At 45.5% G+C, this 72089-nt stretch overlaps 4 protein-coding genes across 4 annotated transcripts; 3 read left to right on the top strand and 1 right to left on the bottom strand.

Moving 5' to 3' along the window:
- Positions 1-31547: 31547 nt before the first annotated feature.
- LOC142217102 (chemerin-like receptor 1) lies at positions 31548-35481 on the top strand. Its single transcript, XM_075285293.1, has 2 exons — positions 31548-31560; positions 34342-35481. Exon 2 carries the CDS (start codon positions 34351-34353, stop codon positions 35479-35481), a length of 1131 nt encoding a protein of 376 aa, XP_075141394.1. The 5' UTR covers positions 31548-31560; positions 34342-34350.
- A 4096-nt stretch (positions 35482-39577) lies between these two features.
- LOC142217101 (chemerin-like receptor 1) lies at positions 39578-40672 on the top strand. The gene has a single exon (XM_075285292.1). It carries the CDS (start codon positions 39578-39580, stop codon positions 40670-40672), a length of 1095 nt encoding a protein of 364 aa, XP_075141393.1.
- Positions 40673-58808: 18136 nt separating this feature from the next.
- Positions 58809-59969, top strand: LOC142217100 (chemerin-like receptor 1). Its single transcript, XM_075285291.1, has 2 exons — positions 58809-59466; positions 59500-59969. The coding sequence occupies exons 1-2, from the start codon at positions 58809-58811 to the stop codon at positions 59937-59939; spliced, it is 1098 nt and encodes a 365-aa protein (XP_075141392.1). The 3' UTR covers positions 59940-59969.
- A 9838-nt stretch (positions 59970-69807) lies between these two features.
- On the bottom strand, positions 69808-70917 carry LOC142217098 (C5a anaphylatoxin chemotactic receptor 1-like). Its single transcript, XM_075285290.1, has one exon. The coding sequence runs from the start codon at positions 70915-70917 to the stop codon at positions 69808-69810; it is 1110 nt and encodes a 369-aa protein (XP_075141391.1).
- Positions 70918-72089: the final 1172 nt, after the last annotated feature.

The raw sequence follows: 72089 nt of genomic DNA, 5'->3' as shown, positions 1-72089 counted from the left end.
ATGTTTTTGTTATTGTGTAGGGAGGTTTTGCTGAATATATTTGTAATACATTTTATTAACCAATTATAGTGTCTTTTACAAGGAAACAGGTTGTAAAGTTCTCAACACTCTACTAAGGTTTGTTAGGGTTCCTTCCCGTATTGACCCTGCACTGCCAGTATATAGAGATATAAGGGGGAGGGGTAAAGGGGTGCACTTTTTTTTTTTTATAGTGTACCTATCTGTTTCCTTTTTTTGCTGAATACATTTGTAATATATGTTATCATTGTATCAATCTAAGGCTCTAAAGTTAGCACTAGCAACACTCTATCTAAGCTTGCTAAGGAAATGTATCCCATATTCACCTTGTATTGCCAGTATATACAGATATATCAATTACTAACATCGAGGAGGGGTGAAGGGGTCACTTCAAACAACTGTACCCCTGGCTTTATATCATCTAGAAAGCTACTTCTGAGAGTCTCAGCTTTCACAGCAATATCACAGTTCTATCTATAACAGAAATCACTCAATATAAGGTTTTATATATTGTAGCATATATATTATGTTATAGAAATATACTGAGAGTCTCAGCTTGCACATGACACCAGAAGCAGTTTTCTAGGTGATACAAAACTTGAGATACTGTTGTTTGACATGACCCCCCTCCCGAACTTTAGCAATCGCTATATCTGTATATACGGCAATACAGGGAGAACAGAGGATGGATTGCCCGAGTAAAGCTTAGTTACAATGTTACTAGGGAGAACTTTAGAGCCTTTTCTTTTCTGCTACAAGGAAGTTGAATAGGTTGATACAATGATAAGTTAACGTATGTTACAAAAATATTCCGCAAAAAAAAAAAAAAAAAGACAGTTACACTTTATAACAAATGGGCACAGGGTAAAATCATAAAACTTTGTGTATTCATCTATATTGGCTGCAGTGTTAAAAAAAATCAATCAAACAATCAATCAAGAAATATATATTGATTAGGTAGACAGATAGATAGATAGATAGATAGATAGATAGATAGGAGATGATAGATAGATAGGAGATAGATAGATAGGAGATAGATAGGAGATGATAGATAGATAGATAGATAGATAGGAGATAGATAGATAGATAGATAGATAGATAGATAGATAGATAGATAGATAGGAGATAGATAGATAGATAGGAGATAGATAGGAGATAGATAGATAGGAGATAGATAGATAGATAGATAGATAGATAGATAGATATGGGATAGATAGATAGATAGATAGATAGATAGGAGATAGATAGATATGAGATAGATAGATGGATAGATAGGAGATAGATAGATAGATAGATAGATAGATAGAAGATAGATAGATAGAGAGAGAGATAGATAGATAGATAGATAGATAGATAGATGATAGATAGATAGATAGATAGATAGGAGATAGATAGATAGATAGATAGATAGATAGATAGATAGGAGATAGATACATAGATAGATAGGAGATAGATAGATAGATAGATAGATAGATAGATAGATAGGAGATAGATACATAGATAGATAGATAGATAGATAGATAGATAGATAGATAGATAGTCCTAGTCACTATATTCCCATTGCCTCTGCGGTAGAGATGAGCGAACACTAAAATGTTCGAGGTTCGAAATTCGATTCGAACAGCCGCTCAATGTTCGTGTGTTCGAACGGGTTTCGAACCCCATTATAGTCTATGGGGAACAGATACTCGTTAAGGGGGAAACCCAAATCCGTGTCTGGAGGGTCACCAAGTCCACTATGACACCCCAGGAAATGATGCCAACACCTCTGGAATGACACTGGGACAGCAGGGGAAGCATGTCTGGGGGCATCTAACACACCAAAGACCCTCTATTACCCCAACATCACAGCCTAACAACTACACACTTTACACACTCAATACCACCTCTCTGACAGTAGGAAAACACCTTGAAACATGTGTATTTGGCACTTGCAGTGAGGAGAGCTTGTCACCAGCAGTGAATTTGGCCCTTGTAGTAAGTTGAGGTTGGCACCAACATTTGTTTTGAAAATCAGGGTGGATTGAGCCTCTAACCAGCAGAGTTTGGGCAAATTCATGGTGGAGGGAGCCTCTAAACACCCCAGTTTGGGCAAATTCATGGTGGAGGGAGCCTCTAAAAACCCCAGTTTGGACCAATTCATGGTGGAGGGAGCCTCTAACCAGCCCAGTTTGGGCAAATTCATGGTGGAGGGAGCCTCTAAAAAACCCAGTTTGGACCAATTCATGGTGGAGGGAGCCTCTAACCAGCCCAGTTTGGGCAAATTCATGGTGGAGGGAGCCTCTAACCAGCCCAGTTTGGACCAATTAATGGTGGAGGGAGCCTCTAACCAGCCCAGTTTGGACCAATTAATGGTGGAGGGAGCCTCTAACCAGCCCAGTTTGAACCAATTCATGGTGGAGGGAGCCTCTAAACAGCCCAGTTTGGGCAAATTCATGGTGGAGGGAGCCTCTAAAAAACCCAGTTTGGACCAATTCATGGTGGAGGGAGCCTCTAACCAGCCCAGTTTGGACCAATTAATGGTGGAGGGAGCCTCTAACCAGCCCAGTTTGGACCAATTCATGGTGGAGGGAGCCTCTAAACAGCCAAGTTTTGGGAAATTCATGGTGGAGGGAGCCTCTAACCAGCCCAGTTTGGACCAATTCATGGTGGAGGGAGCCTCTAAACAGCCAAGTTTTGGGAAATTCATGGTGGAGGGAGCCTCTAACCAGCCCAGTTTGGACCAATTCATGGTGGAGGGAGCCTCTAAAAAACCCAGTTTGGACCAATTCATGGTGGAGGGAGCCTCTAAACAGCCCAGTTTGGGCAAATTCATGGTGGAGGGAGCCTCTAAACAGCCCAGTTTGGACCAATTAATGGTGGAGGGAGCCTCTAAACAGCCCAGTTTGGGCAAATTCATGGTGGAGGGAGCCTCTAACCAGCCCAGTTTGGACCAATTCATGGTGGAGGGAGCCTCTAACCAGCCCAGTTTGGGCAAATTCATGGTGGAGGGAGCCTCTAAAAAACCCAGTTTGGACCAATTCATGGTGGAGGGAGCCTCTAACCAGCCCAGTTTGGGCAAATTCATGGTGGAGGGAGCCTCTAACCAGCCCAGTTTGGACCAATTAATGGTGGAGGGAGCCTCTAACCAGCCCAGTTTGGACCAATTCATGGTGGAGGGAGCCTCTAACCAGCCCAGTTTGGACCAATTAATGGTGGAGGGAGCCTCTAAACAGCCAGGTTTTGGGAAATTCATGGTGGAGGGAGCCTCTAACCAGCCCAGTTTGGACCAATTCATGGTGGAGGGAGCCTCTAAACAGCCCAGTTTGGGCAAATTCATGGTGGAGGGAGCCTCTAAAAAACCCAGTTTGGACCAATTCATGGTGGAGGGAGCCTCTAATTAGCCCAGTTTGGACCAATTAATTGTGGAGGGAGCCTCTAACCAGCCCAGTTTGGACCAATTAATGGTGGAGGGAGCCTCTAAACAGCCCAGTTTGGGCAAATTCATGGTGGAGGGAGCCTCTAACCAGCCCAGTTTGGACCAATTAATGGTGGAGGGAGCCTCTAACCAGCCCAGTTTGGACCAATTAATGGTGGAGGGAGCCTCTAACCACCCCAGTTTGGACCAATTCATGGTGGAGGGAGCCTCTAACCAGCCCAGTTTGGACCAATTCATGGTGGAGGGAGCCTCTAAAAAACCCAGTTTGGACCAATTCATGGTGGAGGGAGCCTCTAAACAGCCCAGTTTGGGCAAATTCATGGTGGAGGGAGCCTCTAAAAAACCCAGTTTGGACCAATTCATGGTGGAGGGAGCCTCTAACCAGCCCAGTTTGGACCAATTAATGGTGGAGGGAGCCTCTAAACAGCCAAGTTTGGACCAATTCATGGTGGAGGGAGCCTCTAAAAACCCCAGTTTGGACCAATTCATGGTGGAGGGAGCCTCTAACCAGCCCAGTTTGGACCAATTAATGGTGGAGGGAGCCTCTAACCAGCCCAGTTTGGACCAATTAATGGTGGAGGGAGCCTCTAACCACCCCAGTTTGGACCAATTCATGGTGGAGGGAGCCTCTAAACAGCCAAGTTTGGACCAATTCATGGTGAAGGGAGCCTCTAAAAACCCGTTTGGACCAATTCATGGTGGAGGGAGCCTCTAACCAGCCCAGTTTGGGCAAATTCATGGTGGAGGGAGCCTCTAAACAGCCCAGTTTGGGCAAATTCATGGTGGAGGGAGCCTCTAACCAGCCCAGTTTGGACCAATTAATGGTGGAGGGAGCCTCTAACCAGCCCAGTTTGGACCAATTAATGGTGGAGGGAGCCTCTAACCACCCCAGTTTGGACCAATTCATGGTGGAGGGAGCCTCTAAACAGCCAAGTTTGGACCAATTCATGGTGAAGGGAGCCTCTAAAAACCCGTTTGGACCAATTCATGGTGGAGGGAGCCTCTAACCAGCCCAGTTTGGGCAAATTCATGGTGGAGGGAGCCTCTAAACAGCCCAGTTTGGGCAAATTCATGGTGGAGGGAGCCTCTAACCAGCCCAGTTTGGACCAATTAATGGTGGAGGGAGCCTCTAACCAGCCCAGTTTGGACCAATTAATGGTGGAGGGAGCCTCTAACCACCCCAGTTTGGACCAATTCATGGTGGAGGGAGCCTCTAAACAGCCAAGTTTGGACCAATTCATGGTGGAGGGAGCCTCTAACCAGCCCAGTTTGGACCAATTAATGGTGGAGGGAGCCTCTAACCAGCCCAGTTTGGACCAATTAATGGTGGAGGGAGCCTCTAACCACCCCAGTTTGGACCAATTCATGGTGGAGGGAGCCTCTAAACAACCAAGTTTGGACCAATTCATGGTGAAGGGAGCCTCTAAAAACCCGTTTGGACCAATTCATGGTGGAGGGAGCCTCTAACCAGCCCAGTTTGGGCAAATTCATGGTGGAGGGAGCCTCTAAACAGCCCAGTTTGGGCAAATTCATGGTGGAGGGAGCCTCTAACCAGCCCAGTTTGGACCAATTAATGGTGGAGGGAGCCTCTAACCAGCCCAGTTTGGACCAATTAATGGTGGAGGGAGCCTCTAACCACCCCAGTTTGGACCAATTCATGGTGGAGGGAGCCTCTAAACAGCCAAGTTTGGACCAATTCATGGTGGAGGGAGCCTCTAAAAACCCCAGTTTGGACCAATTCATGGTGGAGGGAGCCTCTAACCAGCCCAGTTTGGACCAATTAATGGTGGAGGGAGCCTCTAAACAGCCAAGTTTTGGGAAATTCATGGTGGAGGGAGCCTCTAACCAGCCCAGTTTGGACCAATTCATGGTGGAGGGAGCCTCTAAACAGCCCAGTTTGGGCAAATTCATGGTGGAGGGAGCCTCTAAAAAACCCAGTTTGGACCAATTCATGGTGGAGGGAGCCTCTAATTAGCCCAGTTTGGACCAATTAATTGTGGAGGGAGCCTCTAACCAGCCCAGTTTGGACCAATTAATGGTGGAGGGAGCCTCTAAACAGCCCAGTTTGGGCAAATTCATGGTGGAGGGAGCCTCTAACCAGCCCAGTTTGGACCAATTAATGGTGGAGGGAGCCTCTAACCAGCCCAGTTTGGACCAATTAATGGTGGAGGGAGCCTCTAACCACCCCAGTTTGGACCAATTCATGGTGGAGGGAGCCTCTAACCAGCCCAGTTTGGACCAATTCATGGTGGAGGGAGCCTCTAACCAGCCCAGTTTGGACCAATTAATGGTGGAGGGAGCCTCTAACCACCCCAGTTTGGACCAATTCATGGTGGAGGGAGCCTCTAAAAACCCCAGTTTGGACCAATTCATGGTGGAGGGAGCCTCTAACCAGCCCAGTTTGGACCAATTAATGGTGGAGGGAGCCTCTAACCAGCCCAGTTTGGACCAATTAATGGTGGAGGGAGCCTCTAACCACCCCAGTTTGGACCAATTCATGGTGGAGGGAGCCTCTAAACAGCCAAGTTTGGACCAATTCATGGTGAAGGGAGCCTCTAAAAACCCGTTTGGACCAATTCATGGTGGAGGGAGCCTCTAACCAGCCCAGTTTGGGCAAATTCATGGTGGAGGGAGCCTCTAAACAGCCCAGTTTGGGCAAATTCATGGTGGAGGGAGCCTCTAACCAGCCCAGTTTGGACCAATTAATGGTGGAGGGAGCCTCTAACCAGCCCAGTTTGGACCAATTAATGGTGGAGGGAGCCTCTAACCACCCCAGTTTGGACCAATTCATGGTGGAGGGAGCCTCTAAACAGCCAAGTTTGGACCAATTCATGGTGAAGGGAGCCTCTAAAAACCCGTTTGGACCAATTCATGGTGGAGGGAGCCTCTAACCAGCCCAGTTTGGGCAAATTCATGGTGGAGGGAGCCTCTAAACAGCCCAGTTTGGGCAAATTCATGGTGGAGGGAGCCTCTAACCAGCCCAGTTTGGACCAATTAATGGTGGAGGGAGCCTCTAACCAGCCCAGTTTGGACCAATTAATGGTGGAGGGAGCCTCTAACCACCCCAGTTTGGACCAATTCATGGTGGAGGGAGCCTCTAACCAGCCCAGTTTGGACCAATTAATGGTGGAGGGAGCCTCTAACCACCCCAGTTTGGACCAATTCATGGTGGAGGGAGCCTCTAAACAGCCAAGTTTGGACCAATTCATGGTGAAGGGAGCCTCTAAAAACCCGTTTGGACCAATTCATGGTGGAGGGAGCCTCTAACCAGCCCAGTTTGGGCAAATTCATGGTGGAGGGAGCCTCTAAACAGCCCAGTTTGGGCAAATTCATGGTGGAGGGAGCCTCTAACCAGCCCAGTTTGGACCAATTAATGGTGGAGGGAGCCTCTAACCAGCCCAGTTTGGACCAATTAATGGTGGAGGGAGCCTCTAACCACCCCAGTTTGGACCAATTCATGGTGGAGGGAGCCTCTAAACAGCCAAGTTTGGACCAATTCATGGTGAAGGGAGCCTCTAAAAACCCGTTTGGACCAATTCATGGTGGAGGGAGCCTCTAACCAGCCCAGTTTGGGCAAATTCATGGTGGAGGGAGCCTCTAAACAGCCCAGTTTGGGCAAATTCATGGTGGAGGGAGCCTCTAACCAGCCCAGTTTGGACCAATTAATGGTGGAGGGAGCCTCTAACCAGCCCAGTTTGGACCAATTAATGGTGGAGGGAGCCTCTAACCACCCCAGTTTGGACCAATTCATGGTGGAGGGAGCCTCTAAACAGCCAAGTTTGGACCAATTCATGGTGGAGGGAGCCTCTAAAAACCCCAGTTTGGACCAATTCATGGTGGAGGGAGCCTCTAACCAGCCCAGTTTGGACCAATTAATGGTGGAGGGAGCCTCTAAACAGCCAAGTTTTGGGAAATTCATGGTGGAGGGAGCCTCTAACCAGCCCAGTTTGGACCAATTCATGGTGGAGGGAGCCTCTAAACAGCCCAGTTTGGGCAAATTCATGGTGGAGGGAGCCTCTAAAAAACCCAGTTTGGACCAATTCATGGTGGAGGGAGCCTCTAATTAGCCCAGTTTGGACCAATTAATTGTGGAGGGAGCCTCTAACCAGCCCAGTTTGGACCAATTAATGGTGGAGGGAGCCTCTAAACAGCCCAGTTTGGGCAAATTCATGGTGGAGGGAGCCTCTAACCAGCCCAGTTTGGACCAATTAATGGTGGAGGGAGCCTCTAACCAGCCCAGTTTGGACCAATTAATGGTGGAGGGAGCCTCTAACCACCCCAGTTTGGACCAATTCATGGTGGAGGGAGCCTCTAACCAGCCCAGTTTGGACCAATTCATGGTGGAGGGAGCCTCTAACCAGCCCAGTTTGGACCAATTAATGGTGGAGGGAGCCTCTAACCACCCCAGTTTGGACCAATTCATGGTGGAGGGAGCCTCTAAAAAACCCAGTTTGGACCAATTCATGGTGGAGGGAGCCTCTAAACAGCCCAGTTTGGGCAAATTCATGGTGGAGGGAGCCTCTAAACAGCCCAGTTTGGGCAAATTCATGGTGGAGGGAGCCTCTAACCAGCCCAGTTTGGACCAATTAATGGTGGAGGGAGCCTCTAACCAGCCCAGTTTGGACCAATTCATGGTGGAGGGAGCCTCTAAACAGCCCAGTTTGGGCAAATTCATGGTGGAAGGAGCCTCTAACCAGCAGAGTTGTGGGAAAGCAGGGTGGAGGGAGCCTCTAACCAGCAGAGTTGGTGGAAATCAGGGTGGAGGGAGCCTCTAACCAGCAGAGTTGGGGGAAATCATGTTGGAGGGAGCCTAGTATTAGCAGAATTGTGCAACGCTTATGGTGGATGAGTATGAGGATGCGGAGGAATTGGAGAGGTTGAGTACAGACATGGAGTTTCATGTTGGGGTGCTTTACACAGGTGGGCACAAAAATGAAGGCTCTATCCAGTGGTGGTTCATTTTTATCAAAGTGAGCCGGTCGGCACTCTCAGCTGACAGATGGGTGCGCTTGTCAGTGATGATGCCACCAGCTGCACTGAACACCCTCTCAGATAGGACGCTGGCGGCAGGACAGGACAGCACCTCCAAGGCATATAGGGCAAGTTCAAGCCACAGGTCCAACTTCGACACCCAATACGTGTAGGGCGCAGAGGGGTCGGAGAGGACAGGGCTGTGGTCGGAAAGGTATTCCCGCAACATGCGCCTATACTTCTCACGCCTGGTGACACTAGGACCCTCCGTGGCGGCACTTTGGCGAGGGGGTGCCATCAAGGTGTCCCAGACCTTAGACAGTGTGCCCCTCGTTTGTGTGGACCGGTGAGAACTTGGTTGCCTACTGGAGGAACTGCCCTCCCTGCAGTATTCTGCACCATATTCTGCACCAATTGCCTGTGGCAAGCATTGATGCGATTGGCCCTCCCCTCTACCGGAATAAAAGACGAGATGTTGTTTTTATACCGGGGGTCAAGGATAGCAAAGATCCAGTACTGGTTGTCCTCCATGATTTTGACAATACGCTTGTCGGTTGTAAAGCACCCCAACATGAACTCAGCCATGTCTGCCACAGTGTTAGTTGGCATGACTCCTCTGGCCCCACCGGAAAGTTCAATCTCCATTTCCTCCTCATCCTCCATGTCTACCCATCCGCGCTGCAACAATGGGACGATTCGAAGTTGCCCGGAAGCCTCCTGTATCACCATCACATCATCGGACAACTCTTCTTCCTCCTCCTCCTCCTCCTCCTCCTCCATTAAACGCAGTGAAGTGGACAGATGTGTGGACCTACTCTCCAGCTGTGACGGATCGGATGCTATCCCTAACTCCTCTGTGTGATCTGAGTTATCCCTGATGTCAATCAGGGATTCTCTCAGAACACACAAGAGCGGGATTGTAAGGCTCACCATCGCATCCTCAGAGCTCACCCTCCTTGTGGACTCCTCAAAGACCCGTAGGATGTCACAAAGGTCTCTCATCCATGGCCACTCATGGATGTGAAACTGAGGCAGCTGACTTTGTGGCACCCTAGGGTTTTGTAGCTGGTATTCCATCAAAGGTCTCTGCTGCTCAACCACTCTATTCAACATCTGAAACGTTGAGTTCCAGCGTGTGGGGACGTCGCACAAAAGCCGGTGTTGTGGCACATGCAGGCGTTGCTGGAGAGATTTTAAGCTAGCAGCGGCTACTGTCGACTTGCGAAAGTGGGCGCACATGCGCCGCACTTTCACCAGTAGCTCTGGAACATTGGGGTAGCTCTTTAGGAAACGTTGCACCACTAGGTTGAAGACGTGGGCCAGGCATGGAACATGTTGGAGTCCGGCAAGCTCCAGAGCTGCTACCAGGTTCCGGCCGTTATCACAAACGACCATGCCTGGGCCCAGGTGCAGCGGCTCAAACCATATTGCCGTCTCATCGAGGAGGGCATCCCTCACCTCGGAGGCAGTGTGCTGTCTGTCCCCCAAGCTGATCAGCTTCAGCACAGCCTGCTGACGTCTACCAACGCCAGTGCTGCAACGTTTCCAACTCGTAGCTGGGGTCAATCTAACAGCGGAGGAGGAGGCGGTGGCGGAGGAGGAGGCGGTGGCGGAGGAGGAGGCGGTAGAGGAGGAGGAGGAGGGGGGTGTTCTTCTCGTGTCCCTGCCAGGAATGTTAGGCGGGGAGACGAGGTACACCGGGCCAGTTTGGGAAGCAGTCCCAGCCTCAACTACATTCACCCAGTGTGCCGTCAGTGAAATGTAGCGTCCCTGTCCGCATGCACTTGTCCACGCGTCGGTGGTCAAGTGGACCTTTGTGCAAAGCGCGGAACTAAGGGCCCTCCTGATGTTGAGTGACACGTGCTGGTGCAAGGCGGGGACGGCACACCGGGAGAAGTAGTGACGGCTAGGGACGGCATAGCGAGGTGCCGCAGTTGCCATCAGGTCCAGGAAGGCGGGAGTTTCAACAAGCCGGAACGCCAACATCTCCTGGGCCAGCAGTTTAGCGATGTTGGCGTTCAAGGCTTGCGCGTGTGGGTGGTTAGCAGTGTATTTCTGCCGCCGCTCCAATGTCTGAGAGATGGTGGGTTGTTGTAAAGAAACGCCTGATGGTGCCTTTGATGGTGCAGGAGAAGGAGATAAGACAGGACCAGGGGAGGATGAGGTAGAAGTCAACAAAGTGGCGGAGGCAGATGAAGTGGTGTCCTGGCTCGTCCTCTGGAGTGCATCGCCAGCACAGTCAGCAGTGGCAGTGGCAGAGGCAGAGGCAGAGGCAGTGGCAGTGGCGTGAACGGCAGGCGGCCTTTGTCCTGCCGTTGCTGCCTGCCACTGATTCCAGTGCTTGGATTCCAAATGACGGCGCATTGAAGTGGTGGACAGGTTGCTCTTCTCAGAGCCCCTAATCAATTTCGAGAGGCAAATTGTGCAGACAACACTATATCTGTCCTCGGCGCATTCCTTGAAAAAACTCCACACCTTCGAGAAACGTGCCCTCGAGGTGGGAGTTTTTCGGGGCTGGGTACGAACTGGAACATCTTGGGAGATTCCGGGTGTGGCCTGGCTTCGCCTAAGCTGCTGACCTCTGCCTCTGCCTCTAGCTACCCTTTTTGGTGCTGCACCTGCCTCAACATCCACACTACTTTCCCCGCTTGACATCCCCCCTGTCCAGGTCGGGTCAGTGTCCTCATCATCCACCACTTCCTCTTCCAACTCCTGTCTCATCTCCTCCTCCCGCACAATGCGCCAGTCAACTGGATGCCCTGACGGCAACTGCGTCACATCATCGTCGATGAGGGTGGGTTGCTGGTCATCCACCACCAAATCGAACGGAGATGGAGGAGACTCTAGTGTTTGAGCATCTGGACACAGATGCTCCTCTGTTAGGTTCGTGGAATCGTGACGTGGAGAGGCAGGTTGAGGGACAATGAAAGGAGCGGAGAACAGCTCTGGGGAGCAGGGACAGTTTGGGTTATTGTTCTGTAAAGCTTCGGAATTTTGGGAGGAAGGAAGACAAGACTGTTGGGTAATAGGAGGAGAGGAGGCAGAGTCTGACTGGCTGCTGGACAATGTGCTGTAAGCGTTCTCTGACAGCCATTGCAAGACCTGTTCCTGGTTCTCGGGCCTACTAAGGTTTGTACCCTGCAGTTTAGTTAATGTGGCAAGCAACCCTGGCACTGTGGAGTGGCGCAATGCTTGCTGCCCCACAGGAGTAGGCACGGGACGCCCTGTGGCTTCACTGCTACCTTGCTCCCCAGAACCATTCCCCCGACCTCGCCCACGGCCTCGTCCACGTCCCTTTCCGGGAGCCTTGCGCATTTTGAATTCCTAGTTAGAAATTGGCACTGTATACCAGTAGTAAAAATTGTGGGTGCACGTAACCCCAATATATTCTTTGAATTCCCAGTCAGACACTGGCACTATATGGCAGTAGCAAGAAATGAGGGTATTTGTATTCCCAATATACTCTTTGAATTCCCAGTCAGACAATGGCACTGTATACCAGTAGTAAAAATTGTGGGTGCACGTAACCCCAATATATTCTTTGAATTCCCAGTCAGACACTGGCACTATATGGCAGTAGCAAGAAATGAGGGTATTTGTATTCCCAATATACTCTTTGAATTCCCAGTCAGACAATGGCACTGTATACCAGTAGTAAAAATTGTGGGTGCACGTAACCCCAATATATTCTTTGAATTACCAGTCAGAAACTGGCACTATATGGCAGTAGCAAGAAATGAGGGTATTTGTATTCCCAATATACTCTTTGAATTCCCAGTCAGACAATGGCACTGTATACCAGTAGTAAAAATTGTGGGTGCACGTAACCCCAATATATTCTTTGAATTACCAGTCAGAAACTGGCACTATATGGCAGTAGCAAGAAATGAGGGTATTTATAACCCCAATATATTCTTTGAATTCCCAGTCAGACAATGGCACTGTATACCAGTAGTAAAAATTGTGGGTGCACGTAACCCCAATATATTCTTTGAATTACCAGTCAGAAACTGGCACTATATGGCAGTAGCAAGAAATGAGGGTATTTATAACCCCAATATATTCTTTGAATTCCCAGTCAGACAATGGCACTGTATACCAGTAGTAAAAATTGTGGGTGCACGTAACCCCAATATATTCTTTGAATTACCAGTCAGAAACTGGCACTATATGGCAGTAGCAAGAAATGAGGGTATTTGTATTCCCAATATACTCTTTGAATTCCCAGTCAGACAATGGCACTGTATACCAGTAGTAAAAATTGTGGGTGCACGTAACCCCAATATATTCTTTGAATTACCAGTCAGAAACTGGCACTATATGGCAGTAGCAAGAAATGAGGGTATTTATAACCCCAATATATTCTTTGAATTCCCAGTCAGACAATGGCACTGTATACCAGTAGTAAAAATTGTGGGTGCACGTAACCCCAATATATTCTTTGAATTCCCAGTCAGAAACTGGCACTATATGGCAGTAGCAAGAAATGAGGGTATTTGTATTCCCAATATACTCTTTGAATTCCCAGTCAGACAATGGCACTGTATACCAGTAGTAAAAATTGTGGGTGCACGTAACCCCAATATATTCTTTGAATTCCCAGTCAGACACTGGCACTATATGGCAGTAGCAAGAAATGAGGGTATTTGTATTCCCAATATATTCTTTGAATTCCCAGTCAGACAATGGCACTGTATACCAGTAGTAAAAATTGTGGGTGCACGTAACCCCAATATATTCTTTGAATTACCAGTCAGAAACTGGCACTATATGGCAGTAGCAAGAAATGAGGGTATTTGTATTCCCAATATACTCTTTGAATTCCCAGTCAGACAATGGCACTGTATACCAGTAGTAAAAATTGTGGGTGCACGTAACCCCAATATATTCTTTGAATTACCAGTCAGAAACTGGCACTATATGGCAGTAGCAAGAAATGAGGGTATTTATAACCCCAATATATTCTTTGAATTCCCAGTCAGACAATGGCACTGTATACCAGTAGTAAAAATTGTGGGTGCACGTAACCCCAATATATTCTTTGAATTCCCAGTCAGAAACTGGCACTATATGGCAGTAGCAAGAAATGAGGGTATTTGTATTCCCAATATACTCTTTGAATTCCCAGTCAGACAATGGCACTGTATACCAGTAGTAAAAATTGTGGGTGCACGTAACCCCAATATATTCTTTGAATTACCAGTCAGAAACTGGCACTATATGGCAGTAGCAAGAAATGAGGGTATTTATAACCCCAATATATTCTTTGAATTCCCAGTCAGACAATGGCACTGTATACCAGTAGTAAAAATTGTGGGTGCACGTAACCCCAATATATTCTTTGAATTACCAGTCAGAAACTGGCACTATATGGCAGTAGCAAGAAATGAGGGTATTTGTATTCCCAATATATTCTTTGAATTCCCAGTCAGACAATGGCACTGTATACCAGTAGTAAAAATTGTGGGTGTATATAGCCCCAATTCTATTGCTAGGGGACTTGCAGGGTATTTCTGGGGTGAAGGTGGGGGGGCACACCGTTGGAACGGGTATCGGGGTATATATCGGGTATACGGGAATACACTGACAGTGTATTCCATTCAGGATCCTGGGAAAGCTGGGTTGCGGCGATTGAGCCCGTCAGTGCCACGTTACACTGACAAGCTTCTCCCTGGAATTTAGCTCTTACAAGAGCTGTTGGTTGTCTTCTCCTTCCTATCCTAGCCTGTCCCTGCCTACCCAGAATCTAAGCCCTAGCTAGCTGGACGGAAACCTCCGTCCTCGGTGAATTGCAAGCTCAGAATGACGCGAAGCTGGGCGGCGCTGTTCTTTTAAATTAGAGGTCACATGTTTTCGGCAGCCAATGGGTTTTGCCTACTTTTTTCAACGTCACCGGTGTCGTAGTTCCTGTCCCACCTACCCTGCGCTGTTATTGGAGCAAAAAAGGCGCCAGGGAAGGTGGGAGGGGAATCGAGTAATGGCGCACTTTACCACGCGGTGTTCGATTCGATTCGAACATGCCGAACAGCCTAATATCCGATCGAACATGAGTTCGATAGAACACTGTTCGCTCATCTCTACTCTGCGGTTCTTATGACATATAAGATGGTTATTAGAGATGAGCGAACAGTGTTCTATCGAACACATGTTCGATCGGATATCAGGGTGTTCGCCATGTTCGAATCGAATCGAACACTACGTGGTAAAGTGCGCCAAAATTCGATTCCCCTCCCACCTTCCCTGGCGCCTTTTTTGCACCAATAACAGCGCAGGGGAGGTGGGACAGGAACTACGACACCGGGGGCATTGAAAAAAATTGGAAAAAGTCATTGGCTGCCGAAATCAGGTGACCTCCATTTTAGACGAATAGTGGATTTCAAATCCGGGTCATATGAGAATGTGAACTTTGTGACTATGAGACAGGGATAGCTGTACAGGCAGGGATAGCTAGGGATAACCTTTATTTAGGGGGGAATGTTATTAAAAATAACTTTTTGGGGCTCTATCGGGTGTGTAATTGTGATTTTTGTGAGATAAACTTTTTCCCATAGGGATGCATTGGCCAGCGCTGATTGGCCGAATTCCGTACTCTGGCCAATCAGTGCTGGCCAATGCATTCTATTAGCTTGATGAAGCAGAGTGTGCACAAGGGTTCAAGCGCACCCTCGGCTCTGATGTAGCAGAGCCGAGGCTGCACAAGGGTTCAAGCGCACCCTCGGCTCTGATGTAGGAGAGCCGAGGGTGCACTTGAACCCTTGTGCACCCTCAGCTCTGCTACATCAGAGCCGAGGGTGCGCTTGAACCCTTGTGCACACTCTGCTTCATCAAGCTAATAGAATGCATTGGCCAGCGCTGATTGGCCAATGCATTCTATTAGCCCGATGAAGTAGAGCTGAATGTGTGTGCTAAGCACACACATTCAGCACTGCTTCATCACGCCAATACAATGCATTAGCCAGTGCTGATTGGCCAGAGTACGGAATTCGGCCAATCAGCGCTGGCTCTGCTGGAGGAGGCGGAGTCTAAGGTCGGACCTGAATGGAGACTGGTGTGGAGCGATCTTAGACTCCGCCTCCTCCAGCAGAGCCAGCGCTGATTGGTCGAGTTCCGTACTCTGGCCAATTAGCGCTGGCCAATGCATTCTATTAGCCCGATGAAGTAGAGCTGAATGTGTGTGCTTAGCACACACATTCAGCTCTACTTCATCAGGCTAATAGAATACATTGGCCAATCAGCGCTGGCCAATGCATTCTATTAGCTTGATGAAGCAGAGTGTGCACAAGGGTTCAAGCGCACCCTCGGCTCTGATGTAGCAGAGCTGAGGGTGCACAAGGGTTCAAGTGCACCCTCGGCTCTCCTACATCAGAGCCGAGGGTGCGCTTGAACCCTTGTGCAGCCTCAGCTCTGCTACATCAGAGCCGAGGGTGCGCTTGAACCCTTGTGCACACTCTGCTTCATCAAGCTAATAGAATGCATTGGCCAGCGCTGATTGGCCAGAGTACGGAATTCGGCCAATCAGCGCTGGCTCTGCTGGAGGAGGCGGAGTCTAAGATCGCTCCACACCAGTCTCCATTCAGGTCCGACCTTAGACTCCGCCTCCTCCAGCAGAGCCAGCGCTGATTGGCCAAATTCCGTACTCTGGCCAATCAGCACTGGCTAATGCATTGTATTGGCGTGATGAAGCAGTGCTGAATGAGTGTGCTTAGCACACACATTCAGCTCTACTTCATCGGGCTAATAGAATGCATTGGCCAATCAGCGCTGGCCAATGCATTCTATTAGCGTGAACTGAGTTTGCACAGGGGTTCTAGTGCACCCTCGGCTCTGCTACATCAGATTGCTACATCTGATGTAGCAGTGCCGAGTGTGCATCAGATGTGTAGTTGAGCAAAACTGACTCAGCACTGCTAAGTCTGCATTCGCATAGGAATGCATTGGCCAGCCTTCGGCCAATCAGCGCTGGCTCTGCCGGAGGAGGCGGAGTCTAAGGTCGGACCTGAATGGAGACTGGTGTGGAGCTATCTTAGACTCCGCCTCCTCCAGCAGAGCCAGCGCTGATTGGTCGAGTTCCGTACTCTGGCCAATCAGCACTGGCCAATGCATTTCTATGGGGAAAAGTTAGCTTGCGAAAATCGCAAACTGACAGGGATTTCCATGAAATAAAGTGACTTTTATGCCCCCAGACATGCTTCCCCTGCTGTCCCAGTGTCATTCCAGGGTGTTGGTATCATTTCCTGGGGTGTCATAGTGGACTTGGTGACCCTCCAGACACGAATTTGGGTTTCCCCCTTAACGAGTTTATGTTCCCCATAGACTATAATGGGGTTCGAAACCCATTCGAACACTCGAACAGTGAGCGGCTGTTCGAATCGAATTTCGAACCTCGAACATTTTAGTGTTCGCTCATCTCTAATGGTTATAAATATCTGCAGATATAAATAGGTTTTCTTAGATGTCATCTATTCCACAACAACAATTTTTTTTATTCCATCTTACGTTCGCTGAATGAAAGCATGTTTGTGGAATGTTTTAGGGGGTTATCTGCGGACACATTCCTGGATAAGCTTTCTTCCTAATGTATCAGCAGTAGAGATGAGCGAGCAGTGTTCTATCGAACTCATGTTCGATCGGATATTAGGCTGTTCGGCATGTTCGAATCGAATCGAACACCGCGTGGTAAAGTGCGCCATTACTCGATTCCCCTCCCACCTTCCCTGGCGCCTTTTTTGCTCCAATAACAGCGCAGGGTAGGTGGGACAGGAACTACGACACCGGTGACGTTGAGAAAAGTAGGCAAAACCCATTGGCTGCCGAAAACATGTGACCTCTAATTTAAAAGAACAGCGCCGCCCAGGTTCGCGTCATTCTGAGCTTGCAATTCACCGAGGACGGAGGTTTCCGTCCAGCTAGCTAGGGCTTAGATTCTGGGTAGGCAGGGACAGGCTAGGATAGGAAGGAGAAGACAACCAACAGCTCTTGTAAGAGCTAAATTCCAGGGAGAAGCTTGTCAGTGTAACGTGGCACTGACGGGCTCAATCGCCGCAACCCAGCTTTCCCAGGATCCTGAATGGAATACACTGTCAGTGTATTCCCGTATACCCGATATATACCCCCGATACCCGTTCCAACGGTGTGCCCCCCCACCTTCACTCCAGAAATACCCTGCAAGTCCCCTAGCAATAGAATTGGGGCTATATACCACCACTATTTTTGCTACTGCCATATAGTGCCATTGTCTGACTGGGAATTCAAAGAATATATTGGGGTTACGTGCACCCACAATTTTTACTACTGGTATACAGTGCCATTGTCTGACTGGGAATTCAAAGAATATATTGGGGTTATAAATACCCTCATTTCTTGCTACTGCCATATAGTGCCAGTTTCTGACTGGGAATTCAAAGAATATATTGGGGTTATAAATACCCTCATTTCTTGCTACTGGTATATAGTGCCATTGTCTGACTGGGAATTCAAAGAATATATTGGGGTTACGTGCACCCACAATTTTTACTACTGGTATACAGTGCCATTGTCTGACTGGGAATTCAAAGAATATATTGGGGTTATAAATACCCTCATTTCTTGCTACTGGTATATAGTGCCATTGTCTGACTGGGAATTCAAAGAATATATTGGGGTTACGTGCACCCACAATTTTTACTACTGGTATACAGTGCCAGTTTCTGACTGGGAATTCAAAGAATATATTGGGGTTACAAATACCCTCATTTCTTGCTACTGCCATATAGTGCCAGTTTCTGACTGGTAATTCAAAGAATATATTGGGGTTACGTGCACCCACAATTTTTACTACTGGTATACAGTGCCATTGTCTGACTGGGAATTCAAAGAATATATTGGGGTTATAAATACCCTCATTTCTTGCTACTGCCATATAGTGCCAGTTTCTGACTGGTAATTCAAAGAATATATTGGGGTTATAAATACCCTCATTTCTTGCTACTGGTATATAGTGCCATTGTCTGACTGGGAATTCAAAGAATATATTGGGGTTACGTGCACCCACAATTTTTGCTACTGGTATATAGTGCCAATTTCTAACTGGGAATTCAAAATGCGCAAGGCTCCCGGAAAGGGACGTGGACGAGGCCGTGGGCGAGGTCGGGGGAATGGTTCTGGGGAGCAAGGTAGCAGTGAAGCCACAGGGCGTCCCGTGCCTACTCCTGTGGGGCAGCAAGCATTGCGCCACTCCACAGTGCCAGGGTTGCTTGCCACATTAACTAAACTGCAGGGTACAAACCTTAGTAGGCCCGAGAACCAGGAACAGGTCTTGCAATGGCTGTCAGAGAACGCTTACAGCACATTGTCCAGCAGCCAGTCAGACTCTGCCTCCTCTCCTCCTATTACCCAACAGTCTTGTCCTCCTTCCTCCCAAAATTCCCAAGCTTCACAGAACAATAACCCCAACTGTCCCTGCTCCCCAGAGCTGTTCTCCGCTCCTTTCATTGTCCCTCAACCTGCCTCTCCACGTCACGATTCCACGAACCTAACAGAGGAGCATCTGTGTCCAGATGCTCAAACACTAGAGTCTCCTCCATCTCCGTTCGATTTGGTGGTGGATGACCAGCAACCCACCCTCATCGACGATGATGTGACGCAGTTGCCGTCAGGGCATCCAGTTGACCGGCGCATTGTGCGGGAGGAGGAGATGAGACAGGAGTTGGAAGAGGAAGTGGTGGATGATGAGGACACTGACCCGACCTGGACAGGGGGGATGTCAAGCGGGGAAAGTAGTGTGGATGTTGAGGCAAGTGCAGCACCAAAAAGGGTAGCTAGAGGCAGAGGCAGAGGTCAGCAGCTTAGGCGAAGCCAGGCCACACCCAGAATCTCCCAAGATGTTCCAGTTCGTACCCAGCCCCGAAAAACTCCCACCTCGAGGGCACGTTTCTCGAAGGTGTGGAGTTTTTTCAAGGAATGCGCCGAGGACAGATATAGTGTTGTCTGCACAATTTGCCTCTCGAAATTGATTAGGGGCTCTGAGAAGAGCAACCTGTCCACCACTTCAATGCGCCGTCATTTGGAATCCAAGCACTGGAATCAGTGGCAGGCAGCAACGGCAGGACAAAGGCCGCCTGCCGTTCACGCCACTGCCACTGCCTCTGCCACTGCCTCTGCCTCTGCCACTGCCACTGCTGACTGTGCTGGCGATGCACTCCAGAGGACGAGCCAGGACACCACTTCATCTGCCTCCGCCACTTTGTTGACTTCTCCCTCATCCTCCCCTGTTCCTGTCTTATCTCCTTCTCCTGCACCATCAAAGGCACCATCAGGCGCTTCTTTACAACAACCCACCATCTCTCAGACATTGGAGCGGCGGCAGAAATACACTGCTAACCACCCACACGCGCAAGCCTTGAACGCCAACATCGCTAAACTGCTGGCCCAGGAGATGTTGGCGTTCCGGCTTGTTGAAACTCCCGCCTTCCTGGACCTGATGGCAACTGCGGCACCTCGCTATGCCGTCCCTAGCCGTCACTACTTCTCCCGGTGTGCCGTCCCCGCCTTGCACCAGCACGTGTCACTCAACATCAGGCGGGCCCTTAGTTCCGCGCTTTGCACAAAGGTCCACTTGACCACCGACGCGTGGACAAGTGCATGCGGACAGGGACGCTACATTTCACTGACGGCACACTGGGTGAATGTAGTTGAGGCTGGGACTGCTTCCCAAACTGGCCCGGTGTACCTCGTCTCCCCGCCTAACATTCCTGGCAGGGACACGAGAAGAACACCCCCTCCTCCTCCTCCTCTACCGCCTCCTCCTCCGCCACCGCCTCCTCCTCCGCTGTTAGATTGACCCCAGCTACGAGTTGGAAACGTTGCAGCACTGGCGTTGGTAGACGTCAGCAGGCTGTGCTGAAGCTGATCAGCTTGGGGGACAGACAGCACACTGCCTCCGAGGTGAGGGATGCCCTCCTCAATGAGACGGCAATATGGTTTGAGCCGCTGCACCTGGGCCCAGGCATGGTCGTTTGTGATAACGGCCGGAACCTGGTAGCAGCTCTGGAGCTTGCCGGACTCCAACATGTTCCATGCCTGGCCCACGTCTTCAACCTAGTGGTGCAACGTTTCCTAAAGAGCTACCCCAATGTTCCAGAGCTACTGGTGAAAGTGCGGCGCATGTGCGCCCACTTTCGCAAGTCGACAGTAGCCGCTGCTAGCTTAAAATCTCTCCAGCAACGCCTGCATGTGCCACAACACCGGCTTTTGTGCGACGTCCCCACACGCTGGAACTCAACGTTTCAGATGTTGAATAGAGTGGTTGAGCAGCAGAGACCTTTGATGGAATACCAGCTACAAAACCCTAGGGTGCCACAAAGTCAGCTGCCTCAGTTTCTCATCCATGAGTGGCCATGGATGAGAGACCTTTGTGACATCCTACGAGTGTTTGAGGAGTCCACAAGGAGGGTGAGCTCTGAGGATGCGATGGTGAGCCTTACAATCCCGCTCTTGTGTGTTCTGAGAGAATCCCTGATTGACATCAGGGATAACTCAGATCACACAGAGGAGTTAGGGATAGCATCCGATCCGTCACAGCTGGAGAGTAGGTCCACACATCTGTCCGCTTCACTGCGTTTAATGGAGGAGGAGGAAGAAGAGTTGTCCGATGATGTGATGGTGATACAGGAGGCTTCCGGGCAACTTCGAATCGTCCCATTGTTGCAGCGCGGATGGGTAGACATGGAAGATGAGGAGGAAATGGAGATTGAACTTTCCGGTGGGGCCAGAGGAGTCATGCCAACTAACACTGTGGCAGACATGGCTGAGTTCATGTTGGGGTGCTTTACAACCGACAAGCGTATTGTCAAAATCATGGAGGACAACCAGTACTGGATCTTTGCTATCCTTGACCCCCGGTATAAAAACAACATCTCGTCTTTTATTCCGGTAGAGGGGAGGGCCAATCGCATCAATGCTTGCCACAGGCAATTGGTGCAGAATATGATGGAGATGTTTCCAGCATGTGACGTTGGCGGCAGGGAGGGCAGTTCCTCCAGTAGGCGACCAAGTTCTCACCGGTCCACACAAACGAGGGGCACACTGTCTAAGGTCTGGGACACCTTGATGGCACCCCCTCGCCAAAGTGCCGCCACAGAGGGTCCTAGTGTCACCAGGCGTGAGAAGTATAGGCGCATGTTGCGGGAATACCTTTCCGACCACAGCCCTGTCCTCTCCGACCCCTCTGCGCCCTACACGTAGTGGGTGTCGAAGTTGGACCTGTGGCTTGAACTTGCCCTATATGCCTTGGAGGTGCTGTCCTGTCCTGCCGCCAGCGTCCTATCTGAGAGGGTGTTCAGTGCAGCCGGTGGCATCATCACTGACAAGCGCACCCGTCTGTCAGCTGAGAGTGCCGACCGGCTCACTTTGATAAAAATGAACCACCACTGGATAGAGCCTTCATTTTTGTGCCCACCTGTGTAAAGCACCCCAACATGAAACTCCATGTCTGTACTCAACCTCTCCAATTCCTCCGCATCCTCATACTCATCCACCATAAGCGTTGCACAATTCTGCTAATACTAGGCTCCCTCCAACATGATTTCCCCCAACTCTGCTGGTTAGAGGCTCCCTCCACCCTGATTTCCACCAACTCTGCTGGTTAGAGGCTCCCTCCACCCTGCTTTCCCACAACTCTGCTGGTTAGAGGCTCCCTCCACCATGAATTTGCCCAAACTGGGCTGGTTAGAGGCTCCCTCCACCATGAATTGGTCCAAACTGGGGTTTTTAGAGGCTCCCTCCACCATGAATTTGCCAAAACTGGGCTGTTTAGAGGCTCCCTCCACCATGAATTGGTCCAAATTGGGGTTTTTAGAGGCTCCCTCCACCATGAATTGGTCCAAACTGGGCTGGTTAGAGGCTCCCTCCACCATGAATTGGTCCAAATTGGGGTTTTTAGAGGCTCCCTCCACCATGAATTGGTCCAAACTGGGCTGTTTAGAGGCTCCCTCCACCATGAATTGGTCCAAACTGGGGTTTTTAGAGGCTCCCTCCACCATGAATTGGTCCAAACTGGGCTGGTTAGAGGCTCCCTCCACCATGAATTGGTCCAAACTGGGTTTTTTAGAGGCTCCCTCCACCATGAATTGGTCCAAACTGGGGTTTTTAGAGGCTCCCTCCACCATGAATTGGTCCAAACTGGGGTTTTTAGAGGCTCCCTCCACCATGAATTGGTCCAAACTGGGGTTTTTAGAGGCTCCCTCCACCATGAATTTGCCCAAACTGGGCTGTTTAGAGGCTCCCTCCACCATGAATTGGTCCAAACTGGGGTTTTTAGAGGCTCCCTCCACCATGAATTTGCCCAAACTGGGCTGTTTAGAGGCTCCCTCCACCATGAATTGGTCCAAACTGGGTTTTTTAGAGGCTCCCTCCACCATGAATTGGTCCAAACTGGGGTTTTTAGAGGCTCCCTCCACCATGAATTGGTCCAAACTGGGGTTTTTAGAGGTTCCCTCCACCATGAATTTGCCCAAACTGGGCTGTTTAGAGGCTCCCTCCACCATGAATTGGTCCAAATTGGGGTTTTTAGAGGCTCCCTCCACCATGAATTGGTCCAAACTGGGCTGGTTAGAGGCTCCCTCCACCATGAATTGGTCCAAATTGGGGTTTTTAGAGGCTCCCTCCACCATGAATTGGTCCAAACTGGGCTGTTTAGAGGCTCCCTCCACCATGAATTGGTCCAAACTGGGGTTTTTAGAGGCTCCCTCCACCATGAATTGGTCCAAACTGGGCTGGTTAGAGGCTCCCTCCACCATGAATTGGTCCAAACTGGGTTTTTTAGAGGCTCCCTCCACCATGAATTGGTCCAAACTGGGGTTTTTAGAGGCTCCCTCCACCATGAATTTGCCCAAACTGGGCTGTTTAGAGGCTCCCTCCACCATGAATTGGTCCAAATTGGGGTTTTTAGAGGCTCCCTCCACCATGAATTTGCCCAAACTGGGCTGGTTAGAGGCTCCCTCCACCATGAATTGGTCCAAACTGGGCTGGTTAGAGGCTCCCTCCACCATGAATTGGTCCAAATTGGGGTTTTTAGAGGCTCCCTCCACCATGAATTGGTCCAAACTGGGCTGTTTAGAGGCTCCCTCCACCATGAATTGGTCCAAACTGGGGTTTTTAGAGGCTCCCTCCACCATGAATTGGTCCAAACTGGGCTGGTTAGAGGCTCCCTCCACCATGAATTGGTCCAAACTGGGTTTTTTAGAGGCTCCCTCCACCATAAATTGGTCCAAACTGGGGTTTTTAGAGGCTCCCTCCACCATGAATTGGTCCAAACTGGGGTTTTTAGAGGCTCCCTCCACCATGAATTGGTCCAAAATGGGGTTTTTAGAGGCTCCCTCCACCATGAATTTGCCCAAACTGGGCTGTTTAGAGGCTCCCTCCACCATGAATTGGTCCAAACTGGGTTTTTTAGAGGCTCCCTCCACCATGAATTGGTCCAAACTGGGGTTTTTAGAGGCTCCCTCCACCATGAATTGGTCCAAACTGGGGTTTTTAGAGGCTCCCTCCAGCATGAATTTGCCCAAACTGGGCTGTTTAGAGGCTCCCTCCACCATGAATTGGTCCAAATTGGGGTTTTTAGAGGCTCCCTCCACCATGAATTGGTCCAAACTGGGGTTTTTAGAGGCTCCCTCCACCATGAATTTGCCCAAACTGGGCTGTTTAGAGGCTCCCTCCAGCATGAATTGGTCCAAACTGGGGTTTTTAGAGGCTCCCTCCACCATGAATTGGTCCAAACTGGGGTTTTTAGAGGCTCCCTCCACCATGAATTGGTCCAAACTGGGGTTTTTAGAGGCTCCCTCCACCATGAATTGGTCCAAACTGGGCTGGTTAGAGGCTCCCTCCACCATGAATTTGCCCAAACTGGGCTGTTTAGAGGCTCCCTCCACCATGAATTGGTCCAAATGGGGGTTTTTAGAGGCTCCCTCCACCATGAATTTGCCCAAACTGGGCTGGTTAGAGGCTCCCTCCACCATGAATTTGCCCAAACTGGGCTGTTTAGAGGCTCCCTCCACCATGAATTGGTCCAAACTGGGCTGTTTAGAGGCTCCCTCCACCATGAATTGTCCAAACTGGGTTTTTTAGAGGCTCCCTCCACCATGAATTGGTCCAAACTGGGGTTTTTAGAGGCTCCCTCCACCATGAATTGGTCCAAACTGGGGTTTTTAGAGGCTCCCTCCACCATGAATTGGTCCAAACTGGGCTGGTTAGAGGCTCCCTCCACCATGAATTGGTCCAAACTGGGTTTTTTAGAGGCTCCCTCCACCATGAATTGGTCCAAACTGGGGTTTTTAGAGGCTCCCTCCACCATGAATTGGTCCAAACTGGGGTTTTTAGAGGCTCCCTCCACCATGAATTGGTCCAAACTGGGGTTTTTAGAGGCTCCCTCCACCATGAATTTGCCCAAACTGGGCTGTTTAGAGGCTCCCTCCACCATGAATTGGTCCAAACTGGGGTTTTTAGAGGCTCCCTCCACCATGAATTTGCCCAAACTGGGCTGTTTAGAGGCTCCCTCCACCATGAATTGGTCCAAACTGGGTTTTTTAGAGGCTCCCTCCACCATGAATTGGTCCAAACTGGGGTTTTTAGAGGCTCCCTCCACCATGAATTGGTCCAAACTGGGGTTTTTAGAGGTTCCCTCCACCATGAATTTGCCCAAACTGGGCTGTTTAGAGGCTCCCTCCACCATGAATTGGTCCAAATTGGGGTTTTTAGAGGCTCCCTCCACCATGAATTGGTCCAAACTGGGCTGGTTAGAGGCTCCCTCCACCATGAATTGGTCCAAATTGGGGTTTTTAGAGGCTCCCTCCACCATGAATTGGTCCAAACTGGGCTGTTTAGAGGCTCCCTCCACCATGAATTGGTCCAAACTGGGGTTTTTAGAGGCTCCCTCCACCATGAATTGGTCCAAACTGGGCTGGTTAGAGGCTCCCTCCACCATGAATTGGTCCAAACTGGGTTTTTTAGAGGCTCCCTCCACCATGAATTGGTCCAAACTGGGGTTTTTAGAGGCTCCCTCCACCATGAATTTGCCCAAACTGGGCTGTTTAGAGGCTCCCTCCACCATGAATTGGTCCAAATTGGGGTTTTTAGAGGCTCCCTCCACCATGAATTTGCCCAAACTGGGCTGGTTAGAGGCTCCCTCCACCATGAATTGGTCCAAACTGGGCTGGTTAGAGGCTCCCTCCACCATGAATTGGTCCAAATTGGGGTTTTTAGAGGCTCCCTCCACCATGAATTGGTCCAAACTGGGCTGTTTAGAGGCTCCCTCCACCATGAATTGGTCCAAACTGGGGTTTTTAGAGGCTCCCTCCACCATGAATTGGTCCAAACTGGGCTGGTTAGAGGCTCCCTCCACCATGAATTGGTCCAAACTGGGTTTTTTAGAGGCTCCCTCCACCATAAATTGGTCCAAACTGGGGTTTTTAGAGGCTCCCTCCACCATGAATTGGTCCAAACTGGGGTTTTTAGAGGCTCCCTCCACCATGAATTGGTCCAAAATGGGGTTTTTAGAGGCTCCCTCCACCATGAATTTGCCCAAACTGGGCTGTTTAGAGGCTCCCTCCACCATGAATTGGTCCAAACTGGGTTTTTTAGAGGCTCCCTCCACCATGAATTGGTCCAAACTGGGGTTTTTAGAGGCTCCCTCCACCATGAATTGGTCCAAACTGGGGTTTTTAGAGGCTCCCTCCAGCATGAATTTGCCCAAACTGGGCTGTTTAGAGGCTCCCTCCACCATGAATTGGTCCAAATTGGGGTTTTTAGAGGCTCCCTCCACCATGAATTGGTCCAAACTGGGGTTTTTAGAGGCTCCCTCCACCATGAATTGGTCCAAACTGGGGTTTTTAGAGGCTCCCTCCACCATGAATTGGTCCAAACTGGGGTTTTTAGAGGCTCCCTCCACCATGAATTGGTCCAAACTGGGCTGGTTAGAGGCTCCCTCCACCATGAATTGGTCCAAACTGGGTTTTTTAGAGGCTCCCTCCACCATGAATTGGTCCAAACTGGGGTTTTTAGAGGCTCCCTCCACCATGAATTGGTCCAAACTGGGGTTTTTAGAGGCTCCCTCCACCATGAATTGGTCCAAACTGGGGTTTTTAGAGGCTCCCTCCACCATGAATTTGCCCAAACTGGGCTGTTTAGAGGCTCCCTCCACCATGAATTGGTCCAAACTGGGGTTTTTAGAGGCTCCCTCCACCATGAATTTGCCCAAACTGGGCTGTTTAGAGGCTCCCTCCACCATGAATTGGTCCAAACTGGGTTTTTTAGAGGCTCCCTCCACCATGAATTGGTCCAAACTGGGGTTTTTAGAGGCTCCCTCCACCATGAATTGGTCCAAACTGGGGTTTTTAGAGGTTCCCTCCACCATGAATTTGCCCAAACTGGGCTGTTTAGAGGCTCCCTCCACCATGAATTGGTCCAAATTGGGGTTTTTAGAGGCTCCCTCCACCATGAATTGGTCCAAACTGGGCTGGTTAGAGGCTCCCTCCACCATGAATTGGTCCAAATTGGGGTTTTTAGAGGCTCCCTCCACCATGAATTGGTCCAAACTGGGCTGTTTAGAGGCTCCCTCCACCATGAATTGGTCCAAACTGGGGTTTTTAGAGGCTCCCTCCACCATGAATTGGTCCAAACTGGGCTGGTTAGAGGCTCCCTCCACCATGAATTGGTCCAAACTGGGTTTTTTAGAGGCTCCCTCCACCATGAATTGGTCCAAACTGGGGTTTTTAGAGGCTCCCTCCACCATGAATTTGCCCAAACTGGGCTGTTTAGAGGCTCCCTCCACCATGAATTGGTCCAAATTGGGGTTTTTAGAGGCTCCCTCCACCATGAATTTGCCCAAACTGGGCTGGTTAGAGGCTCCCTCCACCATGAATTGGTCCAAACTGGGCTGGTTAGAGGCTCCCTCCACCATGAATTGGTCCAAATTGGGGTTTTTAGAGGCTCCCTCCACCATGAATTGGTCCAAACTGGGCTGTTTAGAGGCTCCCTCCACCATGAATTGGTCCAAACTGGGGTTTTTAGAGGCTCCCTCCACCATGAATTGGTCCAAACTGGGCTGGTTAGAGGCTCCCTCCACCATGAATTGGTCCAAACTGGGTTTTTTAGAGGCTCCCTCCACCATAAATTGGTCCAAACTGGGGTTTTTAGAGGCTCCCTCCACCATGAATTGGTCCAAACTGGGGTTTTTAGAGGCTCCCTCCACCATGAATTGGTCCAAAATGGGGTTTTTAGAGGCTCCCTCCACCATGAATTTGCCCAAACTGGGCTGTTTAGAGGCTCCCTCCACCATGAATTGGTCCAAACTGGGTTTTTTAGAGGCTCCCTCCACCATGAATTGGTCCAAACTGGGGTTTTTAGAGGCTCCCTCCACCATGAATTGGTCCAAACTGGGGTTTTTAGAGGCTCCCTCCAGCATGAATTTGCCCAAACTGGGCTGTTTAGAGGCTCCCTCCACCATGAATTGGTCCAAATTGGGGTTTTTAGAGGCTCCCTCCACCATGAATTGGTCCAAACTGGGGTTTTTAGAGGCTCCCTCCACCATGAATTTGCCCAAACTGGGCTGTTTAGAGGCTCCCTCCAGCATGAATTGGTCCAAACTGGGGTTTTTAGAGGCTCCCTCCACCATGAATTGGTCCAAACTGGGGTTTTTAGAGGCTCCCTCCACCATGAATTGGTCCAAACTGGGGTTTTTAGAGGCTCCCTCCACCATGAATTGGTCCAAACTGGGCTGGTTAGAGGCTCCCTCCACCATGAATTTGCCCAAACTGGGCTGTTTAGAGGCTCCCTCCACCATGAATTGGTCCAAATGGGGGTTTTTAGAGGCTCCCTCCACCATGAATTTGCCCAAACTGGGCTGGTTAGAGGCTCCCTCCACCATGAATTTGCCCAAACTGGGCTGTTTAGAGGCTCCCTCCACCATGAATTGGTCCAAACTGGGCTGTTTAGAGGCTCCCTCCACCATGAATTGTCCAAACTGGGTTTTTTAGAGGCTCCCTCCACCATGAATTGGTCCAAACTGGGGTTTTTAGAGGCTCCCTCCACCATGAATTGGTCCAAACTGGGGTTTTTAGAGGCTCCCTCCACCATGAATTGGTCCAAACTGGGCTGGTTAGAGGCTCCCTCCACCATGAATTGGTCCAAACTGGGTTTTTTAGAGGCTCCCTCCACCATGAATTGGTCCAAACTGGGGTTTTTAGAGGCTCCCTCCACCATGAATTGGTCCAAACTGGGGTTTTTAGAGGCTCCCTCCACCATGAATTGGTCCAAACTGGGGTTTTTAGAGGCTCCCTCCACCATGAATTTGCCCAAACTGGGCTGTTTAGAGGCTCCCTCCACCATGAATTGGTCCAAACTGGGGTTTTTAGAGGCTCCCTCCACCATGAATTTGCCCAAACTGGGCTGTTTAGAGGCTCCCTCCACCATGAATTGGTCCAAACTGGGTTTTTTAGAGGCTCCCTCCACCATGAATTGGTCCAAACTGGGGTTTTTAGAGGCTCCCTCCACCATGAATTGGTCCAAACTGGGGTTTTTAGAGGTTCCCTCCACCATGAATTTGCCCAAACTGGGCTGTTTAGAGGCTCCCTCCACCATGAATTGGTCCAAATTGGGGTTTTTAGAGGCTCCCTCCACCATGAATTGGTCCAAACTGGGCTGGTTAGAGGCTCCCTCCACCATGAATTGGTCCAAATTGGGGTTTTTAGAGGCTCCCTCCACCATGAATTGGTCCAAACTGGGCTGTTTAGAGGCTCCCTCCACCATGAATTGGTCCAAACTGGGGTTTTTAGAGGCTCCCTCCACCATGAATTGGTCCAAACTGGGCTGGTTAGAGGCTCCCTCCACCATGAATTGGTCCAAACTGGGTTTTTTAGAGGCTCCCTCCACCATGAATTGGTCCAAACTGGGGTTTTTAGAGGCTCCCTCCACCATGAATTTGCCCAAACTGGGCTGTTTAGAGGCTCCCTCCACCATGAATTGGTCCAAATTGGGGTTTTTAGAGGCTCCCTCCACCATGAATTTGCCCAAACTGGGCTGGTTAGAGGCTCCCTCCACCATGAATTGGTCCAAACTGGGCTGGTTAGAGGCTCCCTCCACCATGAATTGGTCCAAATTGGGGTTTTTAGAGGCTCCCTCCACCATGAATTGGTCCAAACTGGGCTGTTTAGAGGCTCCCTCCACCATGAATTGGTCCAAACTGGGGTTTTTAGAGGCTCCCTCCACCATGAATTGGTCCAAACTGGGCTGGTTAGAGGCTCCCTCCACCATGAATTGGTCCAAACTGGGTTTTTTAGAGGCTCCCTCCACCATAAATTGGTCCAAACTGGGGTTTTTAGAGGCTCCCTCCACCATGAATTGGTCCAAACTGGGGTTTTTAGAGGCTCCCTCCACCATGAATTGGTCCAAAATGGGGTTTTTAGAGGCTCCCTCCACCATGAATTTGCCCAAACTGGGCTGTTTAGAGGCTCCCTCCACCATGAATTGGTCCAAACTGGGTTTTTTAGAGGCTCCCTCCACCATGAATTGGTCCAAACTGGGGTTTTTAGAGGCTCCCTCCACCATGAATTGGTCCAAACTGGGGTTTTTAGAGGCTCCCTCCAGCATGAATTTGCCCAAACTGGGCTGTTTAGAGGCTCCCTCCACCATGAATTGGTCCAAATTGGGGTTTTTAGAGGCTCCCTCCACCATGAATTGGTCCAAACTGGGGTTTTTAGAGGCTCCCTCCACCATGAATTGGTCCAAACTGGGGTTTTTAGAGGCTCCCTCCACCATGAATTGGTCCAAACTGGGGTTTTTAGAGGCTCCCTCCACCATGAATTGGTCCAAACTGGGCTGGTTAGAGGCTCCCTCCACCATGAATTTGCCCAAACTGGGCTGTTTAGAGGCTCCCTCCACCATGAATTGGTCCAAATGGGGGTTTTTAGAGGCTCCCTCCACCATGAATTTGCCCAAACTGGGCTGGTTAGAGGCTCCCTCCACCATGAATTTGCCCAAACTGGGCTGTTTAGAGGCTCCCTCCACCATGAATTGGTCCAAACTGGGCTGTTTAGAGGCTCCCTCCACCATGAATTGTCCAAACTGGGTTTTTTAGAGGCTCCCTCCACCATGAATTGGTCCAAACTGGGGTTTTTAGAGGCTCCCTCCACCATGAATTGGTCCAAACTGGGGTTTTTAGAGGCTCCCTCCACCATGAATTTGCCCAAACTCTGCTGGTTAGAGGCTCAATCCACCCTGATTTTCAAAACAAATGTTGGTGCCAACCTCAACTTACTACAAGGGCCAAATTCACTGCTGGTGACAAGCTCTCCTCACTGCAAGTGCCAAATACACATGTTTCAAGGTGTTTTCCTACTGTCAGAGAGGTGGTATTGAGTGTGTAAAGTGTGTAGTTGTTAGGCTGTGATGTTGGGGTAATAGAGGGTCTTTGGTGTGTTAGATGCCCCCAGACATGCTTCCCCTGCTGTCCCAGTGTCATTCCAGAGGTGTTGGCATCATTTCCTGTGGTGTCATAGTGGACTTGGTGACCCTCCAGGCATGGATTTGGGTTTCCCCCTTAACGAGTATATGTTCCCCATAGACTATAATGGGGTTCGAAACCCGTTCGAACACACGAACAGTGAGCGGCTGTTCGATTCGAATTTCGAACCTCGAACATTTTAGTGTTCGCTCATCTCTAATCAGCAGCTCCCCCGGAGCCCTGATTATTGACTTTGCTGAGCACAGCGGGGTAGTCTGCGTACTCTGGTGTCCTCTGCTGTTACTCAGGTCTCTGAGAACTCGTGGACTCTGCTCTACTCCAGCTGCAGGTCCAGGGGTTAGAGCGGAGGTGGCCATAGGGCCGGTAATTGGAACATCATCAGTGGAGGCTTCCGGCCTCCCCCCCCCCCCCCCCCCGCGTTCTGCAAAGGAAATAATTAGGTCTCTAGGAGATCTAGTTACTTATTAGTAATAAAGCTCATCTAGTGCGGGGAATGCAGCAGCTGGCGTAATCCCCTTAATGTGAAAATCCACTGTGACTTTCTATTCCTATGCAGGTGTTAGACTAATATTCCGCTTCTCATTTCTGTAATTACAGGGCTACGCATACTGAAGGCTGAATATTTGCATGGATTTTCGTTTTCGAGAATGTTGCATTTCAGGTAAGGGATAAGTACATGATAGCTCTTACTTTTTGACTTTTTGCAGAATCTACTTTCCATAGTTTGTCCACCCAGGACTTCTGGTACTCAAGGTGAAAATGTGGGGAGGGGGGGAAGGAGGTGGAACCATAAGCTCAAGGACGGTGTGGAGATTTTGTAAGCCTAAATAGCTTTTATGGCAATGTTCATCTTTACAGGCACAAAGTACTGGCTAGTGATGGGCAAATTGACTCGTACTGAGCCTGGCTTTGACCCGAATATTCTATATTGTTTGGAACCATTGGAATTTGTCTTGGACGAACTAAAATGGCCGGTGGGGGTGAATTATTATACTCTTGGAGCTTCGGAGCATAATATAACCCTACATAGATGTCCCTACAAGATACAACATTCTTTGGGGGCATTCACATGGAGGAAGTTGGTGCTGATTCTGGCGCGATAACTGGGAAATAAAGCCTCCCATTGACTTCAATGAATTCCGTTTTTCGCGTGAAACCCATTGAAATCAATGGGAGGCTTTTTTTCCCACTGAGTTCACTAGGTTCCGCGTGAAAAATGGAACCCATTGAAGTCAATGGGAGGCTTTATTTCTGCACGGATTCTGACTTGAGTTATCGCACCAGCATCAGCGCCAACTTCCTCCGTGTGAATGCTCCCAGAAGTTGCTACAGTAGTAGATGTGATGCACATATAGCATCTCTCCTATCCAGAGGTCATACACTCTTCCCCGTCCACTAACACCTGCCGACACCCAGTGGCTGCTAGCACAACTGATCTGCGTGGGGTCCGGGTGTCAGACCCTGACAGATCTTATACTGATTAAAAAAAATCAATTTGGGGCTGGAAAACTCCTTTAAATATTTCTGTCACAAGAATCTACTGTAGGATAGATCTAAGCATTGGAACATGTCTAGAAACAATGTAGCATATACTGTAATTGACAAACTCTTTCCTGAATGTCGTCACAAAAACTGAACACACGGCGGCGCTATTGTGCATCTTTTCCCTTGCCAAATGGGAAAGCTTCCTGCTTCTTCTAATTTTATTATTCCTAGCCCTGGTCAGATATCAGTCTTTCAGCAATAATATTAACCTCTGCACAGAATGAACAAAATAATATTCTACTTGGTGACAAATTCTTGGGAATAAACAATGCTGGGAACTTGTATTTTCATTTCCAACCATATATTTTGTAGTGTTGAAAATTCTCATCCCACCCGTTTATTCCCAAGAATTTGTCACGAAGTGGAATAAATTATTATCGGGATGTTCTTAGTTTAACATGAGAAGAAACTTTCATTAATGAGACAAAGTTACAGCAATATGTTTCTACCAAAGAGTTTCAGGACTTGAATTCTAAATTGAAAAAGAAACAAATGGATTGGATGAATTCTTTCGAGAATATTCTAAAGGGACATGTCGGACTATTCCACTGATTCTGTGTATGAATGAGATCCATGGGAAAGAGAAAAAAAATCGGAAGCAAAGATAGTAGGAGTTGGATCAGAGGAACGTGGACTGTGACTTAGAAAGCTGCGGGTCTTATTCAGATCTAGAGTTACTAGTACCCCGGTATCATTATCTTATTACAGTAGACCAAAGACATTCAGAAGTCAAAACCTGAAGCCGGAGGACGGAGCGCTCGCAACGCAGGTCATTATCTGCAGAGAGGAGGGAAGCCAGGGAAGAAAGGGACATAAGTAATGTGAATCTATCTTATATAGTATATTCTTTCTGATAAGGAACTTTTGTTCTATCTAGGGCTGGAACCTTGCTACTACTTGTCATTGTGACTTGTATGATACTATTTGACATGTTAACCAATTTATAGGATTCCTATATAGCAAAATACATTTTTTTAAAACATGAAATTCATGACATGATAGCAAAGGAGTTTTCTATTAAAGGGTTTGTCCAGGACCTGAAGGTAGTTTATATTGGTGGCCTATCCACAAGACAGGTCATCAGACACCCTGACCCCATCCCGATCAGCTGTTTCGACTACTAGATACATGTACCTACTATTTGGCCTCCAGTAGTAGAAACAGCTGATTGGGATGGAGTCCGGGTGTTGGACCCCAACCAATCTGATACCGATGACCTATCTTGACTGATCATTTTTATTCTGTACGGGATGATCATTCCAATTTTTTTTCTAGTAATGTTTTACAGGAATTAGGAGGTCATCTCTAAGGCTAATGGTTTTCTTACAAAAAAAATCCTGGTTCGGTTCACTCTGGTCACTCCAGTGCTTGAGAACTTCTAAAACTCGGTGCATTATGTCATCTGTCATATGTAACATTTGCATTAGCAGCTTCTTATCATCTTGATAAATATTCTACTTTCTTCAAGGATGTGAAGGAATTTCTATTTGGGGCAATAGACTATCTGTATGCCATGAGGAAGGAAGACGTTTTGTTCCGAAACGCGTAGCCTTGCTATGTTGCTACACTAACTCCTTGTAGTTACTATATAACTCATTTACTGGATGGAAATAGAAGTTATATTTTATGGAATATCTCCTGGTTGACGCTGATCGAAATCCGATCTTTTCCGATCCCGATCGCTCAACCCTACCCAACAGGATCCTATATCCTACTTGTATCAGGTTTGTCATCTAGTTAGTTTGTATTTATTGTACTTATACTATATATGTAAACCCTTCACAATTATACAGCCCCATGGAATTAATGGTGCTGTAATAGTTTAATAGTCTTTTTTGCTAAGTTTGAATGTTTAGATTCAATTTTCTTTTCGTTCTTCTTTCTCTCCGATCTGCAGTTTCTAACCATGGACCAAGAAATAGTTGAAAACCTATGTTACATGGCCTTGGACCTTTCCGCTTCCCCAGAACTTAGAGCTTCATCTCCTAACACCAGCCACCCATCTGCCATCCAGTACTCCAGCTTTGCACTGTCCATCGTCACCTGTATCATCGGAATGGCCGTCAACATTATTGTCATCTTCACCACCGGATTCTTAATGCAGAAGAACAAATATAAAATCTGGTTCCTGAACTTGGCCCTGGCGGATTTCATCTTTCTTCTCTTTCTCCCGCTTTCTTCTGTGGCTATTATAAGAGGGAAGTGGCCGTATGGCTCCAACATGTGCAAATTGTGCAATTTTCTTTACATGGTTAACATTTATGCCAGTATTTACATCCTGACAGCGCTGAATATTGATCGCGCCTTGTCCGTAGCTAAGCCAATGTTGCACCTGAGGTTTTATTCCCGGAGACTATGCTGGTGTATTTGTACAGCCATCTGGGTGTTATCCTTCCTATGTAGTATCCCAGCCATCATCTACAGTGATGTACGTGACGGGAGACTCTGCAGCCTTTCTCATGTTGACCAAACTAATTTTGCAAACAAGTTTAGATATAGTAACTTTGTTAAAGAATTCAAGTCCCTTGTTTTACTCCCGCATGAAATATGTCGCAGAGTGTCAGGCGATAGTGAAATGACTGAAATAATGGCCACAATGTGGAGGGAAGTGACTTTTACAGCGACGAGTCTTGTCGTTCCTCTTGCAGTGCTTGGCTATGTCATCCCGCTGTGTGTTATCCTGGTCTGCAATGTCATCATTGCTCTACATGTGAAGAAGTCTAAGAAGGCGTCAACATCCAGACTCTACAGAGTGGTTATCGTTTCTGTTATGAGCTTTTTCTGTACTAAGACGCCATGTGTTCTATCATGTGTCACCTTCTTGGTGTCTATTTACACTATGAAGATTACTTTGACGTATAAACTGTCTGTGATTGTTCCACTGTTATTCAGCATATCTGCTACATGCAGTTTACTCAACCCATTGGTGTATGTGCTAGTAGGGAAGCAGGTCAGGAGTGAAATTATTCATTTTTTTAGGAAGAAGTTTATTTGTTATTCAGAATCTGGAAAAGAAATACAAAAAAACGGAGCATAGAGTTAGAGATAGAGCCAATTTCCTATAGTATTATCTGCTTTGAATGCTATATAAGCTTGTATTAGGTTACTTCCTCAGGGAATAAGTAATATGGGTCGATTACAGATAGAGATTACAAGGCAGTATATTGAATTTATGGTAATCCAAATACGTTCTCAAGTTTATAGATACCTCCTGGTACGTTTATTATGATAACGATGATCTCCTACCCACTGTCCCAAAGTCCTAATCCCTTTCACTTGCAGCAGCAGGGATCCGTAATCATCAAAAGGGATCAGCAGGGGTGATTGCTGATCCCTACTGCTACTTACTGTACAGGTATCAGGGCTTGGATGGAGATGGAGATTAGAGATGAGCGAACAGTAAAATGTTCGAGGTTCGATATTCATTTTGAGTAGCCGCTCAATATTTAACTACTCGAATTGAATATCGAATCCTATTATAGTCTATGGGTGGAAAATGCTTGTTTAAGGGGTAGGCAACATTCGATCAAATTATACTTACCAAGTCCACGAGTGAGGGTCGGGCTGGATCCTCTGAGAAGTCTTCTCCGTGCAGCGTTCCCGCGGCATCTTCCGGCTCTGAACTCACTCTGCCAGGCATCGGGCTTGGGCAGAGCTGACTGCGCATGCCCGCACTATGTAGTGCGAGCATGCGCAGTCGGCTCTGCCCAGGCCTGATGCCTGGCAGAGTGAATTCAGAGCCGGAAGACACCGCGGGGAAGCTGCACGGAGAAGACTTCTAAAGGTAGGAGAAGAACCAGCGTTGATTGGCCGACTGTATAGCATTCGGCCAATCAATGCTGGTTCTGCATCAAACTTATCCATTCGAATAGCGAGTGGTACTTGATCTAGTACGAGTATTTCAAATACCATAATATTCGATCGAATACCTACTAGATGGAATACTACTCGCTCATCTCTAATGGAGATGAATGTTTCTGCTTTTAAACTAAACTATTCTCCTTAGTGCCGCCACTCACTGGAACCAGATGATGTGCCAATATTTCTGTAAATTATTTCTTATTGCAGCAGCCGCTTCTCTTTGTTTGTTCTTCTTTCCATAAAATTGTCTTCTGTCTCTTTAATGCTTTAAAAAAAATGATTAAATGATGATAAAAAATTGAAGGCTGTTTTGCATTGAGTGTGGCAAAGAGCGTTGAGGTGAAGTTGAGGAAACAGGGAAAATAAGAGAGAAGGAGGGAGAGGCGAGTATGAGTGTTTATATACTCTGGGGTTTGAAGAGACCCCAGATTATAATACCGCGGTCATTTGAGGTCACCCAAGGTGAATGTCCATTTGTTCAGTTTCAAAAGAAAGCCAACAATTTGTAATAGTCAGGCCAAACCAGACTCGTTGAGAGCTGAATCATCCATCTCTACATAGAATAGTGATTCTGGTGCCATATGAAAGAGAATAAGACATATAATCCCAAGATCACCGTTCTACTGGAGATCTCACCAGGATACCTGTATGCAGCTGCAGCTCCCAATTTTTACTGTATTTTCAATTGGGAATATCTCTAGATATAATACTTGTAGAACTGTGATCATGGTGTCATATGAAAGCAGGGGATCTCCTCTTCCATGTGACACCATAAACTACACCGTGAAGAGTCTTAGATATAACTGCTTGACGTGTCCTTCCCAGCCTCAGATTTCCTATGGTAAGTAAGCCTGTACACTTATACTCCAGTGAGATTGTACAGATTGCCCTGAAATAGGGCAATTAGCATGAGCCTCATGGTTTTTTTTTTTGCCTTCCCTGGATCAACACTGTTGGGATTGTAGGGTTATAGGTTGGACTTGATGGACTAATGTCTTTATCCAACCTCATCTACTATGTAACTATGTAACTATGTAAGCAGTAGAGAAACAGGGAAATACAGTGAATTTCACAAAAAGGAGCCAAAATATGTTAATGTCTACAATGCTGCCAGAAAATAAAAAAAATTGTTTGGAATTTTGGTTATAATTTATGATTATGCTATTTATTCTATGTTTGGCTTATTGGAGACCATTCTAAAACACAAGCAGTCATCAGATATTTATACTGAAGTCCTATCCATACATGAAGGGGACCTACTCCAAAAACTGGTTGATCTCAGAGGCCGTGTTACTATTGGTAAGCTCTGAGGCCTCTTCTTTGTATCTGTGACATCATGTCCACCCATAAAGATGATAGGGTGGTCTTTATGAGACAGCTATCTGAAGTTTCTCCCAAAAGGTCATGAAACAGTCATGAAAAGTTAGAATCAGTATTTACTGCATATTTCACTACCTGAATACAGCCTAAGTCCTCCAACAAGTATTGTTCATAGCTCTATAATAAACTGTAATATTGTTTTTCCAGTTGCTAGAAATTAAATGATTGTTCAGATTCAGTTTTGGGTCTTTTTTTTCTGTCCTGCAGTTCCTAACCATGGACCAAGTAATACTTAAGAGCTTGTGTTATATGGCCTGAGATATAGCCACTTCCCCAGAACTCAGAGCTTTATCTCCTAACTTTAGCCACCCATCTGCTATCCAGTGCTCCAGCTTTGCATTGTCCATCGTCACCTGTATCATCGGATTAGTCGCCAACATTAGTGTCATCTTCATCATTGGGTTTTTAATGGAGAAGAACCAATATAAAATCTGTTTTTTGAATTTGGCTGTAGCGGATTTCATCTTTCTTCTGTTTCTACCACTTCATGCAGTGTTTGTAATAAGAGTAAGATGGACATATGGATCCAACATGTGCAACTTCTACAACTTCCTTAGCTTTGTTAATATATGCATGTGCTATAAGGAAAGCAAGTCAGGAGTGAAATAATGGAAAAAGTCCATCTGTATTTGAGAACATTAATGAAGAAACATAGAAGACAGACAGAGATAAAGATCACAACAACTTCTTGCTTGACTCACTTTTTTTTGCAGTGGTCTTTTTAATGATCATGCTATACATTCGTATACATATGAGGAATAATATAGTTTCTATTTACAAGCAACCACTTAGTTTCTTGTCTCTGGCCCCCGTGTCAGTGCTTGTAGCAACACATGCAGAAGTGGTCACTGGAAGTTCTGTGTCCAATAGTATAGTTTGCAGTTGGATATTACACAAGCTTGCGCTAGGATAAGCAACAATAAAGCTGCTGCGGCCTGACCTTACCAGGGTGGGAAAATTCACAATTGTTGGACCTTCTCAACCTAATAATTCCAGTCTACAGCTTCCTGACATCACTAAATAGTTAGATTCTGCACTGTACCTAGCTCTTTCTGGTACCCCTGGTGACAGTGGATATGATGGTAATAATTACAGTCAACGTATTTTGTAGCTGACATTAAGCTAAACATAATTAATAGATGCGATGATGCTGGCTCCTTCTCTCATTGGTTGGTTTACACCCTGTGATGTGGTGGTTTATCACCATGTGATAGATACTGGCGTTCATAGGCCAACAAACTTTAGTAACTCTAGCTGCCTTCAGACTTGGGGAACCTTTATCCGTAGGATATGCAAGGTCCCCACTCCATTGCAAGAGCTTTTGAGAAGCCCCAGAGGATCTGGTATAGATCCTTGCTACTGTAACCACAGCTACCATTACTCTCAATCTGAGGATCTCTATGGCTGCTGCATACCTGTTTGGCAGGGCAATTATCCTTCTCTTTATATTCTCCCAGATAATCTAAGAACTGATTAGCATGTAGTTAGAGATACTGAGTTGCCATTGCCTTCATTATTACTATGTGACGGTCACATGCAGATGATAGTTGAGATAGAAGAACATAACTTTTTAAACAACCAGTGGTATTCAAGATAAATCTATAATCTATGGCGTGACACTTATTTTATTGTATTACCCAATTATATTGTAGCAAAACACTTACAAAAACCGTTCCTTTTGAGGAACACAAACACAGTCCATCCCGAAGTCTGCCAAGGCATGAAAATAAGGTACAGAAACTTGAATATATCTGTAGATGTTGGATTTGTTCTGCCTTGAATTGTTGTTTAGCTATTTTAATGTGACCACAGATGTAATCCCATGGATAAGGAGTAGATGCATGTTCAGATTCAGTTTTGTATCTTTTTTTTCTATCCTGCAGTTTCTAACCATGAACCAAGAAATATTTAAGAGCTTTTGTTATATGGCCTGGGATATAGCCACTTCCCCAGAACTCAGAGCTCTGTCTCCTAACACAAGCCACCCGTCTGCCATCCAGTACTCCAGCTTTGCACTATCCATAGTCACCTGTATCATTGGATTAGTTGCCAACATTCTTGTCATCTTCACCACCGGATTCATAATGAAGAAGAATATATATAAAATCTGGTTCCTGAACTTGGCTCTGGCGGATTTCATCTTTCTACTCTTTCTACCACTCCATGCTGTGTCTATACTAAGAGGAATATGGCCGTATGGCTCCAACATGTGCAAATTCTACAACTTCCTTAGCTTTGTTAATACCTATGCCAGTATTTACATCCTCACAGCGCTAAATGTTGATCGCACCTTATCTGTAGCTAAACCTGTATGGCACCGGAGGTTTCATTCCCAGAGATTTTGCTGGCGTTTATGTGCTCTGATCTGGGTATCATCGTTTCTAATTAGTATTCCAGCCATTATTTACAGCGATGTACATATAAAACGCCAATGCACTCTTTCGCATTATGACTTCATCCACTTCGCCAACCTATTTAGTGGCATTTTTACTGATTTAGAAAAAGACCTACAGAAACTCAGTTTGGTCCCACGGAAATCATGTAGTGATTTAGCAGACTATTATGAAGATTCTGATGAAATCCCATGGGCAGAAGTGACTTTTACAACAATGCGTCTTGTAATTCCACTGGTAGTTCTTGGTTATGTCATCCCGCTATGTGTTATCCTGCTCTCCAATGTCATCATTGCTCTTCATGTCAAAAATTCTAAGATGGCGGCATCATCCAGACTCTACAGAGTGGTTATAGTTTCTGTTTTGAGCTTTTTCTGTACTAGGACACCATATGTTTTAACATATATCATTTATATGGTGTCCATTTCAAGTTTGAAGATGACATTGATGTATAAACTTTCTATCATTTTGCCACTGTTATTCAGCATAGCTGCTACTAACAGTTTACTAAATCCGCTGGTGTATGTGCTGGTGGGAAAGCAAGTCAGGAGTGAAATAATCAATTATTTTAGGAAAAAGTCCATTTGTGTTTGAGAGCAGTAATGAAGGAACATAGAAGACAGACAGAGATAAAGATCAGAACAATTTCCTGCTTAAATCTGCTGTTTACAGAACTTTTTTGGCAGCTTTTGCTGCAGTCCTATCAATAAATAATATAATGTAATGCCTATTACATATTCATTTTGATATCGTGTGATATTGTGATATATTCATTGTGATTATGATACTTTATGTTTCCAACAACCACTTAGTTTCTTGTCTCTGTGGCCACTATTTCTGTGCAGGTAGCAACACATACAGAAGTGGTCACTGGAAGTTCTGTGTCCAATAATATAATTCGCTTTTGGATGGTATAAAGCTTGCATTAGGTTCCTTTGCCAGGATCAGCACCAATCACATGCAATAGAGCAGAAGTTTTTAATAGTTTTTGACTTTCTCAACCTAATAACACCAGCCTACAGTCGCCTGAGCATCAGTAGATCGGATCCTGCACTGTACCTAGCTCTTTCCAGTACCCCTGGTGATGGTGGATATGATAGTGATAATGTGAGTTACAGTTAACCTATTTAGTAGCTAACACTAAGCTCCATATATGTAATAGATGCTGCAATTAAGACAGCAATAGTAATAAAGTAAAGAAAGAAGCCAACTTTAATTTATTTAACTGAAATAATACTCCCCCATGTGACTCTTATCCAAAACCACCGTCACCTGTCATGATGTTATTCTACTACATGGTCCAATTAGTGGATCTGAAAAAAGATCAGAAGGAAAACAATAAAACACACATTAGTAAATAAAAAATAAAATATCATGTGTATACCATCCTGATTCAGTGTTATTTCTTCTTACAGATCCTTATGTCATTAGCCGGTTGTCACCTTGTGATAGGAGTAACTAGAGTCATTGGCCAGCAAACTCTAGTAACATCTTTATGGTGTATAAAAACCTGAATAATGAAAGGGTCCCCACACTCAATGGTTTAATTTCAGTCTTGGCAAGACAATGAGTAACCCCTTCTTGGGTAATCAGCAATATCACAACTTAGAAACTGTGAGCTCCTTTTGTTTCCTGTCTCCTGAGTCTAACTCCTGCACCTACCTCTAAAGGCACTCCAACCACCATCAGACTCAGGGAGGCTTTACCAGTAGGATGTACAGGGCTGCTCTCCATTGCAAGAGCTTTTGAAAAGCCCCAGAGGATCTGGTAGAGATCCTTACCACTGTAACCACAGCTACTATTATTACCAATCTCTGGGCCTTTCTCTACTTGGTTGCTGCCTACCTGTTGGGCCGTGAAGTTATCCTTCTCTTTACATTCTCCTAGATAATCTAAGAAATAATAAGAATATAGTCAGAGAGACTGAGCTGTCATTGCCTTCATTGGAACAAGAACTGTCTGCTCTTCAATAATTAGTGAGAGAAGTTTTTGTTTTCCCCGGTGGAGAGTCTTTTGATCAGACTATTATATTGGATGTGACGAAGGGACTTATTAAACTGAACATTAACTCCTGTAGAATTTGTCAGATCACACGACCTAGCGTAAGAGAAGGATTCAGATAGAAAGGAATAACTATAGAAGGTAATACTAGCTGTATTATATATATTGGGGGGAAAAGTACATAATGAATTTTTACAAAGTATCACTGTAGTTCTTCTTTAAATTGACGATCACCATATCCCGTAATTGACTAGAGTCACATGCAGATGGTCGTTGAGATAGAAGCGCAAAACTTGTCAAACAACCAGTGGAATTAAAGATAAGTTTACAATCTATGGTCTGACATTTAATGTACAATAGTAACCAGTCATATTGTAGAAAATTACTTATAGAAGACTTTCCTTTTGAAGAACACTAATCCAGTCCATCCCGAGGTCGGCTAAAGCATGAAAATAAGGTACAGAAACTTATAGAAGTCTTATACTTAATACTTGGCTACAAAAATGGAAAACCAATGACAGACAATGTGTTTTTATGAATTTACATATTGTTACAATTTAAATTTTTTCTTATATTTTTGTTTAAATCTATATGAAGGAAAATGAATACTGCGTAAAAGTTTTCTCCAAAGTACAATGTATATAACATGTAAAGCCTGATTGTAAGGTCTGGCCTCTGTAAGAACAGTTCTGTAGTTTCTTTGTCTTGTCCTTGTTCTTATACAGACACTACTTAAAAATTGTTTGGCACCAGCTCATGCCCATGGTCTAAATATTGATCGCGCCTTGTCTGTAGCTAAACCAATATGGCACCGTAGGTTTTATTCCCGGACATTTTGCTGGTGTATTTGTGCCCTTATCTGGGTATCATCGGCCGTATGTATTCTACAATATGCCATATACAGTGATCAGTGGCGTAACTAGGAATGGCGGGGCCCCGTGGCGAACTTTTGACATGGGGCCCCCCCAACACTGAAGATCTCGACCGAGTCCCTCCTATGCATTCCTGCGTGCTCTATTATGTTCCATAGTGGCCCCTGCACACAGTATTATACCCAATAGTGGCCCCTGCACACAGTATTATGTCCCATAGTGGCCCCTGCACACAGTATTATGTCCCATAGTGGCCCCTGCACACAGTATTATACCCAATAGTGGCCCCTGCACACAGGATTATGTCCCATAGTGTCCCCTGCACACAGTATTATGCCCCATAGTGGCCCCTGCACACAGTATTATACCCAATAGTGGCCCCTGCACACAGTATTATACCCAATAGTGGCACCTGCACACAGTATTATACCCAATAGTGGCCACTGCACACAGTATTATGTCCCATAGTGGCCCCTGCACACAGTATTATGTCCCTTAGTGGCCCCTACAGGACTAAATACTGTCACGTCACCCGCTGACCGCTATACCAGGACAAATTGTGGATAAAAAATCTGGCCCTGTGCATTACAATTTAGTAACTCCATGTGCCTCATATTAATAGAAGTTAACCCCATCATCTCCCTCACATTAACCCTTGTGTGCCTCACCATAAGAGTTACTGATATGTGAGAGACATGGAGGTAATAATAAAGTATCTTCATTATTATTACCCCCATATGTCTCACATATCAGTAACTCTTATGGTGAGGCACACAGGGGTTAATGTGAGGGAGATGATGGGGTTAACTGCTATTAATATGAGGCACATGGAGTTACTAAAACACAAGTAATCACCCCATATGCCTGACATTAATAAGTAACCCCAGTACGTACCTGTGTAGCTTTAGTTTCATTTTCCTTCTTCCTTTCTTCCTCCAGTGCAGACGGCAGGAGCTCGGCAGGGATAAGCCCCGCCTCCTCCTCTCATTGGTGGGCAGAGGACAGCAGAGAAAGGGAGGGGGGGAGAGAGGGGGAGCGTCCTGAAGCGCTGACAGGAGCCCGAGCTGCAGCTCCTGTGTCTCAGCCGTTGCTGCAGCTTCGGGGCCCCCTGTTGGTGGAAAGTATTCCACCAACAGGGGGCCCCGATCATTATACTCGGGGGTCCGAAAAGACCTCCGAGAATAATGATAGCAGCAGTAGCAGCTGTCACTGGGCCCCTAATGTCCCGGGCCCTGTGGCAGCTGCTACCGCTGCTATGGTGGTAGTTACGCCACTGACAGTGATATAAAGTATGAGCTAAGAAAATGTTTCCAGTGTTACTTAGACGATTCTACAGAATTTCCTTCTGACATCACATTAATAGTTTTTCCATTGCACCTTGTTCCATTGACTTTGCCGAAAAGGAAGTAGGTCAAGATTAGAGATGAGCGGGTACTGTTTAGATCAGCCGATCCGAACAGCACGCTCCATAGAAATGAATGGATGCACCTGATACTTCCGCTTTGACGGCAGCCGGCCGCTTAACCCCCTGCGTGCCGGCTACGTCCATTCATTTCTATGCGAGCGTGCTGTTCGGATCGACTGATCCGAACAGTACTCGCTCATCTCTAGTCAAGATGTCTCTGCAATGTAACAATGAAAGAAAAGGAAAGGATGGCATCATGGAGGGTGAACCTATTGTCATCATCAGTGTTTGGGAAAATACTTTGGGAAAGTATTTTAAATACAAAATACTACTTCAAAAGTATTTTAAAAATAGTAAAATGCTTGAAAAAAATTAAACAAAAAATTTGTTAAAAATAATAAATAGAACAATTGAACATAGACCATATAGCGTAATATATAGGTTTAAAACATCGTTTAATAAAAAAACGCAAATAAAAACCTAATCATTTTATAAGAAAAAATACTGAATTTATTTATTTTTACTGAATGGTATTGGCAACGCTATCCCGATTCCCAAAAAGCGCAAAATGTGTGGATGGCTCAAGGAGGCCTAAAAGACAGAAGGTCACCTCACCTCGCCCCCACCTATTACTCCCTGAAGAGGGTATAATGCGGAGACCATTTTGGTTCGCCCGAGATAAATCTCCTTTTGTTTGATTTCATAAAACAACAATTGGAATATTCAGGTTCCCCCATCTCTAAGTGTCTAATCCTGTCTGTAAATGTGTTGCACTTTTAGACACTTTACACCGTGTATTAGAGCAATGTTACAATATTGCACAATTTCCCGATATTAGTTTATCTGTCCTGGTGTTGGAGGGTGTGATGGGTGCAATGTATTGTCACCCTGTGTGACCTCCGCTGTTCTAAGAGGACAGAACATTTTGGCTATAAGAAATTGACTACATTGTTTTCCATGACATAAGCAGACAGGAAAGGTCTACGTAAATATCACTCACCACAATAGTCATTTCTTATCAGATATACAGCATTTCTGCTGAGTCCTGTATAATATAGCACGCAGGTCTCTGTATGTTATAGGGGATTACCTGGGGAAAAAATCAGAACTAATGATAAGTATAGCATAGAAAAATAAATGGTGATACTCGCCATCACCGATCCATACTATAGTACGTGTGTACATGCAAAAAGCAAATCTCCCCCACAGCGAGCGGTCAGCTCCATTATAAGCTCCAGAAGCGGCGCCTGATTCCAGGTTCTCATAGTCCTGGATTTTTTAAAGTTATTTCTTACTTTGAACACAACAACTTTATTGTCTATAGTTTGGTCCCAGATATAATATAAAAGTGATCATTCCAGAACCTGATCCTTTTATGTGATCAGAACCTCAGCCAGTTGGAGGATCCTCAGTTCATCTTGGGGGTTAGTCTGACCCTGGTTTAATTAAATTAGAGTCTCTTGCCCTTAGTCCAACCAATTGTCGAGCAATCTCTCCCAAAAGGAGGAATGAACCACCTCCAGAGTGGATTATATATAGTACAATGACACATATGTAATAAAACAATCTAAACATTATAGTGGTGTTCACTGGGATGCTGCAGACTGCTCGGCTGTATAGCTAGAGGTATACCCAGTAGGACACTGGGCTGTAGAGCTAGAGGTATAACCAGTAGGATACTTGGTTGTATAGCTAGAGGTCTAACCGGTAGATGATGGGCTGTATAGCTAGAGGTATAACCAGTTGAATGCTCAGCTGTATAGCTAGAGATATAACCAGTAGGAGGATCATCTGTATAGCTAGAGGTATAACCAGGAGGATGCTCGGCTCTATAGTTAGAGGTATAACTAGTAGGATGTTCAGCTGTATAGATAGAGGTATAACCATTAGGATGCTTGGCTGTATAGCTATGGGTATAACCAGTAGGATGCTCAGCTGTAGATCTAGAGGTATAACCAGTAGGATGCTTGGCTGTATAGCTAGAGATATAACCAGTAGGATGTTCAGCTGTATAGATAGAGGTATAACCATTAGGATGCTTGGCTATATAGCTATGGGTATAACCAGTAGGATGCTCAGCTGTATAACTAGAGGTATAACCAGTAGGATGCTTGGCTATATAGCTAGAGGAATAACCAATAGGACGTTCAGCTGTATAAACAGAGGTATAACCAGTAGGATAGTCAGCAGTATAATTAGGATGCTCGGCTGTATAGCAAGAGATATAATCAGTAAGATGTTGGGCTGCATAGTTTGAGGTATAACTAGTAGGATGCTCAGATGTATAGCTACAGGAATAACCATTTGAATACTCAGCTGTATAGCTAGAGGAATAACCAGCAGCATTCTTGGCCTATGACTAGATATAGAACCAGTAGGATATTTGTCTGTATAGCTAGAGGTATAACCAATAGTAGGAGAGAGATTGTGATCCTGCTGTATACAGTGCTTATGAAACCACATCTAGAATACTGTATCCAGTTCTGGAGACCCCAAAAGACAAAATAAAATAGAATGGGTGCAAGGGTGGACTACAAAAATGAAGCGTGAAACATATCAGGACACCAAAGGCTTAAATAACGTAATCTTTAAAGGAAAGAAGGTTTGGAACATTTACATATTTGAAAGGGTTAAATAAAGATCAGGAGGGAAGTGTTTTTACCAAAAATAAAAAAAACTAAACATGAGAATAAGGGGGTGCTATGGGAAATTAACAGGGGGGAAGATCTGAAGAAATGGCAGGAAATATTATAGATGAGGTTTGTAACAAACTTGCAGCAGATATGATGGGGAAATCTGTGTGTTTGCAGTGAATGTTTCTATTCACTAATGGACTATGTCATGGCTGTATATGTAAGGGATGATAAAAGCAGAGATAATAATTGTAGACCTTGGACTGAAGACAGCAACGAGAGCCAAATAAAACTGCCACGAGATGTCAGCACTGAGCGGTATATGGAAAAGAGAGGATGCTGAGCTGCTGTGCAGGGAATAGGATGCACAAATCCACTAGGAAGTCGTCTGCATGACAACATGCGTGCATTACACTGAATGCAACTTGTAGTATTCGTCCAGATCGCTGCTATCACTTGGTACAAATATAACTAGCAAAATGGGGATGACCAGAGAGCAGGTGAAGTGAAGGTACATCCTATACTTGGAAGGTCCAGCTGGTGCTGAGTGAGAAAAAAAAAGTTGCAAATTGTTTTGCGCAAAATCTTTTTTGACTTTTTCGTGCCTTGCTCCACCTACATATAGAAGTACCTGTGTCTGCGTATGCACGTGTCTGTGATTGGATACGATTTTACAGAAATAACACGTGTCCTGATTTCATCATCATTCAGTCTGTCTGGGATGACATGAAGAGACAGACGGATTGGAGTAAGCAACATCCACAAAAGATCTGTGCTTTGCTCTCCAAGATGGGGCCGGGAACATCTCTCTGCCCAGTTCTGCCAAAAACTGTCTGTAAGTACCGAGAAGAACTGATGGAAGGCAAAGGGCAAAGGTCACACCAAATATTGATGAGATTTGCATTTCTGTTTTCTTCATTCCTTTCATGTTGTTAATGGACAAAATAAACTGTTAACACTTCTATTTCTGAAAGTATTTCCAGCATTTCTTCCCCCATGTGTACCTAAAACTTTTGCACAGTACTGTTTGGCAGATGTGCCATGTGAATACCAGTCCAGGTTGCTCCTTGGTGTAGAGATGGTCAGACTGTTCTGTTTGTTGCTTTTCTGTGAACTGCAGGAAGCCAAGACATCTAACGTCTAATCTCCACAATCTGTCCTGTAGATCAGTTCTTTTTTTTTTAATGAGAAATCTTTGCCCATTTCAGCTCCACCACTTCCTCAAGACAGCAAAAGTTTTCTGCCTCTCAGTAACATTCCCCTCCCCCCTGTAATGTTTATTCTGTAAATTTTGAAAGGTCTTTTGACCGAATTCTCACAACCAGAATCGTCAACCAGAAAATATCACAGTCATCAAAAAGCCATCAAATAAATTTCAAAGGGTGCGGTGGACATCCTCATATCACATAAAAGGCCATCCTCATCTCTAGTACAAGGGCATCCTCATCTCTTGTACAAGGGCATCCTCATCTCTAGTACAAGGGCATCCTCATCCTCACCTCTTGTACAAGGGCATCCTCATCCTCACCTCTTGTACAAGGGCATCCTCATCCTCACCTCTTGTACAAGGGCATCCTCATCCTCACCTCTTGTACAAGGGCATCCTCATTATCATCTCCCATACAAGGGCATCCTCATCTCTCGTACAAGGGCTTCCTCATCTCTAGTACAAGGGCATCCTCATCTCTAGTACAAGGGCATCCTCATATCACATAAAAGGCCATCCTCATCTCTAGTACAAGGGCATACTCATCTCTTGTACAAGGGCATCCTCATCTCTAGTACAAGGGCATCCTCATATCACATAAAAGGCCATCCTCATCCTCATCTCCCATACAAGGGCATCCTCATCTCTCGTACAAGGGCATCCTCATCTCTAGTACAAGGGCATCCTCATCTCTAGTACAAGGGCATCCTCATCTCTAGTACAAGGGCATCCTCATCTCTAGTACAAGGGCATCCTCATCTCTAGTACAAGGGCATCCTCATCCTCACCTCTTGTACAAGGGCATCCTCATCCTCACCTCTTGTACAAGGGCATCCTCATCCTCATCTCCCATACAAGGGCATCCTCATCTCTCGTACAAGGGCATCCTCATCTCTAGTACAAGGGCATCCTCATCCTCACCTCTTGTACAAGGGCATCCTCATCCTCACCTCTTGTACAAGGGCATCCTCATCCTCATCTCCCATACAAGGGCATCCTCATCTCTCGTACAAGGGCATCCTCATCTCTAGTACAAGGGCATCCTCATCTCTAGTACAAGGGCATCCTCATATCACATAAAAGGCCATCCTCATCTCTAGTACAAGGGCATCCTCATTTCTTGTATAAGGGCATCCTCATCTCTAGTACAAGGGCATCCTCATATCACATAAAAGGCCATCCTCATCTCTAGTACAAGGGCATCCTCATCTCTTGTACAAGGGCATCCTCATCTCTAGTACAAGGGCATCCTCATCTCTAGTACAAGGGCATCCTCATCCTCACCTCTTGTACAAGGGCATCCTCATCCTCCCCTCTTGTACAAGGGCATCCTCATCCTCATCTCCCATACAAGGGCATCCTCATCTCTCGTACAAGGGCATCCTCATCTCTAGTACAAGGGCATCCTCATCTCTCGTACAAGGGCATCCTCATCTCTAGTACAAGGGCATCCTCATCTCTCGTACAAGGGCATCCTCATCTCTAGTACAAGGGCATCCTCATCTCTAGTACAAGGGCATCCTCATCTCTAGTATAAGGGCATCCTCATCTCTCGTACAAGGGCATCCTCATCTCTAGTACAAGGGCATCCTCATCTCTCGTACAAGGGCATCCTCATCTCTAGTACAAGGGCATCCTCATCTCTTGTACAAGGGCATCCTCATCCTCACCTCTTGTACAAGGGCATCCTCATCCTCATCTCCCATACAAGGGCATCCTCATCTCCCATACAAGGGCATCCTCATCTCTCGTACAAGGGCATCCTCATCCTCATCTCTAGTATAAGAGCATCCTCATCTCCCATACAAGGGCATCCTCATCTCTCATACAAGGGCATCCTCATCCTCATCTCTAGTACAAGGGTATCTTCATCTCCCATACAAGGGCATCCTCATCCTCATCTCTAGTACAAAGGCATCCTCATCTCTAGTATAAGGGCATCCTCATCTCTAGTATAAGGGCATCCTCATCTCCCATACAAGGGCATCCTCATCTCTCGTACAAGGGCATCCTCATCCTCATCTCTAGTACAAAGACATCCTCATCTCTAGTATAAGGGCATCCTCATCTCCCATACAAGGGCATCTTCATCTCTAGTACAAGGGCATCCTCATCTCTCGTACAAGGGCATCCTCATCTCCCATACAAGGGCATCCTCATCTCTCGTACAAGGGCATCCTCATCTCCCATACAAGGGCATCCTCATCTCTAGTATAAGGGCATCCTCATCTCCCATACAAGGGCATCCTCATCTCCCATACAAGGGCATCCTCATCTCCCATACAAGGGCATCCTCATCTCTAGTACAAGGGCATCCTCATCTCCCATACAAGGGCATCCTCATCTCTAGTACAAGGGCATCCTCATCTCTAGTACAAGGGCATCATCATCTCTAGTACAAGGGCATCCTCATCTCCCATACAAGGGCATCCTCATCTCTAGTACAAGGGCATCCTCATCTCCCATACAAGGGCATCCTCATCTCTAGTATAAGGGCATCCTCATCTCCCATACAAGGGCATCCTCATCTCTCGTACAAGGGCATCCTCATCCTCATCTCTAGTATAAGGGCATCCTCATCTCTCATATAAGGGCACCCTCATCCTCACTCTCGTACAAGGGCATCCTCATCCTCATCTCTAGTATAAGGGCACCCTCATCCTCATCTCTAGTACAAGGGCATCCTCATCTCTAGTGCAAGGGCATCCTCATACTCATCTTCTGTAAAGGGCATCCTCATCTCCCACATAAGGGCATCCTCATCCTGATCTCCCATACAAGGTCATCTTCATCCTCATCTGCTGTACAAGGATATTATCATCTCCCGTAAAAGGGTATCCTCATCTCCAATACAAGGGCATCCTCATCTGCTGTACAAGGGCATCCTCTTCCTCATCTCCTGTCCTAGGGCATCCTCATCTCCCATACAAGGGTCTCTCAAGTGTCACTCACACTAATGCACACAAAGTGCCCACGTCACTTATAATATGACTGAGATCCCGGGACCTACTAAGGGAATCGGTGCCAGAAGTCTTTGTGGGGTAGCGACAGGAAATTGGTCATATAAACAATTGACTATGTAAAGTCCCTTTAACTGGGCACTAGCCAAATGGCTTTAATTGGTTATGTAAAAGAACAAATTCCTTTCATATTACGTCGTGTGAACAAACCCTTAGATCTCAAGAAGTCTTGGTCTGATCTTCTCTCCTCCGTTGCAATTATAAATTATCTCTTCTTTTCTCGGGGGCTCTTGCTTAAAAAAAGCACAACCAAAGAGGACACAGTGACGGGCCTCGGTACTCGACACGGCTTCAAAGGGATATGTCTGAATAACTATAGGCAGTCTCCCCCCCACCAGCGAGAGCACGAGTCTCCTGTAGACCACTTTCCCACAGCCGGGTTTCAGGCCCCTCTGCCCTTTATCCAATGCACATAATTATTATATTATAATAAAACATAAATCAGTCCATGGGGATTGCGAAATTCTAGGCAGGATCTTTATTTCCCAGTATACATGGGGTAAAGCAGCAGAGCCTGGTAGAGATAAAAGCTGCAGAGTCAGAGGGAATGAATCAGATCAGTCGCAGGAAGACACAACAGTCCAGTAACGCCGCTCCGTAAAATAATCGAGTACAACATGGCGCTGAAAACCTGAAAAAGAAGGTCCAGCATGTGCAAAAGGGAGGAAAAGCAAACAACTGCAACTGTATCCAGTGTATATATCCGGTATATCCTCTAGATAGTGTGATCAGCGTGTCCTTCTCTCGCCACCGGAACGTCCATAGCTCGGAGCGTAGAAGAGGCCACCACTACAATGACCGCAGGCGAAGGTACAAAGCCAACATATCACATCAGGATCACTTTCTCCTCTTCTTGCCTTGCCATGTTGTGTATTATTGTTACTTAATTCAGTTTAGTCTTTTGCAGTGCCCTCTGTACCAGGATGTCCTCTTGGATGACCTGACCATGGATGGAGCCAAGTGGCCAGTATTTCTATGGTTGACACCAATTCAACTACCGACTAAACTACAGAGTGTTGTCAATTGTGTGGCCAGTGGTTGGTAGGTATGTAACAACTGGATGGGACGGGGACATTACAAACATGCAAAGCCGTATGGTCAGGGTTACCTCCTATCTAGTACTCAAGCAGGGCTATAACAGTCCCTAAATCTTCTTTAATGCTGCTGTATAGTGGATATGTAGTCTGCTATTAGGTTAGAGCTACATGGCAATAATGGCATCATCTCCCATCACGTGAGCGAAGATTTTGCAGGTCGCCTGTGACTTTTTCACTAATGAATAGAGTTGCATTGCGACCCCTAATGTGCTCTGACCGCGACCTTTTTTTGCAACTAGAGGTCTCAGTCGCAGCACACTAGGGGTCGCAATGCAATTCCAGTCCCTAAATATTAGTAGAGGAATTGCAGGGTAACCTGGAGATCTTTGGTTGGGCCATAGGATTCATAGTGAGCAATCCAAGTGTCTTCTGATCCTCAGCTCTTTTCCTTAGACCAGTTCCTATTCAGACCCATTTTCACAGCGGCCCATTGACAATAATGTAAGCTGGACAGTATTCAGATGACATCCCTCGGTTGTGTGCATGAGGGCATGTTCACACAGAGTTTTTTGTAGGTGGATTTTGAAGCATCTCTCAATGCCCCCATTCATTTCAACTAGAGGAGAAAATCGCCATGTCCTATCTTTAGACAGATTCCACCTTGCAAAGCCCTTTGAAATAAAAGTGAGGTGAAAAAACCAGGATGCTTTCTCATTGCCTCATTCTTTTTTTTAATTTTTTTTATTGCATTTGTCTCAATGGGCTTTGCAAGGTGGAATAAGCCTGAAGATGGGTCCTGACCCTTTTTTTTCTTCGAGCTGAGAAAGCAGAGGATAAAAATCCGCTCCTAACTCCCTCTGATATGAATAGGAGTGTTGGCAAAAATTTGCAAAAATTTTATGTACCCAAATCCTTACAACAAATTAGTCGCGTGTGAACATACCTGACGCAGCATTCTTGTACGGCTGAGCGTTGTGTATTTTAGGTTTATTTCTGATGAATTTTCAAAACTTCCGCGTTCTGTGTGTTGCGTAATGTTTGCACAATGTTGGGTGTTTTCTGGGGAAATATGGTTAACCACCAAGTCAAGCCTTGATCATCTCCGTCCTACATAAGCCTGACTATGTAGGGTTCTTCTCAGAACTCCCCTGTCAGTCTGAGGTGAGGACGACCCTTTACTTACCACTTGTAATCGCTTTCTTAGGTGTTTCTTATAAGTAACGTCCATGTTCTCTTGTGTTACTGCTGAAGAATTGTTAGAAGACTCTCTTGTGATCTTTGCAGCTCCTTCGGCTGTTCTGTTTTGTAGCCACAAGGAGTAAATCTGTCACTTTTCTTCCTTCCTCTTATTTTGGTTTCTAGTATTCTCTAGTATTTTATCTCATCATACTATATAGTATCCTGTAATGTCTGCAGAAAAAGTGCAAGATAGTGCCGAGGTCTAAAGTTATGTCTGAATCAAAATATCGTGCAGAATCCAGAACGTTTACACTCATGGACACAGATGTTTTTATGTTTTGTTTTTATTTTGAGATATTTTTGCATTTTGTTGCACATTGCTGATACATTTGCACTTGATGTGTCTCTTATATATATGAATGTAGGAGTACAAGGTCACGTGTCGGACATGCGATGTCTGTGATATTTACGGACAGCCCGCGCATTGGTATTTTGTGGGTGCTGTATTGTCCGTGGCTGATCCACTGTTCAGGTCTCTGGAAAGTGGAGCAACTTTATTTTTTACCACCACATGTGACTATTCCCTTATGTTTATCACTGACATAGATCTGTAAAGACAATCAGATTAAGCAGAAGAAGGGTTAATGTTTTGCAACGTGGTTAGGGATTAGTCACACCGTGCGGTCTCGGTCGGCAAAAGCATTGTATTTTGTGATGATGTTAAAACAAAAATTCAAGAAAAGCAATGTCTGCTGCATCAAAGACCAGCATGAGCGTGCTAGGTGGTGGAAGCCAATCCTTTATACAGTGGCCTTAGGTGGGCGACATTGCTAGGTCCCTAACCAAGAATGGCTTATGTGTCTGTTTGGTATATATGTGAGTGTATTGCTGTGTATATGTTGATTTATTGCACTGACTTATTGCACTGTATGATGTAACACTGACAATTTGGTTGTGTAGGTGACATCAGAGCGGTGACTCTAATTAAACTGGTAGAAGCCCAAATGGTTGTCTTGCTGGATGCACAAAGCCTACCCTGTTGCTACCGTTGTGGTTTCAAGTTCACTTGGTGCTATTTCAGGACTAAGCCCTGACTGTACCCAAACTTAGAATGTGTCTGAGAAGCAGGAGCCATACATGCTAAGTGCAAATCCCCTTGACCACTGGACAATCACTGTTTTGCTCTCATGCTTGTAAAGGTTGCCAACCCTCTGGAAGTTTATTGTGTTCTTAGGCTAAGTATCTACATGCATCCAAAGCAGTGACGATCCAGCTGCCTTTTCTTGGCTAGGTTGGCATAAGATGCATACTTAAAGCCTTGCACAACCCATTGGAGTAGTTGTTTAGGGCCCTGGCCCCTTACAAGTGCAGGGATCCTGCTATTTGGGCGGCTAGTTTTAAAGTTCTGAGATTGAGACGTTTGACATCTTCAGACCGTAGAACCCAAGTCAAGAACCCAGGAAGGTGCAGAAAGAATAATAAGTCATATGCACCCTCTTTCACCTCGCCCGGGCTCCCTCGTGGTGTCCAATTCACCTTTGCAGGTGCTTTTGGTTTTCTGCAAGTGTCTGGGATGACGTCAGAGACCTCGAGGAGCTGCAGATAGATTGGGCTTCATTGCAGATAGATTGGGCTTCAGTGGACATGTGGAGTGCGCCAACGCCATGGTGCTTGTGTCTAAGGATAGGTTATCAAAAACTCTTTTAATGGCATAGTACCAAACAGTATTTCTTCATACTACCACAGGATATTGGAAGATAATGTGAGACCATATGTCAGCAGATTGAAGCATGGCTGATATGGGACTCAAGTGAACGAGAATGAGTTGTGGTGATGTATACAATGATAAGGCTACAGCGCTCACGCAGGGGTACTGGGGGTCGGATCCCACCAATCTGTTATTCTCAATATAAGACCAATCATTCTACTCATAAACATCTACCCTCCGAGAGAACCCACAGACATCCGGTGAAGGAAGTCTCATATTGTGGTCAAACAAAGTCAAAGTAAAGCCATCCCGAGCTAGAATTCCATATAACTTACTGATTCTCTATTACTGTTATTAACATGAATTAAATATTTATAGTCAGTAATGTAGATTACACTTACAAAGAAAAGTCTTTACTGTTTATTACAATTTTCATATAGAGCCTTCAGAAAAGAAGGTGGAGATGACCCCGGGGAGGGAACCCATAGGGATGTGAGGCAAAAGGAAGGGGAAAGTAAGTCATATAGTGGAGTCCTACTCTTCAGTCTAACACTCCAGTCTGGATTCTTTGTAACTCTGCTGGTTCTATGAGCCGAGACATCTTAGAAGATCTTGGAGAAGACTGGACAGATATTCAGACTTCAAGGTGAAGGGGACCAGTGCCTTCCAGTAGTGATATGCAGATGTGTCCTTCTATACCTTCCCTCTTGGCTGGACATATCCAGATATGGGTGTTACAAGATGACCAGCTTTTCAAAGCAACACAATTTCACAATACTCTGTGACAAGATGTCTATATGTGCCTGTTATGGCCACCAACTTATGGTGATGTAATGTGCAGCATGTCAGGAACTTGGCTAGAATGTTGTGAGATTGTATTAAATTGGTTTCATGAGAATAATATCAAGGTAAGGTAATGGTGGATACATCTGTACTGACTCGATATCTCGTGGATAGATAGATAGATAGATAGATAGATAGATAGATAGATAGATAGGAGATAGATAGATAGATAGATAGATAGATGGATAGATAGATAGATAGATAGATAGATAGGAGATAGATAGATAGATAGGAGATAGATAGATAGATAGATAGATAGATAGATGGATAGATAGGAGATAGATAGATAGAAAGATAGATAGATAGATAGGAGATAGATAGATAGATAGATAGATAGGAGATAGATAGATAGATAGATACATAGATAGATACATAGATAGATAGATAGATAGATAGATAGATAGGAGATAGATAGATAGATAGATAGATAGATAGATAGGAGATAGATAGATAGAAAGAAAGATAGATAGATAGATAGATAGATAGGAGATAGATAGATAGATAGATAGGAGATAGATAGATAGATAGATACATAGATAGATACATAGATAGATAGATAGATAGATAGATAGATAGATAGGAGATAGATAGATAGATAGATAGGAGATAGATAGATAGATAGATAGATAGATAGATAGGAGATAGATAGATAGATAGATAGATAGATAGATAGATAGATAGATAGATAGGAGATAGATAGATAGGAGATAGATAGATAGTTAGATAGATAGATAGGAGATAGATAGATCGGAGATAGGTAGATAGTTAGTTAGATAGATAGATAGAAGATAGATAGATAGATAGATAGATAGATAGATAGATAGAAGATAGATAGATAGATAGATAGATAGATAGATAATAGATAGATAGATAGATAGATAGATAGATGATAGATAGATAGATAGATAGATAGATAGATAGATAGATAGGAGATAGATAGATAGATAGATAGGAGATAGATAGATAGATAGATAGATAGGAGATAGATAGATAGATAGATAGGAGATAGATAGATAGATAGATAGATAGATAGATAGATAGATAGATAGGAGATAGATAGATAGATAGATAGATAGATAGATAGATAGATAGATAGATGTTACAATGTTGTGACATGTGTTGCTGATATATACCATAGTAACACATTTGCTACCCTTTTGATGCAGGGCTTATGACACAGAACATGTGGTATACATATATCTAGATATAAATAGCTTTTCTTAGATGCCAGCTTTTCTAAGACAACAGTATTATCTTGGATGAAGTCTCAGATAAATGAAAACATGTGTTGTTTGAGATCCAACATGGAAGGTTTAATATGAAACTGCGCTTTGACTTTATATGTAGATATTGTGTCAGACTAATATTCCGCCTCTTGTTCCTGTATACTGTATCACAGGGTTATCAGTAGGAAGGACTGAACATTCGCAGAATTCTTAGTATTTGGGAGTTTTGCGTCTCACGTAAGTAAGATGAAGTTTCCCGTTATGACTTTGTTGCCATTTTTACACAATAATCTTTCCATAGTTTGATCACATTTCAAGAATCTTAGAAAAATTTGCAACGCAACAAATAAAGAAAACCAAAGCTAAACATCGATGGAGAGATGTTAAAACATATTGGTGAACTCTCCGCAAAGATTTTCTGATTTTTGTGCCCCTCCCTGCACTTTCTCTCATGACTTTGAATATGGGAAGATGTAGTCAGTGCTTTCGCTTCCTATTCACATATTAATAATTCAGGTGACTGTAAGATACTTTGTAACTAATTTAGCTCATTTCTTTCATTATTTTCTTCCTCTTACCTCTTCTCCTATCGCTCACTGCATTCAGATCAGTTTACAATAAAGTCTATGGAGAGGGGAGGGAGAGGGGGACACAGAGCAGAGAGAGACATGAGACCCTCTACAGCATCTAGTGAGTGATTTCTCTCACAACAAATTTGGATAATATTTCACCTGATAACTCTGCTGTGTTGTGAGAGAAAACAGTTACTGTGCAACGGTGTCTCTTACCTCTAAGCGTTGTCTCTGCCTCCAGAAGTGTTCACCCTCCTCCTCTCCTCTCCATAGACTGCTATTGTTAAAAGCTGAAAAGACTTTTGCCTTAGGTCAAATCCCAAAGGCTGCCCAAACATCAGACACCCTTATCCGTCCTTACAAGTGCTTCAGTATATATTAAATGAATTACTGATGACAATGGGGTAGGGTGACCATTTCATGTGTATGCAGACCTCCTGGATTTTACCCAATGGCATATTTTTTGGGGGAAGAGGAACGGCTATTGAATTTCAACATATCCAAACCTTTGTTCTTGGGAATGACTCCGCCACCACAGATGTCTAACACTGGCTTATTTGCATCTCACCAGTGGAATAACTATGTATACATGAGCTAAGCATGAAGCGTATGGTGGATTCAGAGAGATAGTTGTTGACCTACAGATAGGTCACATGTATGGCGAGCCCTAGAATCCATCCCCGTACTCACTTTACACTCAGATGTCTATGGAGAGGGGAAGCTGTTTATTGACTTATTGCCCATTATGTCAGAAGATGGCCATATGGATCCATTATGTGCAAACTATACGACTTCCTTACATCTGTTAATACATATGCTTTCTCTCTCACAGTGTCATTTCCAGCAGCCACCTCCTCCTCCCTTCTCCATAGACTTCTATGTAATGAGAGATATTACAAATTCTTATATTCACTTCATTTAGGATGAATAGTTTTGCCATTGGAGGTCCACTTGACGTCATTTTATGAATACGATATGATAATAGTGACTATGTTGCATGTTTTGTACTTGCCTGCAGATTCCGACCATGGACTATGACTACCCCAGGATCAATGAACTTCTAACAAATCTCTGTTATTTATTCTGGGACATATTTAACATGGAAGAGCTCAGAGCCTTATCTCCTAGCGAAAGCCACCCGACTGCCATCCAGTACTCCAGCTTTGTGCTGTCCATCGTCACCTGTATCGTCGGGTTTGCCGGCAACATCATTGTCATCTTTGTCACCGGATTCTTAATGAAGAAGAAAAAGTGTAAAATCTGGTTCCTGAACTTGGCTCTGGCGGATTTCATCTTCCTTCTGTTTCTACCACTTCACGCTGTGTCCACATTATTGGCAAGATGGCCGTATGGATCCGACGTGTGCAAACTCTACAACTTCTTTACCTCAGTGAATACGTACGCCAGTATTTACATCCTCACTGCGCTAAATATCGATCGCGCCTTGTCGGTCGCTAAACCAATATGGCACATGAGGTTCGTTTCTTGGAAGGTTGGTTACGGCATATGCGCTCTCATCTGGGTGCTATCCATCGTGTGTAGCATTCCCGTCATCGTCTACAGTAATGAACATTTTTATAGTGAAGATTCTCAATGTCTTCTTTATACAAATGATATTACTGGCTTCTTATATTCCAATAAGGATGAAAACGAGACGGCGTGGCTCAGTATTCCACGTGACCAATGTGAGCGCAGTGAATGTTATCCAGATATTCCAGGTGATTGTGATTTCAATGTAGTAACGTTTCAGGAGTGGATACAGATTCTCTCTACGTCGAGGCACCTTATCGTTTCACTCGCCATCGTTGGTTACGTCATCCCGCTGTGCGTTATCCTCGTCTCCAATGTCGTCATTGCTTTTCATGTACAGAATTCCCAGACTAAGCCATCGTCCAGACTGTACATGGTGGTGGTCACGGCCATTCTGGTCTTCTTCAGTACCAGGACTCCGTTACTCTTAGCACAGGTGATTTTCTCAGTGGCTGTTCACACTGGTCACTTCGCTCTGATGTATAAGGTTATCTTATGTTTACCGCTGTTATCCAGCATCGCCGCCACTAACACCTTCCTGAATCCTGTGGTGTACGTGCTAGTGGGAAAACAAGTAAGGAACAAAATTTCTCAGTTTTTTGGGAAACTACAAGATGACACGACATAGATGCATGTTTGATGATGTGTTATATCATATATAGAATTGTAGGGGGAAGACTTCTCATCGTTTAAGGAACCCGCCACTACCCTCTCCCCTGACAAGTCCAACACGGAAAGAAATGAATTTCGAAAAATGAAGGGTGATGGTACACAACGTCCACAACGTCACCACCGTCATCAGGTCCAGCTCTTAGCATCATTTAATAGGTGCTGCTCCACTGATTCCGACTCAATTGGAATTTTTCTGTAGCCCCCCCACCATTCCCAAGCAATGAGTGCAGTTAGTTTTGGTGCCTGATGTGCTACTTAGACTCTGTACTGTCAGGAGGGCGGTGTCAGGCAGGAGCAGGCAAGGGGTGTGATTCTGATTGGAGCTCTGAATCACGCCCCCTTGCCTGTTTCTATGTGACAGTAGGGAGCCTAAATAGCATATCGGGCACCAAAACTCACCGCACTCACTGCTCTGGAGCAGGGGGGACTAGCGAAAAATTTCTAATTATGCCAGCATCAATGAATCAGAGACTATTAAAGGGTGAAAAGAACTGGAGATGAAAGGTCCTCTTTAAATAACTGTAACACTGATGCATTATGGGCTTCCTTATTAATATGCACATGAAAAATATTCCATAATTAATCAATGTTTTACTTACGTAAATGGTCACTAAATTTTCTGACAACTTAGTCTCCTAGAGCTTGTAACTGTGGACCAACATGTAATGCACGTTAATTAAAAAAGGTCATGACTTTTTCCTGAAAAAACTCTCTAATGTCCCTGCCACTAGGTGTCTCCCTTCTAGCTAATTTGCAGTTCACTCCCTGTTACTAAGGAAATCCTATCCATAGTTCCAAGATGGCTTCACAATGTAAGAAAAGTCCTCTATGTCCTTGTATCTACTTTTTGCTGTTTTTATGGTTATGGATGGTATATAAGTCACAAGCACCAAGCAATTCCTGATTGTGCTCATAGAATGTTCTTTTATTATGTCAAGTATCTGTTTAACTGCATCATGTCTGCATGGATTTGCACTAGCTTTGTAGTTCAGTGTTCCTGGATAGCCTATAATATACTATTATACTATTTTACTGTACAGTTACTCCTGGCAGAATGACATGTAAGACCAGTAGTAGTTATAATGGATAGGGGAGGGGGAAGACTGCTCCTTATTGTACAAACCCCCTGTCTCAGGCAGAAATGTAAAGTGTGCTGCAGTCCTAATGTGAATATTAGTAGAAGTAAACATGATAGGATACTATGTATAACGTCTTATACAGCTATAGTGCTCTGTCCAGATAGGTATTTCAACACATAGTTTTACTTTTCATGAAAATTCAGGTTAAGTTATACGTCCCATTCTAAAAATTGGCAATAAGGACTTAAATAAAGCTTTGTTGGCCCGGACGCAGAGTACGGAGTCAATGGCGCAGCAGTCTTCACAAGGCGGCACCCTAACAGGATAGCGAAATACTGACACCCATTAGGTCACGATTATGATACTGCCTAATGGGCAAACTTAGAGGTCAGACCTGGAGGCCATTGATAGCTTTCTTCGGGAAACAGTTGACAAATCACTGTATAAAATGAGCCCCCTCCTTATGTCTTCCCCTTTAGATTGTTGCATGTAAGGGGTTAAAGTTCCAGGGATAAGGCGGAGGTGCAGCCGTCACTCATAGCCGTCCTTCTGTTGAGTGTGACAGCGCAGCATTAAACCAGAGCAAACCGTCTTGTACATTTACGTCATGTTGTGCTCCACGGAATGTATCAGTGTTTTTTTTTATTTTCTTTAAATTAAAACCAGAATTGAGAAATTTAGCCCTTCTTTCTCTTCTGTTTATTCGCTGATGACGTCTAGTTATGCTCTTTGCTGGAAGGGGAAACCAGGACATCATCTGTCATTACTAGGGGATGTAATGGTGGATCGATAGTGTTATCTATAGAGGTGTTATCTTCCATTCTAATACTGACTGTGACATACTTCTGACTGCTGCAAAGAATTAGCAAGTATTAGTCTATTATTAGGCTCAGTTGCCAGAGTGAAAATTGCAGGATCATACTTAAAAAAAATAAAAAAATAAAAATAAAATAAAATAAATAAATATATATATACACACATATAGTAATGTGGAGTATTTAAAAAAAAATAAAATACAAAAATATTATTAATAATAATAATAACAACAACTATATATATATATTTATAGTGATATGGAGTATTTCAAAAAACCTCACCAAAAATTCTATGAAAATATGTTCAACACAATTTTTTTTTTTTTTTTCTGGTAACACATTCCCTTTAAGGAGTTAAAAAAAATCTGTAACAAAAAATTCAATCTGGTCTGTAGAAAGCAGGTTTTAGATCAGAAGGAGATGAGCAGATTGATATATCGCTTTGTAGTTCATATAACTTGTATTTTAGCATTTAAAACTCTGCCCGTTTTTTGCTTAGGAGTCCAGTGGGCGGGCCCAATCAGTGGTGCAATACCAGACTTCTCCACCATGTTAACCACTGGCGCTCTTTTTCCCTTATATTTTAAACTGATGTTTGTCCAGTGAAGGCGACATCCAGATTTATTGTTTTTCTTTAAAAAGCTGGAAACAGTAAAATGTCACATAACAGGAGCGTTTCTGTTTCTATAGATAACGTTGATATAAGTAAATATACATCAATAGACATTTGGAGACGTATAAGGGCCACAATTACAGTAATTGCTATGTCCACATCAGCCATTCCTGTGTATCCAGCTATCACAGCGATTGTATATTGGTAATCAATAAGACTGTCCTATGCAGGACCTGAGCAGGCGGAAGGAGCTCGGAGGGTCCAAAATGTCCTACAGAATAGGGGTTAAATGTGTGATGTGAAAACAGGGACCCGCAAGTTCCACAAATTAACTGTGAGAATAGAGAGATGGTTCGACTGCTCGGCCCACGATCCATTTACATCTATGGAACTGCTGGGATACATGAAACTTCTCATTGAAACAATTCAGTACAATGTTGTAACATTCTAGCAAAAATCTTGACAAGCTGCAATCCACAATACAACCACTGGGTGGCCACACATTAAAACATATAGGATAGACATCCGTTGACAGAATATCATGAAATCATGTTGTTTGGAAAAGATGATTTTCTCGTAAAATACATATCTAGGTGTATCCAGCCAAGATGGAAGGAATCGTGTAAATACAGTTATGATATGCTTATTGTAAATTCTAATGAAAGAAGGATGGAAATTGCTGTAGTCCTGTTCATGTCGTTCTAAAGATATCTAATCTCCAAATAAAATAAAAACATATTAAATCGAAACTCCAATTCTCATCAAATATTCACACAGAAACATAGGAAATATTTACTTAAAGTACATTGTGTCTTCTCGCTACAGATCTGTATTCATCTGCAGTGACTGACAGGGTCTCAGACTGCCCTGTGCTACAGTAGTCTCAGACACACCCCCCCCCACATCAGGGTGTGAAGAGACCCCAGAGTATAATAATTTACTGCAAGGCAAGTCACAGTGGTCAGATTAGTTCATCCAAGATGATAAGTTTTGTTAAAAGCCAAAAATTTGGGATATTCAGGTCAATATGCTTTTATAATGACTTTATATTTACTGTCACCAGACCCAGCATATCACCCCAGTCCTGCAGATAGATAGGTTACTGTCACCAGAACCAGCATATCACCCCAGTCCTGCAGATAGATAGGTTAATGTCACCAGATCCAGTATATCACCCCAGCCCTGCAGATAGATAGGTTACTGTCACCAGAACCAGCATATCGCCCCAGCCCTGCAGATAGATAGGTTACTGTCACCAGAACCAGCATATCACCCCAGCCCTGCAGATAAATAGGTTACTGTCACCAGAACCAGCATATCACCCCAGCCCTGCAGATAGATAGGTTACTGTCACCAGACCCAGCATATCACCCCAGCCCTGCAGATAGATAGGTTACTGTCACCAGAACCAGCATATCACCCCAGCCCTGCAGATAAATAGGTTACTGTCACCAGAACCAGCATATCACCCCAGCCCTGCAGATAGATAGGTTACTGTCACCAGAACCAGCATATCACCCCAGCCCTGCAGATAGATAGGTTACTGTCACCAGACCCAGCATATCACCCCAGCCCTGCAGATAGATAGGTTACTGTCACCAGAACCAGCATATCACCCCAGTCCTGCAGATAGATAGGTTACTGTCACCAGAACCAGTATATCACCCCAGCCCTGCAGATAGATAGGTTACTGTCACCAGAACCAGCATATCACCCCAGCCCTGCAGATAGATAGGTTACTGTCACCGGAAGCAGCATATCACCCCAGCCCTGCAGATAGATAGGTTACTGTCACCAGATCCAGCATATCACCCCGGCCCTGCAGATAGATAGGTTAGTGTTACCAGCCCCCAGCATATCACCCCAGCCCTGCAGATAGATAGGTTAGTGTCACCAGAACCAGCATATCACCCCAGTCCTGCAGATAGATAGGTTACTGTCACCAGAACCAGCATATCACCCCAGCCCTGCAGATAGATAGGTTACTGTCACCAGACCCAGCATATCACCCCAGTCCTGCAGATAGATAGGTTACTGTCACCAGAACCAGCATATCACCCCAGTCCTGCAGATAGATAGGTTAATGTCACCAGATCCAGTATATCACCCCAGCTCTGCAGATAGATAGGTTACTGTCACCAGAACCAGCATATCGCCCCAGCCCTGCAGATAGATAGGTTACTGTCACCAGAACCAGCATATCACCCCAGCCCTGCAGATAAATAGGTTACCTTCACCAGAACCAGCATATAACCCCAGCCCTGCAGATAGATAGGTTACTGTCACCAGACCCAGCATATCACCCCAGCCCTGCAGATAGATAGGTTACTGTCACCAGAACCAGCATATCACCCCAGCCCTGCAGATAAATAGGTTACTGTCACCAGAACCAGCATATCACCCCAGCCCTGCAGATAGATAGGTTACTGTCACCAGAACCAGCATATCACCCCAGCCCTGCAGATAGATAGGTTACTGTCACCAGACCCAGCATATCACCCCAGCCCTGCAGATAGATAGGTTACTGTCACCAGAACCAGCATATCACCCCAGCCCTGCAGATAAATAGGTTACTGTCACCAGAACCAGCATATCACCCCAGCCCTGCAGATAGATAGGTTACTGTCACCAGAACCAGCATATCACCCCAGCCCTGCAGATAGATAGGTTACTGTCACCAGAACCAGCATATCACCCCAGTCCTGCAGATAGATAGGTTAATGTCACCAGATCCAGTATATCACCCCAGCCCTGCAGATAGATAGGTTACTGTCACCAGAACCAGCATATCGCCCCAGCCCTGCAGATAGATAGGTTACTGTCACCAGAACCAGCATATCACCCCAGCCCTGCAGATAAATAGGTTACTGTCACCAGAACCAGCATATCACCCCAGCCCTGCAGATAGATAGGTTACTGTCACCAGACCCAGCATATCACCCCAGCCCTGCAGATAGATAGGTTACTGTCACCAGAACCAGCATATCACCCCAGCCCTGCAGATAAATAGGTTACTGTCACCAGAACCAGCATATCACCCCAGCCCTGCAGATAGATAGGTTACTGTCACCAGAACCAGCATATCACCCCAGCCCTGCAGATAGATAGGTTACTGTCACCAGACCCAGCATATCACCCCAGCCCTGCAGATAGATAGGTTACTGTCACCAGAACCAGCATATCACCCCAGTCCTGCAGATAGATAGGTTACTGTCACCAGAACCAGTATATCACCCCAGCCCTGCAGATAGATAGGTTACTGTCACCAGAACCAGCATATCACCCCAGCCCTGCAGATAGATAGGTTACTGTCACCGGAAGCAGCATATCACCCCAGCCCTGCAGATAGATAGGTTACTGTCACCAGATCCAGCATATCACCCCGGCCCTGCAGATAGATAGGTTAGTGTTACCAGCCCCCAGCATATCACCCCAGCCCTGCAGATAGATAGGTTAGTGTCACCAGAACCAGCATATCACCCCAGTCCTGCAGATAGATAGGTTACTGTCACCAGAACCAGCATATCACCCCAGCCCTGCAGATAGATAGGTTACTGTCACCAGACCCAGCATATCACCCCAGTCCTGCAGATAGATAGGTTACTGTCACCAGAACCAGCATATCACCCCAGTCCTGCAGATAGATAGGTTAATGTCACCAGATCCAGTATATCACCCCAGCCCTGCAGATAGATAGGTTACTGTCACCAGAACCAGCATATCGCCCCAGCCCTGCAGATAGATAGGTTACTGTCACCAGAACCAGCATATCACCCCAGCCCTGCAGATAAATAGGTTACCTTCACCAGAACCAGCATATCACCCCAGCCCTGCAGATAGATAGGTTACTGTCACCAGACCCAGCATATCACCCCAGCCCTGCAGATAGATAGGTTACTGTCACCAGAACCAGCATATCACCCCAGCCCTGCAGATAAATAGGTTACTGTCACCAGAACCAGCATATCACCCCAGCCCTGCAGATAGATAGGTTACTGTCACCAGAACCAGCATATCACCCCAGCCCTGCAGATAGATAGGTTACTGTCACCAGAACCAGCATATCACCCCAGCCCTGCAGATAAATAGGTTACTGTCACCAGAACCAGCATATCACCCCAGCCCTGCAGATAGATAGGTTACTGTCACCAGAACCAGCATATCACCCCAGCCCTGCAGATAGATAGGTTACTGTCACCAGACCCAGCATATCACCCCAGCCCTGCAGATAGATAGGTTACTGTCACCAGAACCAGCATATCACCCCAGCCCTGCAGATAGATAGGTTACTGTCACCAGAACCAGCATATCACCCCAGCCATGCAGATAGATAGGTTACTGTCACCAGAACCAGCATATCACCCCAGCCCTGCAGATAGATAGGTTACTGTCACCAGAACCAGCATATCACCCCAGTCCTGCAGATAGATAGGTTACTGTCACCAGACCCAGCATATCACCCCAGTCCTGCAGATAGATAGGTTTGTGTCACCAGAACCAGCATATCACCCCAGCCCTGCAGATAAATAGGTTTGTGTCACCAGAACCAGCATATCACCCCAGCCCTGCAGATAGATAGGTTACTGTCACCAGACCCAGCATATCACCCCAGCCCTGCAGATAGAGAGGTTACTGTCACCAGATCCAGCATATCACCCCAGCCCTGCAGATAGATAGGTTACTGTCACCCGAACCAGCATATCACCCCAGCCCTGCAGATAGATAGGTTACTGTCACCAGAACCAGCATATCACCCCAGTCCTGCAGATAGATAGGTTACTGTCACCAGAACCAGCATATCACCCCAGCCCTGCAGATAAATAGGTTAGTGTCACCAGAACCAGCATATCACCCCAGCCCTGCAGATAGATAGGTTACTGTCACCAGAACCAGCATATCACCCCAGCCCTGCAGATAGATAGGTTACTGTCACCGGAAGCAGCATATCACCCCAGCCCTGCAGATCGATAGGTTACTGTCACCAGAACCAGCATATCACCCCAGTCCTGCAGATAGATAGGTTACTGTCACCAGAACCAGCATATCACCCCAGTCCTGCAGATAGATAGGTTACTGTCACCAGAACCAGCATATCACCCCAGCCCTGCAGATAGATAGGTTACTGTCACCAGACCCAGCATATCACCCCAGCCCTGCAGATAGATAGGTTACTATCACCAGAACCAGCATATCACCCCAGCCCTGCAGATAGATAGGTTACTGTCACCAGAACCAGCATATCACCCCAGTCCTGCAGATAGAATGGTTACTGTCACCAGAACCAGCATATCACCCCAGCCCTGCAGATAGATAGGTTACTGTCACCGGAAGCAGCATATCACCCCAGCCCTGCAGATAGATAGGTTACTGTCACCAGATCCAGCATATCACCCCGGCCCTGCAGATAGATAGGTTAGTGTTACCAGCCCCCATCATATCACCCCAGCCCTGCAGATAGATAGGTTAGTGTCACCAGAACCAGCATATCACCCCAGTCCTGCAGATAGATAGGTTACTGTCACCAGAACCAGCATATCACCCCAGCCCTGCAGATAGATAGGTTACTGTCACCAGAACCAGCATATCACCCCAGTCCTGCAGATAGATAGGTTACTGTCACCAGAACCAGCATATCACCCCAGCCCTGCAGATAGATAGGTTAATGTCACCAGATCCAGTATATCACCCCAGCCCTGCAGATAGATAGGTTACTGTCACCAGAACCAGCATATCGCCCCAGCCCTGCAGATAGATAGGTTACTGTCAGCAGTACCAGTATATCACCCCAGCCCTGCAGATAGATAGGTTACTGTCACCAGAACCAGTATATCACCCCAGCCCTGCAGATAGATAGGTTACTGTCACCAGAACCAGTATATCACCCCAGTCCTGCAGATAGATAGGTTACTGTCACCAGAACCAGCATATCACCCCAGTCCTGCAGATAGATAGGTTACTGTCACCAGACCGCAGCATATCAACCCAGTCCTGCAGATAGATAGGTTACTGTCACCAGAACCAGCATATCACCCCAGCCCTGCAGATAGATAGGTTACTGTCACCAGAACCAGCATATCACCCCAGTCCTGCAGATAGATAGGTTACTGTCACCAGAACCAGCATATCACCCCAGCCCTGCAGATAGATAGGTTACTGTCACCAGAACCAGCATATCACCCCAGCCCTGCAGATAGATAGGTTACTGTCACCAGACCCAGCATATCACCCCAGCCCTGCAGATAGATAGGTTACTGTCACCAGAACCAGCATATCACCCCAGTCCTGCAGATAGATAGGTTACTGTCACCAGAACCAGCATATCACCCCAGTCCTGCAGATAGATAGGTTACTGTCACCAGAACCAGCATATCACCCCAGCCCTGCAGATAGATAGGTTACTGTCACCAGAACCAGCATATCACCCCAGCCCTGCAGATAGATAGGTTACTGTCACCAGACCCAGCATATCACCCCAGCCCTGCAGATAGATAGGTTACTGTCACCAGAACCAGCATATCACCCCAGTCCTGCAGATAGATAGGTTACTGTCACCAGAACCAGCATATCACCCCAGCCCTGCAGATAGATAGGTTACTGTCACCAGAACCAGCATATCACCCCAGTCCTGCAGATAGATAGGTTACTGTCACCAGAACCAGCATATCACCCCAGCCCTGCAGATAGATAGGTTACTGTCACCAGAACCAGCATATCACCCCAGCCCTGCAGATAGATAGGTTACTGTCACCAGACCCAGCATATCACCCCAGCCCTGCAGATAGATAGGTTACTGTCACCAGAACCAGCATATCACCCCAGTCCTGCAGATAGATAGGTTACTGTCACCAGAACCAGCATATCACCCCAGCCCTGCAGATAGATAGGTTACTGTCACCAGAACCAGCATATCACCCCAGTCCTGCAGATAGATAGGTTACTGTCACCAGAACCAGCATATCACCCCAGCCCTGCAGATAGATAGGTTACTGTCACCAGAACCAGCATATCACCCCAGCCCTGCAGATAGATAGGTTACTGTCACCAGAACCAGCATATCACCCCAGCCCTGCAGATAGATAGGTTAGTGTCACCAGAACCAGTATACTATCCCATTCCTATCTATCTGGAGGGCTAAACACTAACATATTTATTGTGGCCCTTTACAAAATCCTCCACCCAATCCTGTTGCCTTGCATAGTCAATGATAAGAAGCTTTACATATTAAGTTGTCCATTAATTGGATGCAAAACAGTTTGGTCACACTTGTCGGTGGTCATTGTGTGGGAGTGCAGTGGATCCACATCTTACATTGTCCATTCATTTGTAGCTACTTCTCAGGCTACTTACGAAGTCAGAAAGTCCCGTTCTTATCCGCCCACCGCTCAGCACATAGAGAATCGGGTTCAAGCAGTTGTTAATATAAGCAATGTTAACAAAAAAATGAAATAATAAAACGACGTTGAGAAAGAGTTTGAGGTCCATATTGAGAACAGCGCTGTACATTACAAGATCTCCCACGACTGCTGGGGTCCATGTTATGAAGTAGACAACGATGATGGCGAGAACCATTCGGTAGAGCCTGTGAGTATTAATGGTCTTGGATCTTCTCACATGCACAATGATAGTTATATTGGATATTACTATAACACCAAGGGGAATAAAATATCCAATGATAAAGAAAGGGATCACAAATTTCTTTGCCGTAAACATCAAATGGTTCCAAAATTCAATTGCCTCCTGGCCACCGCAACATGAGCCATTGAAGCATTCCTTGAAGAAGGGATTGAACGTGGTGTAGATTTCAGAAACATTCATGTCTCCTGTAGCGTTCTCAATACTCACATTAGTCCAATTGTTGGCTAACGCAGCATTAAAGCTCTCGCTACCTAAGAAGCTACAAATGGTACTTTGTCCAATTCTCATTTCACCTGTGTAGAAGAACACCGGGCTGCTGGACAGGAGTGTGAAAACCCAAATTATAGAGCAAATCCACAGTGAAACGCGTTGGGTCATGAACTTGAGATGAAACATTGGTTTTGCCACAGACAATACTCTGGCCACATTTAAAGCCATAAGAATCAAGACACTAGCATGCATATTGACACATATAGAGAAGAGAAAAAGTTTGCACATGTGCGGTCCAAATGGCCAGGTGCCTTTAAAAACGGCGGTAGCGTGAAGGGGTAAAATCAGGAGAGAGAAGAAATCGGCAATGGCCAAATTCAGAAACCAATATTTAGACTTGTGCTTCTTCATGATGACTCCGGTAAAAAAGATAACAATTGCGTTTCCCACCAACCCCACCAGGCAGATGACAATGGACATCACAAAAGTGAGATACACAATGGCAGACGAGTAAAAGTCAATGCGTTCCATGAAATGACTTATATCTGCCATGGAATAACAGAGGCCTTGGGGTAAAGCCATTGTCCAGGGTTAGATCCTAGAAATGAGCAGAGACATTCGGTAAGAATCTGTCATTGGAAATTCAAAAGGTTACAACACAAATTATTCACATGCCTTGGTTTAAGTTCTGCGTTGGGCTGTTATCATTGGGGCTCTATGGCTGTCATTATTATGGGGGTACTGTAGAAGAGCTTGTTCTTTTCTTGGTGCTCTATATTATTTAAAGAGAACGACGCGACCCCTCCTGACATGTCTGACATGTGTTTCCCATTTAATGACAATTCTAGATTATCTTTTCTACCTACTAGATGATAGACAGACAGACAGACAGACAGACAGACAGACAGACAGATAGATAGATAGATAGATAGATAGATAGATAGGAGATAGATAGATAGATAGATAGATAGATAGATAGGAGATAGATAGATAGATAGATAGATAGATAGATAGATAGGAGATAGATAGATAGATAGATAGATAGATAGATAGATAGATAGATAGGAGATAGATAGATAGATAGATAGATAGATAGATAGATAGGAGATAGATAGATAGATAGATAGATAGATAGATAGATAGGAGATAGATAGATAGATAGATAGATAGATAGATAGATAGGAGATAGATAGATAGATAGATAGATAGATAGATAGATAGGAGATAGATAGATAGATAGATAGATAGATAGGAGATAGATAGATAGATAGATAGGAGATAGATAGATAGATAGATAGATAGATAGATAGATAGGAGATAGATAGATAGATAGATAGATAGATAGATAGAAGATAGATAGATAGATAGATAGATAGGAGATAGATAGATAGATAGATAGATAGATAGATAGATAGGAGATAGATAGATAGATAGATAGATAGGAGATAGATAGATAGATAGGAGATAGATAGATAGATAGATAGATAGATAGATAGATAGGAGATAGATAGATAGATAGATAGATAGATAGATAGGAGATAGATAGATAGATAGATAGATAGATAGATAGGAGAGAGATAGATAGATAGATAGATAGATAGGAGATAGATAGATAGATAGATAGATAGGAGATAGATATCTATAGATATATAGATCTATGTATCTATAGATCTATAGATCTATCTATAGATCTATCTATCTATAGATAGATAGATAGATAGATAGGAGATAGATAGATAGATAGATAGATAGAT

Source organism: Leptodactylus fuscus, chromosome 8, assembly GCF_031893055.1.
Source record: "Leptodactylus fuscus isolate aLepFus1 chromosome 8, aLepFus1.hap2, whole genome shotgun sequence".
Lineage (NCBI taxonomy): Eukaryota > Metazoa > Chordata > Amphibia > Anura > Leptodactylidae > Leptodactylus > Leptodactylus fuscus.
Note: the sequence above shows the minus strand (reverse complement) of the source record. Positions and strands in the feature narration are given on the sequence as shown.

Bases quoted from the DNA above. Each gene is read 5' to 3' on its own strand.
- LOC142217102 (XM_075285293.1), top strand. From the start codon at position 34,351: ATGGACCAAGAAATAGTTGAAAACCTATGTTACATGGCCTTGGACCTT.
- LOC142217101 (XM_075285292.1), top strand. From the start codon at position 39,578: ATGAACCAAGAAATATTTAAGAGCTTTTGTTATATGGCCTGGGATATA.
- LOC142217098 (XM_075285290.1), bottom strand. From the start codon at position 70,917: ATGGCTTTACCCCAAGGCCTCTGTTATTCCATGGCAGATATAAGTCAT.
- LOC142217100 (XM_075285291.1), top strand. From the start codon at position 58,809: ATGGACTATGACTACCCCAGGATCAATGAACTTCTAACAAATCTCTGT. The intron at 59,467-59,499 runs GTGAGCGCAGTG...CAGATATTCCAG, and splicing joins CAGTATTCCACGTGACCAAT to GTGATTGTGATTTCAATGTA.